Below are 59799 nucleotides of genomic sequence, written 5' to 3' on the forward strand. Positions count from 1 at the left end.
TGAGAAACACTGCACTAGATCTAACTAGAAGTTGTCAAAAAGAAAAAGATTCGGGGGGGGGGGAATCTCCCAACAATCCTTTGAGTGACTCATTGACTGGGAAAGTTGGTGACTACACCTTTCTTAAGCCCTAATGAGGAATTATTATTAAGAATTTGGAAAGAATTTTGGAAGCCAAGCTGTTCCTGCTTCCCAACCTCCTCCTTTAACATTTTGCTTAAATGAAGAATTTGAAGGTATCTGTAGAGGACTTTAGTGTTCACCTTAAGAAGAAAGAGGGAGGGAGAAAATGGTCATTCACCCCTGGGAAAGTAGAAAACATGAGAAAAGGAATGGCTTCGGGGTAGAAGGATGCACAGATAGTCAAGGAATGCACAGCCATTCATAGATAAAAGCAACAGTAAATCTCAGCCCTGTGAAAGAAGTGCAAAAAAGATACTCAAAATAACCCCACCTTGAATCTCTGTGTAGTAAGAGAGGACAAAAGGAATTTTGGCAGGCTTTCAAAATTATGATGCCCTGCCTAACAACAATAAAATAAAATTTAAGTAGCCCTCCTCGTATCCAATTTGTGGTCTGGTCTATTTTGAAGGACTTTCATTTTGTTATTCTTGAAAATAGGCAATGAAGGTTTTGAGGAAGGATTTTAAGATCCTGATGATATATACTAAAATGATTCAAGTAGCACTTCTAGTATCCCCTCAGGTGTGTTTTTGATCTGGCCTATTTCAAAGGGTGGACATCCAACTTGAAAAACTCACTACTCTCTCATCAGAGAGGCATTGAATCCTACTTTTAGACCAGGGGTGTCAAACTCAATTTCATTGTGGGTTGCATCAGGGTTGTGTTTGACCTCGGGGGTGGGAGGGTGGGTGTGACCAGGGTGGGCATTGCCAGCTCGACATCCTGCAGCTCTCTGCCAGTGAAAACAGAGCCTGGGAGGACCGCACACAGCCCTCACGAGCTCTGTTCTTGCTGGCAGAAACATTGCGGGCCAGTTCTTCACTGTTTTCAGGATGGCCCCATGGACCAGATCCGGCTCATGGGCCTTGAGTTTGACACCCCTGTTTTAGACCTTCAAAATGGCAAGGGATTCTTGGAGCACCTTGTTGTTGGTAGAAGAAGCTCTTGAGGCATTGTTGCAGCATCAACTGCAAGTGGTTCTGCAATTAAACCTACCAAGGTCATAAAAAAATTAACAAAATTATGGGTTGAATCAATTGATGGAAAATTCTATTAATATACCCCATAACAGTAAAGCAGCATTCCTGGAATCCTTGCAGTAACCATTCCTTAACATGGTCTACCTCAAAAGGGTGACAATATTAAACAATTTTTCATAGTTGTGTACATGTCTGTTCCACAAATCAAGATGTTGACTGAATATTTTGGCTTTTTTCTAGGGGTTCAGAATAACATGCCTTATTTATAAATCCCCAACTGATGTTTCCAGAGGAACTATTCCTCGCCAGACAGAAGGCACCATATAATTACTTTATCTCTTGTAAAATTTTGTGAATGAAGCTAAGCAATTGTACAACTGTCTAGTTTTTTTGCCCAATTATATCCTTTGACTAAGTAGTGACAGCAACTACCCAAACTTGGCTAATTGTGAAAAAACTAAATAGAGTCAGAACTTGGTAAATTCTTAGATGGGAGACCACAAGGAAATCCCAGGACTATAACTTAGATTGGAATGATTTTAAATAATCTATATGGCAAACTAATTCTGCATTGATTTTTTAAAAAAACTGTCCATGTAGTCACCCAGAATTTAGTTCAATTCAACCGTGTCTTTATGTTACTAATATTCCTACTTAAAAGGGACTGCCTTACATATATCTCAACAAAGTTCATATGTATCTAGATTTAATAGACACCACACCTTGCTTATTATTTGAAGGCCTGTAAAGCATTGTTGCCAATCTAGGGTGTTACATTATTTTAGCTTGATTTCTCCAGGCATTATTAGGTACTTGGTAATGCAAGTTTCTATTCCACCCTCAATTCTGAGTGTTTAAATTCTAACAGAACCACACCCTTCATTTCAGCAATTTGATACAAGTATAATTGCAAGCAGCCTTTATCTTAAATTATTTTGGACAATTTTGAATTCTGGAAGTAATTCTGTATTTCACCAATTTATGGAAATTGAAAAAAAAGAACATAATAAAAGACAGATACAACACAATCACCGTAACAAAAAGTTTATCAAGCTTTCCGTACAATAAAAAAACTGGTTTGCTGAAATTTCCATTTAAGATATTTCTGTTCTTAACACAGTTTTGCAAACTGCATTGCTGACCGATTGGCATATTTAGAATGTGAAGAACATGGAAGGTACACCACCGCTAAATGACTATCCTGATAGTTCCTTGATAATTATAAAATGTATCAAACATGAAAGTAGTCACTCCTATCATATCTATATCCACTGTTTACTGTTGACTTTTATCTGAACAGCTGAGCAGACTTTCAAACAAAGCATCTTATCCTTTTAATTTTCTACAAATGCTTGTCCAGGTGTACTGGGGGCCCAGAAATGTTGGAAGTACAGATTATGTATGAAGCTGTTACTTTACTATTTTCTCATTCATTTTGATTTAAGGAAATGTAATTATTATCTTCTATTCTGCATGAATCAGATCATGCCTGTAATATTGTATCCAATTCTAGGTACCACACTTTTGGAAAGGTACTGATAAATTAGAGATTGGGCAGAATGGAACAATCAAAATGACAAAGGGTCTGGCAGGAATGACCACCACAAAAAAGCTTGTAAAATTAGGTTGGTCATGTGATGCATTTTACAACCATCATGACTTATTACTGTAATGGGCAGACTCCATTATAGTCATAAGTCGAGGACTACCTGCACATACAACATAAAGCAAAATTTTTCAGAGATGCTCCTGAAGACAGGTCTAGAAATAATGAGTTTAAACTATTGTCCAAGGAAGTAGATTTCCTAACACTAAAATATGTTCAACTGATTGTTGGGGATGCTATAAAAATAGAATTCTCCAATTTGCAAGGGATTGGAATAAATGAATCCCACAATTTCTAACAATACTTACATTCCATTAATTTTTTTTTTTAATGAAAGTTGCAGATACCAAGTTGTGGATTGGATATCAAATATCATACTTATAAATACATACCTTCAGCATGTTCTCTTTGGGGATAAACAGCATTACGTGGAAAGCACACCAGCATAGTGAGAAATATCTATAACAGTTAAAATCCTGAAATTTAAAAATGAAACATAACTAAATCTAATTTACACCAGTACCATGTATCATATTTCTCCATACCTTTCTATCCTTGCAAGTCATGCTTGCCTCCACCACATCCATACATAGCTTCATACGTTGTCTTTTTTCCTTTAAATATCTCATCTCTTTTGTTTTGAGACCCTCATTATTTCATCCAGTCCTCTTAGCCAGGTTTTCTTTTGTATAACTGTTTTGCAATTGTATCTTCATTTATTCTCTTTCTTTGACCAAACCATTTCAATTTACTTCTTTTCCTTTTTTCAATAATAAAAAAGTGACAGTTCAGGGGTGAAATTCAGCAGGTTCTGACAGGTTCTGGAGAACCAGTAGCAGAAATTTTGAATAGTTCGGAGAACTGGCACATACCACCTCTGGCTGGTCCCAGAGTGGGGTGGGAATGGAGATTTTGCAATATCCTTCCCCCAGGAGTGGGGAGGGAATGAAGATTTTGGAGTATCCTTCCCATGCCACGCCCACCAAGCCACCCACACCACGCCCACCAAGCCACGCCCACAGAACCGGTAGGAAAAAAAAATTGGATTTCACCACTGCGACAGTTGTATGGTTTCCAAAAAGGATGACTGGGCAGTTCCTGGGTATTTCAGCTTTTCATCTTCATCCATTGGGGTCCTTCTGTTCAGCAATATTGTAGAGTTTCACTCTGGATCGATTTTGTTTTAGGGATGAATAAAACACTAGATTCTACTGGTCATTCACTTTTGTATACAACTCACATTCTTGAGCCTACATCTATTTTTACCATGTACACTGCTTAAGCAATGAATTCCCCTTGCATTTAATTCACTTTTCTTTTTCTCCTGACATTTCTAGCTTTATAAATGAGCAGATCTCTTCAAACACAGAAATGGCAGTACAGATAGTCCTCGACTTACAACAGTTCATTTAGTGACCGTTCAAAGTTACAATGGCATTGAAAAAAGTGACTTATGACTGTTTTTGTGGTACAAACACTTATGTTTCAGAATGTAAGAACAAAATTATTGAACTTTTAATCTGTTTACTAATAAATTTCAGTTTTACACACATTTTTCAAACTCCATTTCCTTAAGATTTGGTTAGCTTGCTACAGCTTATCATAATTTTGCTAAAGTTTTTAACCATATTCTTAGGATGGCTGCCAGAAAGGTAATTTCAGACAAATTCTCAAAAACAACTTTTGTTGCAGTATCTAAAGATATAATATTCCCTATTGCTTCTTCCTGCAGTAGCATAAAATGCAATTGTACATTACTGACAGGATTATCCAGTAATCCAGTTTAAAAGCTCATGTTTTGCATTTTGAAATGAAAAAAAGTCAATAAAAAATGAAAACAATGAAGAATATCAGAATGGTTCAAGCAACCAGCAAACAGAAAGTCCTTGACCTACAACAGTTCATTTAGTGACTATTTATTTATTTATTTATTTATTTATTATATTTTTATACCGCCCTTCTCCCGAAGGACTCAGGGTGGTGAACAGCCATAATAAAACAATATACAAGACGAATTTAAAAACCATATTAAAATAATTCAATTTTGGCCGAATTTAAAATTCCCATTCTAAAACCCTTATAAAACATATTAAAACCCATATTTAAAACCCAATTAAAATTATTGTCCCATCAGACCGGCTTGTTGGAATAACAGGGTCTTCAGCGCACGACGGAAGGCACGGAGGTCGGGGATCCTTCGTATATCCAGGGGCAATTCGTTCCATAGGGCAGGAGCCCCCACAGAGAAGGCTCTCCCCCTGGGAGTCGCCAGTCGACATTGTTTGGCCGACAGCACCCTGAGGAGGCCCTCTCTGTGGGAGCGTATCGGTCGGTGGGAAGCAGTCAGTGGCAGCAGGCGGTCCTGTAAATATCCAGGCCCTAGGCCATGGAGCACTTTAAAGGTGGTAACCAACACCTTGAAATGCACCCAGAAGATCACCGGGAGCCAGTGCAGCTCGTGCAAGAGAGGTGTTACATGGAGCGATGAGTCGCCCCCATTATCACTCGCGCGGCCGCATTCTGGACCAGTTGGAGCCTCCGGGTGCTTCTCAAGGGGAGCCCCATGTAGAGAGCATTACAATAGTCCAGACGGGAAGTGACAAGGGCGTGGGTGACTGTGCGCAAGGCATCCCGATCCAGAAAGGGACGCAACTGAGAGATCAGGCGAACCTGATAAAAGACCCCCCTGGCTACGGCCGTCATATGATCATCCAACGACAGCCGTGAGTCCAGAAGGACGCCCAAATTGCGAGCCCTCTCTGAGGGGGGTAAGATCTCATTCCCAATAGCCAGTGATGGTTCTAGCTGACTATATCGGGACGTCGGAAACCACAGCCACTCAGTCTTGGAGGGGTTGAGTCTAAGCCTGTTCCTCCCCATCCAGATCTGCACGGCCTCCAGGCAACGGGACATCACGTCAAGGGCATCATTGGGGTGGCCTGGGGTTGAAATGTACAACTGTGTGTCATCGGCATACAGTTGACACTTCACCCCAAAGCCACGGATGATCTCACCCAGCGGCTTCACATAAATGTTGAATAGGAGGGGCGAGAGGACTGACCCTTGCGGCACCCCACAAGTGAGGAGCCTTGAGGTTGACCTCTGTCCCCCATCAACACAGACTGCGTACGGTCAGAGAGGAAGGAGGAGAACCACTGTAACATGGTGCCCCTCACTCCCATCCCCTCCAGCCGACGCAGTATGATACCATGACCGATGGTATCAAAAGCAGCTGAGAGGTCCAGGAGGACCAGGACAGAGGAGCAACCCCTGTCCCGGGCCCTCCAGAGATCATCAACCAATGCGATCAATGCTGTTTCCGTGCTGTAACCCATCCTGAAGCCCGACTGGCATGGATCTAGATAGACAGCTTCATCCAGGAATCGAGGAAGTTGTCGCGCCAACACACTCTCAACAACCTTCACCGCGAAGCGGAGGTTGGAGACAGGACAGTAGTTAGCTAATACAGCCGGGTCCAGGGAAGACTTCTTGATGAGGGGCCTCACCACTGCCTCTTTCAAGGCAGGTGGGAAGACACTCTCACTCAATGAAGCGTTAATAACCTCATGAAACCAGCCTCGTGTAACCTCCTGGGAGGCCAGCACCAACCAGAAGGGACACGGGTCCAATAAATATGTGGTAGTGTGAAGCCTCCACAAAATCCTGTCCACGTCCTCAGGAGCCACTGGGTCAAACTCCTTCCAGATAACACTCTCAAGACTCACCTCCATCATCCCGTCCGAAACTACCCAGTCGGAGTCCAGACCGTCCCAAATCTGACCAATTTTATCATGCAGATATTGCACAAAATCCTCAGCTCTACCCTGCAAGGGGTCCTCCCTCGCTCCTACTTGAAGTAGGGAGCGGGTCACCCTAAACAGGGCGGCTGGGCGGTTCTCTGCAGATGCTATAAGAGTGGAAAAATAGTTACAATGGCACTACAATTAGGGGATTATGACCATTTTTCACACTTATGACAATTGCAATATCCCCATGATGACATGATCAAAATTCAGCTGCTGCTTGGCAACTGATTCATATTTATGACGGTTGCAGTGTCCCAGGATCATGTGATCACCTTTTGTGACCTTATAAGCAAAGTCAATGGGGAAGCCAATTAACAACCATGAAACTAACTTAACAATAGCAGTGATTCACTTAACAAATGTGACAAGAAAGATCGTAAAATGGGGCAAAACTCACTTAACAAATATTTCACTTAGCAAACAGAAATGTTAGGCTCAATTGTGATTGTAAGTTGAGGACCTGTAGTCTGCTGCATTTAAGCCAATTGTTTTCAATTGGCTTAAATGCAGCAAAGTACAATTGGCTTTCACCTTTCCAGTCATCAAATATTAAAATTTTGAAAAGCTTAAGAAATATGCTTTGTGCATTGCATGTGTGGTTTGGCTTGAGTCTTTGGCAACTCCAAAGTGTTTATTCTCATGATTCAAAAAGGAACAATGAAAAACACTGTTGTTTAAATTTTAGAAAAATGATAACATGTATTATTTCACACAAAACATTGCAAACTGCTGTGAAGATATATATTTTCCTGTAGTTCCGTTACCATTACAGCCTTGATATATTTTCATGCTATATAGTAGTGGAAGCATCTTGAATTTTTGAGATAAACATAAAGTTCCTTCTCATTAAAGAAAGATTTGTAAATGGTTTAAAGATACAAAACCAAGAACAATAATCTGGAAGTAAAGTCGATCTATTGTACTGGCTTGGCTGCCATTACTAAATTACTTGCAGGTGGTTCTCATTCAAATGTTGGGTAAGCTTAAAATATATTGGATTTTCTTCTTTAAGGAAGGCATGTCAAATCAGAAAGGATATGCCTGTTTTATGCTCTTTGCTGTGAATGACTTTTTGTCTCCTGTTTCTATACTAGAGGCTTTGTTCATTAAAAAAGATCAGCATCTGTCTGTCCATGTAAGCAGCAAATGATAAGTTTAATTCCCATACTCAGCTAATTTGTTCAATCAAATCATGCTACTGCAATGGAGGACTTTTCTCACAGTCATGAAGATTTCATGGTTATCAGTTGGAATTCCTTTACATTTCTTCAGATTGCTTTATGAAATTATTATGAACAGAAACATAATGTTCTGTTGGCAAACAGTAACCACAATTTTAGTACAGAAGATGAGTCAAGTGATTAAACTGTTTCTACACTGAAATGTTCTTTAATTAACAAATTATGGATTGCACATGATATAGGTAGCCTTCAATTTATGACAATTGACACCAGAATTTCCATTGCTAAACAAGGAAGTTAAATGAGTCACACTTGATTATACATACATACATACATACATACATACATACATACATACATACATATAAATATATATATATATATTGCTATGGTTGTTAAATGAATCACTGTAGCTAAGTGGCCATTAAGTGAACCCAAGTTCCCCATTGACTTTGTTTTTTGGAAGCCAGCTGGAAAGGTTGCAAATGATGATCACATGACCCCAGCATGCTTCAACCATTGTAAATACATGTTGGTTGTCAACTGCCCAAATTTTGACCATATGTCTGTGAGGATGCTGTGATGGTCATAAGTGTAAGGGCTGGTCGTTAGTCACTTTTTCAGTGACTAACTGTTGTAGCTGTTTGAAGCTGTTGTAGCTTCTAACAGTCACTAAACTAATGTTTGTGAATGAGGACTACCTGTATATCTGAATGCAGCATATATTTAATCATCTTTAATCTGACTTCTGTAATCTGAGTAATGGAAACCATTTCACTTAGATTTTTCTACCATTTGATCTTTATATTTTCAGGTTTAGCTGGAACCATAATTTAAATACATATTGCATTTATATTTATTCTATTCAAGGCAAGAAAGCATTAAATGATATTCCACATTGGAGTTATGGTAACTAACAACACTTGATGCAACAGAAATCTTCAAAACGTTCCTGACACATATTTATCAGTTTGTATATCAAGGAAATCTGTATATGTAGAAACTGAGGGAGAGAGACAATGAGTTCTTAAAAAGGATTATAGGGGCTTTTATAAATACTTCCTGTCAGAACTGATTATTATCTAAAGAGGAAAGTGTGTTAAATGTAAAAGTATTCATTTATTTGATCTGTTTATTAACTGCACTTTTTCTTTTCTTTTATGACAGAAACTAACACTTAGACTGGTTAGAATGATAAGGGTGGAACAGAAGTCTTTTTTCTTAATGTATTTATTTAAAGTATTATAATTCATCCACAATAGAGATCATTCTGTGGCAGGATACAAGTGTTGCTGCGAAATCTGAAGGTTCGTGTAATTTAGGGCCATATGGCAAATGTTTTTTTAAAAAAAAAAAAAATAAACAACCAAATAAATATGCCCATGTCAAATAAAAAGTACAGTTGATAGGATCTATTTAAATAGACATTAGCTCATGTCAGAGACTTGTGTGGAATGCCCACTTAATCTTGCTATATACTTGATGAACATATCTTTTCTTTTATGTACACTGAGAGCATATGCACCAAGACAAATTCCTTGTGTGTCCAATCACACTTGGCCAATAAAGAATTCTATTCTATTCTATTCTATTCTATTCTATTCTATTCTATTCTATTCTATTCTATTCTATTCTATTCTATTCTATTCTAGTTCTTTCTCTAACATTTCTTAACCTCAGCAACTTTTAAGAAGTGTAGATGTCAACTGTCGAATTCCTCAGCCAGCATGGGGAATTCTGGGAGTTGAAGTCCACCCATCTTAAAAGTGGCCAATGTTAAGAAACACTGTATGGTACTAATCCTTCTGAACCAAGTTGAGGGGTAAAAAAATTACAGCTGCAAATGTCTCCCCAACTTCTGAAAGAAGAAAACCAGAGCTTTATGGCTTTCATTACCTCAGAAGGAAAGACTAAACAGATTAAATCTTTACAAAAGTAAAAAAAAAATGTCCATGTGTCCTAGAAAGTATGGGTTAATAGAGACCTGGATATTGCAAATACTAGCCAAATCAGTCCCCTGCAAAGAACAGGAGCCCCCCCTCAAAATCAGCCCACAACAGCCATGGTTAATCCAGGCCCTTCTGACCACATCCAGGGGAAATATATACACTAGTGACACAAGGTTTTTTTTAAAAAAGATAACGGTAGCCAATTTTCTTCATCAGCCCTCAGAGTACAAACAGGTGTGTCCACACTGCAGCCCAGCAAGCAGACTAGGCCCACCTGTACCGTGATTTGATTGGCTGTTTTTCTGAGGCAAGATAAAGAGATAAAGGCCAGACTTTCAGTCTGAATCTGCTTTTTTTCCACGGGTTGAGTGTAACAGGTTGTTCTCTCCTGTTTTTTGTTTAAATCTTTGTTTATTTTCCTTATGGCTTGTTTGACAGACTGGTCTTTGTTCACTTTATTGGATCAACACCAATTGGCTCTCAGGAAAACTTCAGCAAAACCCCATGTGGCCAGCTTCAGTTGTGAAATCTCTAGGTAACGTTATCCTAACACAACCCAGATTATAATTTGAGTCCGTTACGATAAGAACCAAGGCAGAGATAATCTTGTCAAAAGATGGTTGAACTGGCCGAGTGCCAGTTGTTGCTGAAGCCCATTCTCACTAGCATCCTGGCATCTTCCTATGGCTGCCTCCCAAAATAACCCACAAATGTCTGTCACTCCAGGTAATAGACCATGTGAGACCTCACCAAAGGGGTTTGACATCCTTCAGAGGCTACTTCAAAAAGATAGAGCAGGAACCCAATTTTCACTTCTGTTGCCACATAGTAGCAGGGATACAGGTAGTCCTCATTTACTGACCACAATTGGGATTTTGGGAACGTGGTCGCTAAGTGTAACCGCAACTGTGTTTCATCTTACATCAACTTTTCTTTGCTATGAATGCTGTAAATATAAGAATTCATCATATAGTTATTTTTTTTAATCACTGTTTTAACTGAACAACAGTCGCCAAGCAAGGATTACCTATACTTGTTCTGAAGCAAGAGAATTTAATGAGTTTAGTCTAATGAAAATGCATCAGCTAGCACGCACTATACTTAGCTACACAGAAATATTTTCACACTTTTGTAGCACACAAGAACATCCGTGATTGAGAACAGCAAAAGTAATGTTTATTACTCTGCTTCTAAAGCTTTTATTTGAAACTATTTTTCTAGGTCTAAGAAGCTCTATTTTTAAGCAGTTAATATTTTTCTCTTGTACAGTAAAATGTTACCGTGTTTCCCCGAAAATAAGACCCTGTCTTATATTTTTTTGAACCTCGAAATAAGCGCTTGGCCTTATTTTCGGGGAGGTCTTATTATTTTGGGGCGGGTGGAGGAAACCAGAGGAAATGGTGGGGACCAGCTGCACATGGGTTTAAATATTTTCGAAGAGGGCTTATTTTCAGGGGAGGGATTATTTTAGTGCATGCGCTCAAAAGCCCAATTGGGCTTATTATCAGGGGATGTCTTATTTTAGGGGAAACAGGGTAGTTTAACAACATACCCTAAAAAGTATGCTGACTCTAAAAAATAGCTGATATTTAAATCAGTTCAAATCTGTTTCTGTTAAAATCTGTGTTTTCTGGAAGGTTGGAAACAACTTCCAGCAGAAATAATGGGTCAATCAGCAGTAATTGAGTTACTGCTTGGGATAATTACAAGTCTTATCCTTTGACAAAAAAATTAAAAAATAAAATTAAAAATAAAAATAATAAGACAAAACCCCTCAAAAGCAGACTCAATGGACTGCTGGGTCTTTTTCTGACATCAGTTTTCTATGTTTCTATATTGTAGTGGCTGCTTTATTGTTGATTCTAATTTGAAAATGTGAAGCTGCCTTGCAAATTCTCAATCTCGTTTATAAATGTCTAGTAAAGGCTAGAGGAAGAGAATGGAGGAAGGCTTTAGGCTAGGACATTGAGTTGCACAATACCACATATGCAAGCTTTCCTTGCTTTTTATTCATTTCCAATCCTTAGTACAAGTTGTCCTCGACTTACAACAGTTTGTTTAGTGGTCGTTCAAAGTTACAACACCACTGAAAATAGTGACATGACCATTTTTCACACTTATGACCATTGCAGCATCCCCATGGTCACGTGATCAAAATAGGAATGCTTGGCAACTGGCTTGTATTTATGATGGTTGCAGTGTCCTGGGGTCACACGATCTCCTTTTGTGGCCTTCTGACAAACAAAGTCAATGGGAAATCCAGTTCACTTAACAACCGTGTTACTAACAACTATAATGATTCACTTAACAACTGTGGCAAGAAAAGTCATAAAATGGGACAAAACTCACTTAACAAATGACTCATTTAACAATATAAAATTTGGGCTCAGTTGTGGTCATAAGTTGAGGACTACCTGTACAATGTTTCTTAAGCTTTTTGCTCTTAGGATCCCTTCCCACTTTTAAAACTTAGGGAGCTTCTGTTTGTATGGGTTATATTTATCATTATTTATCATCGTAAAAATTAAAATTAATGCATTCATAAAATGTTAATTGAATCATGTAAAAATAACGACATTAAACCCACTAGCTATAACATAAATATATACAATAATATACAATGCAAAGAGTGACATTGTTTTACATTTTTTTCAAAATATCTTCAATATCTAGTAAATAAATTTGCTTTTAAGTATCACCAACAAATGAATCATAAGTTGCCCAGATTCACCTTATGGAGTTCTAGTTGAAATATGGCTTGCATTTGCTACTTTCATTAGCATTATTCACTGTAACATCTGTAATGAACAATTATTGGCTAAATTTTCAGCTTATATTAATTGTATACAAACTAACATTTGAAATTAAGAAAAGGAAGACTGAATATTTTGAGGTATGGGATCTGTTTTATCGACAGTTAAATGAGAGAAATAGGAGTTAGAATTCCTAAAATTACAAGTGAAAGATTAATTTTATTATTAGGGTTGATTACTAACTTATTAATTCTGATTAGTATTAACAATTAATATGCATTAATATTATGAGGGAAAAGCACTGTCAATATGAGATTACTATTAGAGAATACTATTATTATTATCATGATGAATATTACTCAAAAGAATTGTAACCAGACAACACACTGTCTACATGGATTTTGAACATGTTGCTCTTTCTATTTCTATTAATAAAAAATAAAATAAAAAATGAATTGTACATAAGCAGCTCTAATGCTTTGAATTATCCTTTTTGCACATACAAACACAAACCATTTGAAAGTTTGCATTCCCCAAATGAAATTGGAAATGCTGTTGTTTTCTAATTTAAGGAATTTGTCATCTGATACCATTGCCACGTATTTAGTATTTAGTTTAGTTAGTATTTCTAACTTCAATTTGAAATAATAAATCCTAACCCACATTTGCTGAAACAAATATATTCTGCATCTTTTAAAATTTCTGTTGTGAAATAATGTTTCTATTTCTGTTGCCAAATGGAAAACAATGCTCATGCTGTGACTTGTTGGAAATGAGCTGACAAGCTTTATCCTTGTGTGATACACTGTTATTCCTTACCGTTCAACAGTTTAGATTTGTCTGTAATTACTGCTGAGGTGTTTTTTTTTCTTTTTAACTTGGCATATTTGGCCAGTCATATAACTTTTATTGAGGCTTACTTCATTTTTAAGCAGTGAGAGCTAAAACGTAGGAAGACACTTGTGCAATTTCTTTGAATGAGCATGTCAATTAAATCTTTCTCTTCTCATATTTAAAATGTTCTCAAACTTTGTTGGCTCCAAAAACCTTAGATCTTAAGCCTGCACATGAAACCTGGATCTACCATCTGGGCCTCATTACTTATTTTCACATTTCTAAAGATTAAATAGAAATCTGTCTGGTTAAATGTTGTGGTTTACAAAGAACAATAATATTATTTAATATACATGGATCATTAATTATTACAACTGTAACTACTGAAAGAAGTGAAATAACTTAGAAAAAGGAATGGCTAATCAATAATACCAGGATTGTCCATTTCCTATTAACTCAATTTTATTCTGAAACATTTCAATCTAAAACATGAGCAATAAGTGGAGAAAGCTATCCCCTAATCTTTTTAAATGACAAATATTAGTCCTCTTAACAATACCTCTAGAATCATATTTAAAAAGCACTCAAAAATAGCAGCGAAGAAACACTAAATTTTGAGGCTTTTTTTTTGTCATTCATTAAATTACTGAGTTCCCTTCTAAGAAAGTACCATGTTCAGATTTCAACTTCATGTAAACTGTATTACAATTTTAGTTAGGAAACTTCATATTCACATATTCATATATGTGACAAAAGAGACTTGTGATTTGTGAGTGTGTGTGTGTGTGAACTGCAATAAAAATTCTAATCATCTTCATTCACATGGGAAAGAATGTGTCTGTGTCTGTGTGTGTATTGTCCATGAGTACAGAGACAGAGAGCAGTACTAATGTACTTACTTCAGCTCATGATACATTTCGCCTCCCCCTGCCACACACACAATGTTGTTATCCAGCCAAAACCTTCATATAATTAAAAACCACAGGCACTCATTCAAAGTGTCAGATCAAAAGGTTAATGTGCTATGGTAGAGAGGAAGTACTTATATCCTTGAACTTTTATTTTAAGTTTACAGCATTTAAAAACAAGTTAAGTCAAATTCTGGCCAAAGCTAATATTACATCATATGATTGAAAAACATTAATCATAGTTGTTTTAAATCAGTTGATCCAAATATTTGGCTTGATGAAAAAAAGCTTGAGAGAACTGGCTAGAAATGCACTTCTTAAGGCTGAAACTTAAACATATGAACTGATTTCTACTACTGGAAGCAAGACAAAGCACTATGAAATGTTTCTAGAATCTTCAGAAATCTCAAAAAAAAATAGTTAGAAGGCAATAATGAAAAATATTTTGGGAAACTTGGGAAATGATATAAAATCTGTATGAAATTATATTTTGTAACATCTTTCAGCTCCGAGGTACTGAGAGCAATAGAAAATGTTATTGAAGATGTTATCATGAGCTTGTCCAAAAATAAAGCACCTATTCTTATCTTCAGAAACAGATCTGACTGGGGAAATATACAGTAAGTAAACCATGCTAGTGAAATATGAATGTATTATATACAAACATTATGTGTAAAATATGAATTGTATATTTATATATTTATTAAATCTTATTAAATCTGTAACCTCTGATTTAAATTGCAAGTGCCAAAGATAACATTATGAAAACTTTTGGTTAACAACCTACATTCTGAAGCATTAGATTAGACTCAAGTAATTCTATAGTCTTTGAACCAGAATCTAATTCTGTACCTACTCATGATTAGCAAGGCTTCATTTTATTTCTGGTTTACCGGCAGCGTATTTAAAAATCTCACTAAAATCGTCCTTCCATTGAAATGCTGATGCTCTGCAGAAATCGTGAACAAGTATTCTTCCCTTTTGCTTCACCCCAAATCCTTACTGCAGGGCTTATGCTGACACTTTTGGGAATTTCCCCTCCCGGCAGGAACTGTTCAGTTTATGAATAGAACTGGGGGTTTGACAAATATCTGTGTAAGGTGAGGATAGGAGATCTTTGAAACTTCAGAACCTTATGTAATTTGCAGTGAACATTGATCAAATTCTGCTTTTTGCACTTCTAACGATCAGTTTATTGGAGTTTGTTCTAGCCAGCTGATTGATGTTCTCAGGAGAAAAAGAGGTAAAACATGGAAGTGTCATTAGTAACACTAGTAATACTCCTTAGTAACAAGGAATGACATGGAAACAAATCAGCTGCCAATTAAGCGCTCACTATTCAGGAAATTAAATGGTGATTCGAACTGTTAGCTTAATATGGAAGCCAATGGAGATGGCTGACAGAAAAGAGAAAAAACAAAAACCTAGGAAATCAAAGAATTATTGGAAATGATAGTGTGGAATTTCAATAGTAGGGATTACAGATTATAGGCAGGTCACTATGACAGAACTATTCCTGAATCTCATCAATAAAGATCTAAAAATATAGAATTGTTAATAGATGTGTCCTTACTATATATTTTTTTAAAAATGTTTTAACTGCTATGAAAGAAGAAAGGGCACTAGAAATCAAGATCTATAATACTAGTGAAGAATTTATTCTATGTTTTCACTTTGTGTATTATGCAGCTACATAATAGGATTTTGGATTTTATAATTCAGAAATTTGCAATTGACTTAAACTGCATTACATTTGGTAACATGAAAATTATTATTGCTATTATTCAATTTTATATTCTTCAGTTTCAGGCTATTTGGGAGGGACCACATTTATGATAGAATAAAATTTTACAATTAGAAATTTTCAGGAACAGCAACATAACCAAAAGCTAATGTCAGGGTTCCAAGTAATAGATCCATTGCAAGCAAAACTCCGAGGCATGTGGATTCCTTAAAGAATAGCTTTATTGGAAATATCAAGTTGGCACATATCTGGTGAAAATTAACTCTGAGGGGCCCCTTGGTTTTCACCTAATTAAAAGTAAAAGTTGTTCCCCCAACCCCAAACAATCAGTCACATGGCCCAATCAATGCAGCGTCTGCTGGTCTGGTGACATCACTCCTCCTTCCACTGGCCAGGTGTGAGAACGTCCTTGGTTCCCAGGGGAAAGTATTTTATTTTGACTATACAACCCCAGCTATCTCTAATCCCCCTCTCTATACCTCGCTCCAGTGTGGCAGCACTGAAGCTCCAAGATGGCTTCAGCCAGGTCATGATAGATTAAACATTGCAACTCTAGCTCAATCTATAACTAAAGGTTTGGCTAACATGTTTTGTTGAGTTAATTTAGTCTGGGTTTGTGAATTTCAGAAAAGGAAATTTTGAAGTCTGTGTTCACCTCCTTGAGAACTATGAAATAAATACAATAAGGGCTGGACTAATTAATTTGAGATCAAAGTTTAATCAGGAAGTAAATAAGTAGAAAGAAAGTAATCCATTTCTGAGTTTAGATTCACCTGATTTTTGTTTATATGCATAAAAAAGCAAACCAAAATAATTTTATATATAATGCTATTACCTAATCATGTTACCTAATCACATTCTTTCTAAATATAAGGAGAACTGAAATTTGACTGTAATTTGTATCAAATTTAAATGACAAAGAGTTTTCTGTGCAATCACTGAAGTAAAATGAAATTAGACATGATGACTAACTTACTCTGGATTCATTTCAGTACCTTGAGAAATCACACATTTTCTAAGACTAGATTTATTATGATTTTATAATGTAGTATCTTCTGCCACCTTAAGGATGTAAAAAGTAATGACTTTGGATACAAAAATGGAGCATTAATAACTGTTTCCTAATATTTTGTATAAATGAGCCCCATATTTCATTATACTTATCCATACAAAGTCTATGTCTATAGGCAATCTGCTCATGAGTAACAGATATAATCGGGATTTCAATCCATTAAATAAATGGGAGTGTACAGAATGTGCTTCATTCTGGACTTTAAAAATGTTTCAGTCCCTTTTGTGTAGAATAGATAATGGTAACTGCCTCTCTCCACCAAGGTCATCTTCTTTGTCCCTACATTTACGAATCCTGTTGTATTTCAGAGAAAGTTTGAGATTTGGGGATTTTTTCTGAGGTGGGAAGTTTGATTGAGGCCTTAGTCACTTCTGGAATAGTGGTGACAGGGGCTTGGATTGTACCGTCCCTATGAAGCCTTTCCCTGTGTATCTCCCTGAATTATACTATACTGTGCATTTCCCTAAACACCCATTGTGTACTTCCGGGTGTTGGTCCTTGTTTCATTGGGAAGCACAGGTAAGACATCTGGAGCTCCATTGAAGGAAGACAAAGAGAAAGACAAACAGATTTTTATGATTCAAAGCCCATATTGAGAATTAACTTGAAGTGGTAAATACAGTGAAACTTCAATATTTCCCTGCCCTTAAGGCTTAGTGCATCTACTGATAGCCATCTAGTGGCCTGGAAATATTAGGCTCAATTGTGGTCATAAATTGAGGATTACCTGTACATTTTATCTTTTTTTTCTCTAATCTTTAGTGCTAAAAATATTCTTGACTTTTATGCCATACTACCAATCTTGATGAATAAAATATCAGATTATTAGTTCTTCTTTTAAATTCCTGATTGGGTTTTCAAAATTAGTTTTACAGAAGCTGTAGGTTTGCAGATGATATCTAATTGTACCACACAGCAAATAAGAAGTGACAGTCCTAAGTCAGCACCCAAGTTTGGTAAGTTAAAGAAACTCAGCAATATATTGATCTATTTAGTTCAAAAACATTTTATTCCAATTCAAAGAATGCACAAATGGATGGATCTCATCATTTAATTGGGATCCACTTTTGTCCTCTTTGCTTCAGGATAAATTGTATGACAATTTGTTTTGATTTGAAGCATAAACCTTGCTTCATAAAATCCAAAGCTTTGTAGGTCTATTTAGTAAGAATAATGTAGAAATAAGTGAGTTGCTAAAATATCTTTGGGTTAAAGCTTCCTGGATATACATAATAAGCTAATCCTCCCGTAATTTTGCATGTATTCTTGTTTCCCTCTGCATAGTGGTATAATTATGGCATTGTTCCTATTGATAAGCAGAGATGCAGTCATTGCATATATTTTAAAGAAATCATAAGCCATACCAGAGTGAATCCATCTCCATATTTTAATGTACTTTCCATTACACCATCTATACATGAAGCCTTAGCATTTTTTTATTCAACTATCTCACATTATTTATAACTTCCTTTTCATCTGTTTTCTTTGACACAAATTCTTCAATGTATGTTTCCCATACAAAGCTTCTAGGTCTCCAACTGCCTCAGTCACTGTTTCTACATTCTTTATATCATTCCCACTAGGTATTCCTATTCTCTTCATGCCACCTAGTTCTTTTTTTCCCTTCTGGATCACATTTATTCAGAATATTCAATTTTCCCCCTCCAAAACTTCTTCCATTATCACCATTCACTGGAAGATAACTTAGACTTATTACCAACCTATGGATTCCTCTACAGTATTTCCAATCTATACCTCTACAATACCCCGATTACCTCAGTTCCTATTCCTGACATCTTTTAGCTCTTTTATTCAATTAAATATTCGAATACCTTCACTTCTGTGCATGTATTCGACAATTGTACTCTATAATATCAGATCACTTTCTTCAGATACTTTCCCTTTCTCTTAGTTCCACAAACACACACTATAAGTATTTTTCTTTCAGTTCATTTCATTTATTAATTCATGCTCTTTACCATTTAAGCCTTTTTATTCCAGGTTGTAATTTTTCTATGCTATTGTCACCAGGTAAGTGAATAAATATTGATCTCCATTGTCTGTTGTGGTTTTCATCAACTGAGGTGTTGACATAAAGCCTTACTGTCAGATAAGGTTTAGACTAGATTGTCATATCTTTACAAATAGTGCCGACAGTAAGAGAAATAAATTGTATGCCAAGCACTTGAAGATAAAATACAAGGGATGCAAATGTTTCAGGTGGCAACTGTATAAGGTTTTGCTTTATGTTTCAGCTTTGTGTCTTAAAATATTATCTATAATCTACAAGATGGTTCAGACAAACACGTATGCAACAAAAAGGTAATAATCATATTTATATTTATATTTATATGTATTTGTAAGGTTAAAATAAATATATACAATTGTGCTTAAAAGTTAGTGAATCCATTTGAATTTCAATATTTCTGCGTAAATATGGCCTAAAATGTGATCTGTTCTTCAGATAAGTCTCAAATTACATTTCTGCCTTTTATAGAACTATTGTCTTAGCAGTGAATCTTCTTCCGAGTTATTCCTAATGCCAATTATAATTTCATAGAAACAACCTTAAGAAAGGTATCAAATGATATCTGCATTTTAATGACATCACACAAAATTATGTAATATTTGTGTTACATGTCATGGCAAAAATTATATAACTGTATCATTAGTATAATGACATATGATGTATATGTCATAATATTGATGATGTGGCTTGTAAGAGATGCCTATGATGTGACACTTACCCTGTGATCTTATTATGCAAAAGTGAATTAATTTCATAAAAGCTTATTTGTGCTGTATAAACATAGCCTCTGTGATAACATTTCTATTGTGACCTTCTTCACTACCATGATATTGTTTGAAATATTGGACAATAAAGTTATTCACTGAAACATGAAATCTATTTCACCATTCTGAAATCTTTTTGTAACTGGTTCTACCAAATATATTACATCTGAGATTACCAAATTAGCCTACAAGACTGCTGTGTTTTTATGATGCTAGAGTAGCTGTTTCAAGTTTCAGATAAATTAATATGGCTGATCAAATTTTGCTCATTTAATGATATACCAATAAGAGAATGAAAGGAATCATTTATTCCCTAATCAGATCCAAACTTTACAGATGCCACAAGAGCAGTCTAGTAAGTTAGCACACATCAAAAATAATATTTATTACATTTAAAAAGTTTTCTAAGCATCTCAAATAAGGATTCATCATTTTCCATGCCACTTCCTAAGCTTTTATCCTCTCTTATGGTAAAATAGACTGGAAGAGAAAGTAACCAACCCATTTTTGGTTGCATAGTGGTCTGAATATTTTTTTCTTCATCTTAGCTCAACAAACTCTGACAACTTGTAAAAACCATTGTTGAAAAATTCTGTATAAAAATAGTCCTGAATGCTCCCTTGGGGGTTTTCCCTACAATTTTCAATTATTGTGGGTTCCATTTAGAAGAGACAGAACCTAAGATTCAAGGAAGATGACAGAAGACTGGGACGATGTCCACAGGCAATACTTACGGGATGCCCTTTGCTAAATATTCATGAGTATTATTTTCTAAGTAGCATTGAAATCTCTTGAGACTATCATTATTTTAATTTAAAACTACATTTTATTCTGACAGAGATATCTTTTACACCGATACAGTACTTTTTGGTAATCAGAGGGTTGTGGATAATATTATAAATGACATTTCCTGTATGCTCAAGATACCCAGAAGGACTCTACATATTGTTAAGTATTAAATGTCTCTTACATGATCTGTAATAGTTTAGTGCATTTTGGGGAGAAACGGTATGAAATAATATTTTTATTAATTTCCCATAATAGTAAGCAAAGATAGACATAACAAAATAAAAATAGAGAAATCATATCTGTATCTAATGAGTAGATTTGTGCAAATCACAGAAGGAAGAAGAAAGTATATATTTGTGTATGTGTGTGGAGGGGGGGGTCTTGTCATTTCCTTTCTGTAATGAAACTATACAGTATAGCCAAAAGAAAAGAAAATAATTCTTATTTGCCCTTTCTGTGACTGCTCATAAATTTATGAGCATTATAATCCACTTTGAAAAAGAAACTTTTCAGCATATTGTTTCAGTACTATAGTGTAAAAGGGAGATACCATCCTCCTATGGTCCAGCAAGACTGTCACTGCCAGAAAACTTTCTAAACTTTCCCCATTTGCCAATAAAAAAAATACAGTTGGATAGTTTTGAGCAATCAGTTATTAAAAAACTTAAATATTGTCTATTGACAATATTGAAAAAATTGGAGGACAGTGGTCAAATTTCTATAAATGTCAAATTGGTATGGAAATAAGTCATACTATTTATGAACATGAGGAAGTAATTGCCTAAAACAATATTAAATTCAGCCAATCCAAGAACTGATAAAATTTCCTGTGACTACAGTAATTAAGAACACTATCACATCACTTATGTTCACTTAGGATTAACATTTTTTTCCTATCTAGCCTATAAATAATGATTAGATATATTATCCTGGTGACTATGTAATTACTATCTGAAGTTACTATTTTTTTCTTTGCAGCTGTCCACTAGCAAAGGATGCATTGCTGGTAATCTTAGTTATATTGAGGAAGATGGTACAAAAGTAAATTGTAGTTGCAGTACCACAGTATGTATAAATCATTATTATTTCCTGATTTTATATAAGAAAGGTACACATTTCTATATTCTAGTTGAAGTACATAGATGACATGTTTTTGCTCAATGGATTATGAGGCCTTGTCATTTTTATTCAGGAGCAACATTTTAGTTCTTTTTTAAAAAAAAGACAAAAATGGGGTTTTTTTGCAAAATTACAAAAAATTGCTCTTTTTTTGTAATTGCTGGTAAACTCTAGATTGCAAACACTCTGTTTATACTGTAGATATTGTACAATTATTGTTGCCCATCCATTCCATCAAAAACAGAATTAGTCCATAATTATTTTCAATCTGACTTCAGCATGACAATCTACAATAGCATTGGGTATAGTATGTTTAAATCGCTAGAGAAAGAATTAACACTGAATTATCCCAAATTTAGAGAAATTATACTTTAGCACTCAAATATTTCATGGCATTACTATATATATTAAGTAACAGAAAATCATTATTTATATCCATTAGGTTTCTAATATGATAATCAAATTATTGATGCTTGGGTATAATTTTACTGAACTGAATATCTGTGCTTTCTCAACTTGCACCTAACTAATGCACATTGTGGAAAAATCTTTTTCTGCACATGATGTAGTCTTCACCTTACCTCTGAATTGTGAATGTTATGTGGATTTTACTAGCAAAATACTAGAGAGAGTTTTTTTTTTTCTCCAATGGATTTTATTTAATCTAATAAATTCCCAATTCATAGAGTATTTCTAATGTATGGGTCCCATCACCACTATAAGATAATGACTCTTGAAGGATGGTTAGAATTAGTGTAAGTTAACATATAAAAACCATAATACTTACAATGAAGAATTACTATAGTTAATTATTTTGGAAAAGACTTTTAGAGATTTACTTTTGTTTTTTATTGTCCAATTTATTTGAAAGAATGATTTTCCTCAGTTTCTAAAACAATTTGATGTCTGTTTTTTTAGACGCCTGTACCATCTAATGTAGAAGGAATAAGAAGTATCCTTTAAACAAAATGTATAGATTAAAGAAAATAAAAAACAAAATGAAGACTCGAATACAAAAATTACTAAAGATTCCATATAAAGTGGCATCACTGATGCTAACATTGTTCATATTATAGTAACAGAAAGTTATATAATCCAATACTTTATGTAGTGCAATTAAATTCCAGTATATTTTCTTGAATCCTTTAACTTTACAGATTTGATTACAGATGCAAAATTTATTCTAATTATAGAAAAAGATGCAACTTTTCAGAGACTGCTAGATGACAACTTCTGCTGTAAAATGTCCCCAAGTATAATAATTACGGTACAAGTTTACATTTTTCTAAGTAAATCCAATCATTCTCAAATAAAATTAATTATCCAGATTCATTTCAATTGTATTTAGGTCCGGTTTCAGAAGCGAAACTGCCTTGGTTATACTATGAGGTGGACTACTACCGGTATAATCTGAAAGCATAATCCTTTTTAAATTCTCCTGTATTCATCTCAGCAATTTTCAATGCTATCGATTATGCCCTTCTTGTAAATACTTTGTTTAATATTTTACAGTGATTCTATTGATAGCTAGATTATTTTTTTGAGAAAATGGTGCTAAGGTGTTTCTGCTCAACCACAATGACATTTGTGCTTTGGGGCTGTGTGGAAGATTTCATGTTATTTTCCATGCCCTGTGAAACTGGTAAGTGAAGTAATTCAGATGTTAAGCATGCAGTGGCACCAGCATGGCAATCATAGGCTGTTCTGTTCTATTCCTGGGGTAACATGGAGGGATTATCCTATCATCCCAAAATGACAATATGGTCATCACCACAAAATCATTACAGAGGAATAATGTAAGCAGTATTATTAAGCCAAATCTGATTTACCTAGTAGCACTTCATGTCGGAAGGAGTCAGGAAGGAGCAATAATCAGAAAGAAAAGAATCCAGGTAAATCTCAACAACTCTGGGTTTCCAAGTAGGGAGAGGTAAGACGGAAGTGTTATTTCCAGCCATTTGCTTGGTGAACTATTTGTTTATTTATGGTCAAAACACACAAGCCTAGCCATATGATTAACTAATAAGCGGTGCCCATTATTCCCCAAAAGCTGAAGTTTCAGCCTCATATTTGCACAGCTTTCACACAGTGACACTATCACTGTCAGATTGAAGGCTTATAGTTCTTCTCATACCCTGCAGAAGTAATAAAAAAAGGTTCTGATTCAGGCTAAAATAGCAGGAGCCATGTCTCCCTAGAGTCTTGTCACTTTTCCTTTTTTCATCTTCTGAAGACTTAGCTACAGACAGAAATATATCATCTGAAAACCTTAATCAGTGTTTGATTGTGGGACTATATACTGACAGAGAGCTGATGAGTTAAAGCTCAGTCTAGTCAAAGTAAAAGCTCGGTGGTTTGCCTATCCAGGAAAATGTTGCCTAATCTACAGTATATCAGCAATGCCACATTGCTCTAAGGGTCAAGTGCACTCTTAGGAGGGGTTGCAGATTTATCTTTGTCATTAAGGCACAATATCTTTCCTACTTAACAGAGATTTCTCTGGCTTCAATGGGCCTCCATTAGTTCCAACAACAATGCATTGTTGGATAGCAGAGAGGTTTATATAGTGGAAAGAATGCATGGAAAGAGAAACACTAAAGTTAGGAGTGTAAGTGAAGGTATTCTTGAGGCTGGTGCTTGAATGAAAGAAAATAAAGATAAGCTTTATTTAGAAAATAATTCAGTGATAGAAAAGCCTTAGTTATTTTATCTACAGATAAGAATTCATAGTGTGAGCTTACATTATGGAAAACGAGTGACCTGGAGAAATACCTGAGGTGTATGGTCAGAGTGAAAAGAAAAAGAGATCGGAAAGAGGAAAAAAAAAGAAAGTGACGAAATCCCTGAGAATGCTAATCTAATCAAAAGGACATGTGTTACATGGAGATGGGCAAACTGGGTCTTTTTAGAGAAGGAATGGAGATAAAAGTACAGAGACTTTCCAATGACTGTCTCTGCATCTATTGTTCATAGTGATCAGTAGGTTCATAGGTAAAGAAGCTAGTCTGTGCAGAGCAGAATTCCAGCTTTCATTGTGTGTGAATATGCTCTGGATCCAGAACTTTAGCTGATATAAAATATGTGGGAAGAGTTACTGATACTATCTGTAGTCAGGAGTGTGAATAGAGCACTGTGGGGACCAAGGCAAACCTTTCAGATGGGTGATCACCTCATCCTTACCACGTTACACAATGAAATCCTCTTGGCATTTACCCAATGTATTTTGAGACACTGAAAATACTTTTTTTAAAAAAAAAATTCAAGTCTTTTTAAATTGTAATACCTGCCTGATTTGAATCTGCAGGTTTACCTTTTGGATGTTTTTTAAAAAATTCTTTTAATGAGCATTGTATGTTATGCCTTAATTCCCAGTTTTCATCAATTTTTTTTGTACAGCTTTTAAGATATTAATTTTATGGGTGTGGATTTTATTGTCTTTGCATTAATGTTTCATCCATTTAATATGAACAATTGTAAAAAAAAAGATTATACTCATTGGAAGCTGAATTTGGAATTCTGTAATGAAGAATTTTGCTGAGTAAAAGTACAACCATGTCTAAACATACATTGAAAAATGTATCATTGTTGTAAATATTGCAATTATTTCTTCAGGGAAAAGGTGTACCAGATGTCAATACAAGACTACTAGTCAGAAAATTATGGGATATTTGTCATGTACCAATCTTTGCTCTCATGGATGCTGACCCACACGGTAAGTATGGGGATTCTCAACTTATTTATACCATATGTCTAGCAATGTAGACATGGTGATGGGCATTTTCTGTCTGAGCACATAGGAAGAATTCTGTTTCTGTTTCTCCTACCACCCCGCCCTGTCTGACAAGAGATAGATTTCAGCCTTCCTTTCCCCTTTCTTTTAGGGATAACAGATCGTGGTGGGGAAAATCCAAATGATCCACAGATGGCAGTAAACATTTAGAACAAATCTTTTGCTGCCAGTGATCAGCCCATTTTTTACATTCAGATTCAGTAACGATACTCTCTCAAAAAATTTAATACACTAGTATATATTATATACAGACATAAATACCCATTACACTAAAACTCCTTTTTTTTTACAACTCTGTAATCTATTTCGTTTTAAAGGAAGAAAGAGTAAGAAATAGTAATAAAAAAAAAAGAAGGCTCTAACTAAGAGAAAGAAAATATAGATCAAAGTAATTTATATAAATGTATATCATTTGCTATTCCTTTCCATGTCTTTGCCATCTGGCCTGGGGATCCAGTAATGTAGGTGTGGAATCTGTACATTGTTAGGGAACCTGACTGCACTCTTCCTCAAATTATGTATAATGGTTTTATTTAGCATTCAACACTAATCCATTCATGACTTTTCCTCCTCTTATCACAGATACTTATTTCCATTGTATTCAATTTACCTTATGTTTCTCCTGAGTCCTGTCATACTCAACTCTTATATAACAACATAGGCAGAAGTATATACACTTTTTACAAGCCATTTGGGTATTTAAAAAAAAACAAACTTTTATTCATTGCTTCAAACCACTTACTGCCCACTAACTTTTTATCAGCATTCGATATCTTAAAATTTCTCCGTCTATTTTGTCACCTTTATTAAACATTTTACTGTGATAGACAAATGCATCTCCTTTCTCTAATCAAACTCCTTTCTTCCCTGTCAAACACAACTATCTGGTTTATTATTACTTTAATTTTCAGATCTGTATTTCTTGTTGACTGTTGTGTAGGTCATACAATCTACTTAATATTCATTGCAAACCATCCAGGTTTTCAGGCAATAATTTATCTCTTGCATTAGTGGCTTTTGCAGAACAGCCAAAAAGATAAGAGACAAAGGCAGGCCTAATATTGTGACCCAAGCCCAGCTCTTTTTGTATATGGGTAAGAAACTGATCTACGTACAAACCAGGTGGAGGGAGGGGCTTAGATTGCAATACTGTACCTGCTATCTGATCTGCATACAAAAAATACACACATTCACATCGTCAACTACCATACCTCTAAAATCACCAAAATAATTCCCTATACATTCAGTAATATTAAAAGACAAGGGAACATCACACATCCATATCTTACGTCACACTCAGATATGAACTATTTGCTAAGCATTTGATTAATTCTCACGCACGCTGTATACTCCTTTTACTGTGCTTAGCAATGGACTTCAACTGCATATTTATGCAAAACATTTTTTATTGATTTGATTTGTATTCCACCTTTTCCATGGGAACTAATTCAAGCTTCTTGACTGTCATATACTATCTCTAAATTAACAAAGGTATAATACATGTTTTATTACATTAGTGTATTTCTCACTAATTTCCTGAAGAACAGAAATCTGGTTTCTATACCCTTTGCAAAAAGTACACCACACTTCTCAGATTTTGCAAATTATCTTGCTGTTTGCTTAACATTTTTTTCATCCACAGTCTTTTTCCCCTTCATTATTTTACCTGCCACTTTTTTCTTACTTCAAATTATTCAACATAGTTCTGTTGCATTTTGGAATGTACTTTTCATTCTGCTTCAATCAGCCAGTTCATTTACATTCATTCTGTTGGCAGATTAATCCATCCACTAATACTTTTTCATACAAGACTCTTTTTCTCTTCCTTCAGACATTCTACTATATTCTATTTTCTTTACTTGCTTTCACTTCTTTTTTCTTCTATCTCTATTCTTATTCCAAGAGTCTGTCTTGACACTACCAAGATGGTAATATGTAGTACTCTTGATTTCAATGTACACATAATGCAAGGTGATAAATCTGTTCATTATTTCTGTCTGGCACTGCTACTGACTAGGACCTTCAAAACTGTGTCTTCTCTGGGACATCTGTGCCATGCATATACTTGGTATTAATTAATTCACTTGGAATTCATTGCTAACACATTGTAAAAAATTACTGGAAAATATTGTTTCTGTACAGGTATTGAAATAATGAGTATCTACAAATATGGATCTGTGGTAAGTTTTTATTAAATTTAAGCTTGTCATATTATTTCATAATGAATGAAATGTAACAGCATGTGTGTGTGCACATGTGAGCACACACAAACACACACAAACACACACATACTTCATCTCTTTCTCATATTTTGGTTTGGAATTGCAAGGTTGTTTTGAAACTGATGGGGATTGGTCACACAATTAGAACATCAATTCAAATGTTGAGAATTCTGGCAGGTAGAATTCCAAGTTAGATAAAAAGGTCAAAAATATACTGATAGTTTATTCAGAGCAAGAGAGACTCCTACTGGGCATTAACAATAATCAGGAGTAACATGGAAATCAGGAGAAACTCCAATTGAGACTACAGTCATATCTTAATCTACAGAACCACAAGAGTCCTAGAGAGAGAGCCATCAAGGGAACACTTGTATCTTGTTGACAACTATCTGCCTGTGCTTTCATGGAGGGAAGAGAGAATACTTTTAACTGTTATGTTTGAAGAATAAAAAGGGTAAAAGAATTTTAAAAGAGCAGGCTGAGATATAATGAGAATGTCAAGCCTGCATGGATGGCGAGACAAATTTAGACTGAGAAGCTGATGGACTAAAGGTAGGAAAAATATTTAAAAAGCTTTAACTGGTTAAAATTTGTATCATGACAACACCTATGTCTTAAAATAAGAAGAGGGAAAACTTATGCAAAACACTGTCACATTGATTTATTGTACCTCAAAAAAATGCACATATCCTATGTGCCATGAATATTTTATTATTTATTTATTAGATTACAGAACACTGCGCTCATATTCAGAAGCTAAAGATGGCATACATAATATTCCTTTCTCCTATTTTCCTCTCAACGCTTTTGGAATGGAGATTGGACTGAGATAGTCATTGGCCCAAAGTCTAAAGTATACAAAAGGATAGATAGAAAGACCTCGGTGTTCTTGGTGCCGGTCAAATACCTCCACTATGGCACCACTCAATCTTCTCTATTCTGAGAAGAGACTAAATATAAAAACTCACAACATGAACCATTGTTGTTATTAAAAATTTCAGTGAAGAAAACTTTTAGGGCTTATTTACAGTAGTTATTCAACTGAGGTATAGCTCAATTTTAATTTCACTCCCAGTCTGCAAGGTAAATGTCATTCCATCCCAAATCCTTCCAATCCTTTTTTTTTTTTAATAATCAAGCACAAGGTTAGCTATGGCACAACAATGTACTGTTTGGAAAAATGCTTAATTCCCTCTTCCCTTCTGTAAAGAATAACAAGTTGAGCCATCAATATAGACTACCCAACCATATGTTTGCTGCAGCATTGTATGCCTATGGCACTGGAAGCATTTAAAAAATACCTAGGCTTGGGATGGAAGGTATTTTTTCAACAGCCCTTTCCCTTAACTGTATTTCCTTACTTGATTAGCAGATATCTCTCATACATCTGATGTGGTGTAAAAGCAGTTAATCAAAACCTTGCAGAGAGAGAAATGAATAAACACACTCCCACATGTTGCCTCACCCCACAAATGCTCACTTTTCACATCAGGGAAGAAGAGAATTAGGCTCCATTGCATACTGTAACATTTGTTGTTCTCCCCTTTGGCTAATTTAACTGCTATTCCCACATAAAGAAGTGAGGGTTTTAAAATTTTTATCATGCTTTCTGTTTCGCTTTGGTCTAATACAGAACACGTTAATTCATAAATGGAACCTGTAAACCATAATTTTTATACTTCTGCTGAAATTTTAGAAGAACTGATTCAAATAATGCAGCGAAAAAGAGAACTTGATTTTCCCATTATCTAATCAATTAGCACTGCCATAATTTGGAGGATAGAAATAATAAATCCAAGTAGACAATTCTAAGAAGATAACCAGCAGCAAGGTGGATTGACTCAGTTACCCTAGCCGTGAATACACAATTGGAAGAACTGATGGACCAGGTTAGGGACAGATCCTCATGGAGAATATCTATCTATCTTTTTGGATGCTAAGTGTCAACAATGACTTGACGGCACATAATCAGTGAAGCAGAGTAGATCTGCCTACAATGATATTAATCATTAAGAGCCTTATTTTATATTAAGTTTCAGTCTACTAAAACCAGATATATTGAGAAAAAAAATTGTGATTTCATGTTTCAGTCAATGTCATTTGAAGCCCATCGCCTCACAGTTCCAGCTGTACGATGGCTTGGCCTCCTTCCATCTGACATTTATCGGTTAGTTTTTCTAACTATCATACTTTCAATTTATTAAAAAAGCAAAAAAAGGTTCATTTTTTCTTAATAGTTAGAAGAGTTCTATTGATTTATTCTGCACAAATTTACAAGGGACAAGGCAGCAGGATAATTAGAATTAGAATAGAATAGAGCTGGAAGGGAGCTTGGAGGTCTTCTAGTTCAGCCCCCTGCTCAAGCAGGAGAACCTACCAGTATACCATTTCAGGCAAGTGACTGTCTAGTCCCATGATGGCGAACCTATGGCACGCGTGCCACAGGTGGCACGCAGAGCCATATCGGTGGGCACGCAAGCTCAGCTCCGGCGCCGGTCAGCTGATTTTCGGGCCTTCTGGGCCACCCAGAAGTAGGGAAACAGGCTGTTTCCTGCCTCCAGAGGGCCTGGGGAGGTGGGGAAAGGCCCGGTTTTTTTTGCTCTCCCCAGGCTCCAGAGCCTCTCTAGAGGCCTGGGGAGGGTGAAAACAGCCTTCCCCATCCCCCAGAGGTCCTCCGGAGGCTGGAAATGGCCCGTTTGCCAACTTCCGGAAGTCGGCAAACAGGCTGTTTCTGGCCTCCAGAGGGCCTCCGGGAGGTGGGTGGGGAAGGCTGTTTTCACCCTCCCCAGGCTCCTAGAGAGACTCTGGAGCCTGGGGAGATTGCATGCCAAAAGCATGGGGAGCGTGTGGGGGGGTGTCGCATGCACATGTGCAGGGCATATAGAATTATGGGTGTGGGCACGCGCACACGACCCTCCCCCCACACTCACCCCGCTTTTGGCACATGATGGCAAAAAGGTTAGCCATCACTGGTCTAGTCTCTTCTTAAAAACCTTAAAAACCTTCATGGAGCGCCCATCATTTCTGAAGACTCTAATACATGTAAGAGTATTGCATGACTAGAACTTTGACTTATTTACAATTTTTCATTCAGTTGTGGCACACAAAACTATGTATATTCCATGATTTAATAAGTATAGGTAGTCCTAGATTACAACAGTTCATTTAGTGACTGTTCAAAGTTACAATGGCACTGAAAAAGTGACTTATAACAGTTTTTCACACGACCATTGCAACATCCCCATGGTCAGGGGTGAAATGCTCCCGGTTCGGACCGGATCACCTGATCCAGTAGCGATGGCGGCGGGTGGTTCGGAGAACCGGTAGCAAAAATCCCTGCCCCCCCCCACATGCCCAGCTGAGCCGCGGGATCATCAGAGGCTTTTTTTTTTACCTTTTAAAAGCATTTTTTCTACAACCTCTTCCGACGAAAACTGCTTTTAAAAGTAAAAAAAAAAGCCTCTGATGATCCCGCGGCTCAGCTGGGATTGTCAGAGGCTTTTCAAAGCATTTTTTTCTGCAACCTCTTGGCCGAAGAGGTGGTTAAAAAAATGCTTTGAAAAGTCTCTGATGATCCCAGCTGAGTTACCTGATCGGCAGAGAGATATTTTTTAAAAAGCCTCTCTGACGATCCCAGCTGAGTTACCTGATCAGCAGAGGCTTTTCAAAGCATTAGAAAAAATGCTTTGAAAAGTTAAAAAAACAAAAAGTTGGCCACGCCCACCCCAGTCACATTACCCCCCCCCCACCAAGCCACGCCCACAGAACTGGTAGTAACAAATTTTACATTTCACCCCTGTCCATGGTCACATAATCAAAATTCAGATGCTTGGCAACTCATTCATACTTATGATGGTTGCAGTGTCCCATAGTGACATAACTACATAACTACCCCTACTGACAAGCAAAGTCAATTGGGAAGCCATATTCACTTAACAACCGTGTTACTACCTTAACAACTGCAGTGATTCACTTAACAGCTTTGGTAAGGAAGATCATAAAATGGGGCAAAACTCACTTAACTGTCTCACTTAGCAACAGAAATCTGGGGCTCAGTCAAGGACTACCTGTAAAATGTAGAAATAAACAGTAAATATATACCAATTTAACTTATGAATTTCAAGTCCCATGCTTACAATATATATTCTGATCTATTAGGGATTCCTGCCAGAACTTCCAAATCTCTTCCAAATAACATGAAATACCGAGTCATAGAACATAGAATAGAATTGGAAGGATCCTTGGAGACCTTCTAGTCCAACCCCCTGTTCAAGCAGTCTCTATATCCGTGATGGCGAACCTATGGCACGCGTGCCACAGGTGGCATGCGGAGCCATATCAGTGGGCACATGAGCTCAGCTCCTGCCAGCTGATTTTTGGGCCTTCTGGGCCCACCAGAACTCAGGAAGAAGGCTGTTTCTGGCCTCTGGAAGGCCTCCGGGGGGGGGGAGGCCCATTTTTCACTCTCCCCAGGCTCAGGAGCATTTCTAGGAGCCTGGGGAGGGCATAAATGGCCTTCCCCATCCCCCCGGTGGGACTGCAAGTTGGCAAACGGGCAATTTCCAGCCTTCAGAGGGCCTCCGGAGGGGAGGTCATTTTTGCCCTCCCCAGCCTCCTAGAAAGGCTCCTGAGCCTGGGGAGAGTGAAAAATGGGCCCATACAAGCGGGGGGAGTGCAGGAGGAGGTCGCACATTCATGCATGGGGGGGCGGGGCACATAGAATTATGGCACACGATAGCAAAAAGGTTAGCCATCTCTGCTCTATATCATTCCAGGCAAGTGGCTGTCCAGTCTCTCCTTAAAAGCCTCCAGTGATAGAGCACCCATAACTTCTGAAGGCAAACCGCTCCACTGGTTGGTTGATTGTTCACACTGTTAGGAAATTTCTTCTTAGTTGCTTTTCTCCTTGGTTAGTTGCTTTTCTCCTCGGTTAGTTTCCAACCATTGTCTTGCCTTCTGGTGCTTTAGAAAATAGTTTGACCCTCTCATTTTTGTAAGAACCCCTCAAATATTGGAACAGTACTATCAACTCATTCCCAAATCTGCTTTTGCCCAAACCTTGAATATGCAGCTCAAATAGCAGGCTTTCATTTAATATCTATATTTCAGACTGTAAAAATGAATTATTTAAAGAATAATCATACAATTTAGATAAAACAAAAATTTGCTATTTGGGTGCTATGTTCATGCAAGAATACAGATATGCTCTATTTGATTTTCATAGAATGTGCATTGCTGTATGCTAAATCTCTATTGGAGATGTGACAGGAGGGCTTTCTCTGCCCACTTTGATTTAAATTTTAAACACACTTCCCTCTATAGAACAGTATTATGTACAATTTCATCACACGTAGGTCTTCAGCAACACTAGTAGCTCTATCTCAATGCCTGGATGAGAGAAAAAATGGATAATGTCCCAAACATGTGTAGCAAAAGAGAGCACCAGTTTCTAAGAGTCTTAGAGCAGATATGAAGCTTCCTTTCCTGAACTATCATCCTCCTTTGTTCCTTTCCCTGTAGCAAAATGACAAAATAGGCAAGACTAACTAATGACATGTGGCAAGGAGACACATTAAGTATGTTAGCGTCCCTATTGTATGATGAGCCACTGGTAAGTAACACTTCATGGTCCCTAAAATGTGCAAAGCCTTTAGTTGAACATTAATATTTGATAGTATTAATCTTATTGGGTTTTTATTTCAGTTTCATACTATTATTTATGAAAAATAAAAATAAATCTGTAACTGTAAAAATAAGCACAGACTAATCAAACTGTTTTTTTTAGACTGAATGTTCCTAAGAGTGCATTAATTCCACTAACTAAAGAAGATCAGAGTAAACTAACTGCTTTACAGGCAAGACCATATATTGCTCATGAGTCAGCCTGGAAAAAAGAAGTATGTATAGATCATAATAAATTCTGTATTTTGTATTATAAGCAGTTTTAGCTGATTCATTTATATTCTGTTGGTAGAGTTCTACTATATGATGTAACTACATGTCCCCTCTTTAACTTGAGAATGACTAATTAAATAACTCCACATGAGCCTTCTTCAGAACTTCAGCCCATGCTAAGGGATTGGTTGCTCTGAGCCAAATTTTAACTATTGCTTTTTTCACGTTTCCTGGCAAAAGCCTTGATCTTAGATGATATGTTGCATTTGACAGCATGTATGTTGTTCCAGTCCACTCTCCTCTGCACAGCATGTCAGTAGCCATGTTGGCAGGTTATATTCCCTTGTGATATGTTCTATGCAGGGATCCCACAAATCCTTTCTATAGTGTGTCAACATCTACGTCAGCCGGTCATATGTGATGGCAGCCCTTGGTTTTAGTGGGAAAAGTCTTCTTGATACATAGAGCTGCAGCCTAATGTGAAATGTTAGCGTAGCTACAGCAGTAGACTATCTGGTTGAGATCTCTTGTAAAGTGTGCTGATAAATTGTGGGAGTCTGGCAATATAAATGCAGAAAATCCATGCTGACATGTTTGTGTTGCCTCATGGACCTAAAGGATAATAAAGCTGGTTTTGTAGAATTCTACTTGTCTCTATTAATATTAGAAAAGAATTTAAAAGAACTCCAGAAGTCAGGTGATCCTCTCTGCTGTTCAACATAAACATTAACTTGCCGGTCTAAATAATTTTTAAAAACTTAATTTTGATATTTGAATCAAGAAATAGTTTAAAAACAGATCTGCATAATATAGCTTTGAACTGGATAAAATGTCTTCTTGACCAGCAGCAGGTCTAAACATGCCTTCCTATGTAAAGGCAAAACAAGGTGGGCTTCCAGAGGACTTTACAGATTCTAGTCTAGAAGAGGACATCAGAAGGTTTTCTAGTGCTGTAACACAGTTGAAGCTTAAATGCCTACCTAAAAAGGCAAAGAATATTGGCATTCGTAGCTGCCTACGTGCTAAAGGAAATGTCTGAGATGTATAGGCTTGACTTGTCCTGACAATGTGCTGGATTTAAAAGATGCAAATGAGGACAGAGAGACAACACGCAATTCATCTGGCACAATATTGTAGCAAAATAACCTCTGTAGCAAATAACCTCTGCTGGTCTGTATTTTTCTATTTCTATTTTTTATTTTTACATTTTATATTTATAATGTGGAATACATGGTATAAAATGCTTATCTTTTGAATTATACGCATCTATATCAATGTTGATTGAAATGTTAATTTCTAATGCTTTTCTTTTACAGTTAGATATTATGGAAACATTTAAAATGAAAGCTGAAATTCAGGCTCTGACTTCATTTTCAACAGATTATCTTTCCAGGATATATTTGCCAAACAAGCTGCAATTCGGTGGATGGATATAAATATCAGGACACCTTTTAAAGATTTTTAATGTATGTTGACAGAATATAAATATTAAAAAAGTAAAAAGACGTAGAACATATAAGAAAACAAAAGAGAAGGTATAGATAGTTATTCCTAATGGACTACAATTTATTTCAGAGGTGTTAAGGCAGGCCATACAAAATTTTCAGTTATGTAAAATACACTGTGAATTAATATTTCTCTTTAATTTTCCTTTTTGATAGGAAGAATGATTTCTGATCTTTTCTAATATTAGTTTTCATATTTTATAATTGCATGTTTCAAAGAAAAAATACAGATGACAAAAGGATGATAATATTGTTTCACAAATGCTTTATCACAGTTTACTAATTAATTAAAAGGACTTGTTCATAATGTGTTGAGTTTAAAAATATGATATAAAAATTATAATTAATCAAGTAAGAAAGTCTTTATCATTATTTACACTACATTTTAAATAAGCCAAAGAATCAGGTTTTTTTTATAGTTTACAACTTAATGAAATCAAATACAAATGGAAAAATTGTTAAGGATTCCCCCTAGTTTAAATGTTGTGACTACAGCCTTCTTCCAAAAGGCAAGGAACAGTTATATTCAGGTAGTCCTCTACTTACACCCTACATTTCTGTTGATAAGTGAGACATTTGTTAAATGAATTTTTCCCAATTTTACAACTTATCTTGCCACAGTTGTTAAGTGAATCACCGCAGTTGATAAATTGGTAAGTGAATTTGGCTTCCCTATTTTGCTTGTTAAAAGGTTGAAAAAGGTGATCACATGATCTTGGGAAACAGCAATGGTTGTAAGTATGAAACAGTTGCTAAGCATCTGAATTTTGATCACATGATCAAGGGGATGCTACAAAGGTTTTAAGTGTAAAAAATGGTCATGTCACTTTTTTCTGTGCCTATGTAACTTCGAAAGGTCATTAAATGAACTGTTGTAAGTCGAGGACTACCTCTATGTGAGTAATATATCTTTTGACGATACTGAAGAAAACCATTGGATCAAAAATAATATTGGCTCCAAGTAAGAAACAGCATTCAGTATATATCCTGTCCTCAATACTCACTAATGCAGCTCATAAATAATTTTCTATTGGAGAAAAACACAGGTGAAAGATCCATTAACACACTTCAGATGCAATCCTCTATGGAGATTCTCAGTCATCCAAGTCATGATTGTCCCAAAAGTGCTTTTTCAAAAGGCAACTGGACTTTCTGGTTTTTCTTTTGAAGACGTTTCGCTTCTCATCCAAGAAGCTTCTTCTGCTCTGACTGAAGAAACCTCTAAGTGGCCTCAACAACTCTGTAAAAAGAATGCAAATAACCAGCTGTGTGCAAGGAGTATAAATCCTTCCCCTCCTCACCATCCGGTCAGAGCTAAAGAAGCTTCTTGGAGAAATGAAACGTCTTCAAAGAAAAAAAATCCAGAAAGTCCAGTTGCCTCTTGAAAAAAAGCACCTTTGGGATTTAAATGGAATCATTAGCATCCCATCAGTCTTTAAGCAGCCCCCTTAGTAAAATCCACAGCAAGAGCCATGGTAGCACAGTGGTTAGAATGCAGTTCTGCAGGCTACTTCTGCTGACTGCCGGCTGCCAGCAGTTTGAGTCTCACTGACTCAAGTGTCTATGGCGATTCTCAGTCATCCTGGTCATGGTTATCCCAAAGGCGCTTTTTCAAGAGGCAACTGGACTTTCTGGTTTTTCTTTGAAGACGTTTCGCTCAGTGGTAAAATGTAACATTTGTTACTACCGGTTCTGTGGGTGTGGCTTAGTTGGGGGGGGTAATGTGACTGGGTGGGCATGGCCAACTTTTTTTTTTTTTTACTTTTAAAAGCATTTTTTCTACAACCTCCGCCGCCGAAGAGGTTGCAAAAAAAATGATTTTAAAAGCCTCTGACGATCCCAGCTGAGCCGCGCGATCATCAGAGGCTTTTTTTTTTTACTTTTAAAAGCATTTTTTCAGCCGAAGAGGTTATAGAAAAAATGCTTTTAAAAGTAAAAAAAACAGCCCCTGATGATCGCACGGCTCAGCTGGGCACGGGGGTGCGCAGGGATTTTTACTACCGGTTCTCCGAACCACCCACCACCATCGCTACTGAATTGGGCGATCCGGTCTGAACCCAGAGCATTTCACCCCGGTTTCGCTTCTCATCCAAGAAGGTCTTCAAAGAAAATCCAGAAAGTTCAGTTGCCTTTTGAAAAAGCATCTTTGGGACACCTACTCAAAGTTGCCTCGGCCTTCCATTCTTCCAAGGTCAGTAAAATGAGGGCCCAGATTGTTGTGGGCAAGGGTCTCCAACCTTGGCAACTGTAAGCCTGGCGGACTTCAAATCCCAGAATTCCCCAGCCAGCTTTGCTGGCTGGGGAATTCTGGGAGTTGAAGTCCGCCAAGATTACAGTTGCCAAGGTTGGAGACCCCTGCCTTAGAGAGGGCTTTAAAGCACTGTGAAGCGGTATATAAGTCTAAGTGCTATTGCTATATGGCCAGGAGGCTGAGTGGGTGAGCATCTAGCACACTCCCGAGACCCCAAGTTCGAGCGGCTACTTTTACAGCACGTTCAGCAAGAACATCGCCCACCCAGCGAAAGGGACCGACGCCAACACGTCACGCCTCACCATTAACCCGCCAGTTCTATTGACGAATGAGAAACGGGCCTGGCTTGGCGCATGCGCAGTGAAGAAGGGCCTAGGCTTCGCGGACAATCCCAACCGTCCTGACCGGCGTGCTGGTTTGAGGGAAACGGAGGATTGATAGGTGGGTGTAATATTTATTTCTCTGCTCCCGGCAGGCCCGAGTCGCGTGTCTGTCTCCTCGGATAAGGCTCCTCTCCGGAAAAGCGTCTCCGAAGTAGGCGAGGCGGCTTAAGGGCTCCCTCGTCCTACTTCGCTCTCCGGGTCCCTGTCTTTTTCTGAGGACCGTTGAGGCGGACGGGGCGCCGATAAAACTACCGGTAGAGGTAAATAGCTTCCCTTACTTCCCCAACTCTGCTCGGAAGAGAGCATCTGCCTGCCCTCTACCGCTTCCTAGTCGGTCGTGCTCTTCCCTTAACCGGCGTCCCGTCCTCGGTGCGTTGGACCGCTCTCCCCATAATTCCCAGCCGGCTCACTTGAGGTTATTGGACCTGCAGTCCCCACTCGTGGCGAGGAGAGAAGTCAGATACTGTGTGGCTCCTCGCTGTCCCTCAGTCAGTCAAGGGGGCTGGGTTTGGGGGTGACTCTCGCTGAGGCTGAAGGGAGACTTTCTGAACTAAAATTGGCCACCCAAGGGGACATTTTGGTTCCCATGGAAACCCAGAATCCGGCTGTCAAGAGTACTACTGAGTCCATACCGGAATGATCTGATGGCAACATCCACATCGGTTCTGAAAGACGAGCCCGTTGAATGCAATGGGACATGCTGCTACCTAAATCTATACCAGTTGTTTGTTTTCTTTTCCAAATTTGGCAACTTTTAAGATAATTATTCGGCCTGAGTGCTGGCTGGGAAATTCTGGGCGTCGAGGTCTTGTCATCTTAGAAGTTGCCAAGTTTTAAAAAATAAATGGATGGATCTGTCTCAAGACAAGAAACATATAAATACCCCTTCTCCTATTTCCCCACAACAACAACCTCATGAGGTGGGTTTGGTTGAGAGTGACTGATCAGAAGTCACCCAGTCTTTCGTGCCTAAGGGATTCTCAGTCATTCATGGTTGTCCCAAAGGTGCTTTTTCAGGAGGCAACTGGACTTTCTGTTTTTTTTTCCTTTTGAAGACATTTCGCTTCTCATCCAAGAAGTTTCTTCAGCTCTGACAGGATAGTAGTCCTTCCATTTCCCACTATCCTGTCAGAACTGAAGAAATTTATTGGATGATAAGCGAAACGTCTTCAAAAACAAAAAACAAGAAAGTTCAGTTGCCTCCTGAAAAAGCACCTTTGGGACATGACTAAGAGATCCTTCCTTCCCTCCCTCCCTTCCTCCCTCTTTTATTGGCCACCCATCTTACCATAGGGTTACTCTGGGCGGATCACAATCATTAAAAATACATTAAAACATAAATAAATTAAAACCAAACATTAAAATCTAATGACACGTGGGGAGGACAGAGTGGAGGGAGTGGGATCTGTTCAAACTCACCGTCTCCCAGCACCCGAATCCCTGTACCAAAGTAGCTCTAACTAATTCACATCTAACGAATACCCTTACGATTCTGCCCACAGACATGTTCCATTCAGTGAAGTGTTATTTATTGGCTGTCCTAGAATGTAATGTAGTGTATTTTAAGAAACATTAAAATTTGTAAAGAAAGCTCCTCTCCATATTAAAAATAAAAAGATAATGTGGCCAGTATATACAGATTAAATAAACTTCAGTTGAAAGTATAAACCCAAGATTAAATATGTTGTAGAAGATACTGGAGTGCTTAAGCCCATGTAAATCTCACATAAAGCAATTTTGAAGTTAAAGCTTGATAAGGTTTCAGACTAAAGATTTGCCAAATACTGTAAATGATAATGTGCTGGAAAGGCCTTAAGCCTAGGACAGATATCACCTGTCTAGAGAGTAACTGTAGATGAAAAAAGAGGCATGAGTTGATGCTGTTTTTACATTTATTTCTGTGTAAACTGTTTTCAATTATAAAAGCAGCCTATATTAACAATAAGAGTTATTTATTTAATATGTTATATTGATTTTTGAACACCCTGTTGAGCCCAGTCCTTGGGCTCGCCACAGTTGGGGGGAACAGTGCAGGAGTAGCAAAGGCGAAGGCAGCAATACCTGGCAGAGGTGTGACCTACCAGCACATGTCCTGGAACGTGGGAGACGCCGAAGAGCCCATGCACTTCTTAGCTGAATACTGGCCTAGAAGGCCACTGGGAAAATAGCCTGACATACTCCTTAGTCATCTATGCCGGATGTTAGCTGCGCGGGGGGGGGGGGGGGGGGATGCTGTAGGATAATTGGGTAAATTGATGGTTGGGTAATTGGATAATAAATAACTTCCAGATATTCATTTGCATTCTTATAACAGGACCAAGATGAGTTTGTTTGGGTCAACATCAGGATTTGGAACTGGAGGCACCAGCATGTTTGGCAGCACTGCTACAGATAATCACAACCCAATGAAGGTATTAAGCCACTGGATGCCATGAGAAAAACTAAAATTTAAATATTAAATTAAATTAAATCAAATTACTTCACATAAATGTTTTGAAATTATTAAGTTCCCAAAGATGGCAAGTTTGCCTATTAGTGTATGTGTATAATTCCTATAGCTGAATTCAAATATTGGTTTAGGTTTATGCATTTTTTGCTGTGAGATTTTGAGACTGCAATAAAGAAGCTGTTAGAACTGTCATTCAAATAGCTACTACAGTTGTAGACCCTTAAGAATATTCAGAAAAAAGTGCATTGGACCTCACACAAGGACACAAGCCTCTGCTATTTTTTAAAAGAGCTTGATCTTTCATATTTCCACTTCACTTTTGAAGTATGCAAACCTTGAAAGCTATATATGATTTAATAGGTTCTTTGACAAAAGAAAGGAAGGGAAGAAAGAGTAGTTTATTGATGTTATAAAGTGTTATACGGAATAGATATTTTTTGCTCACAAAACACATCATTTTTAGGTTATGTGAGTATGTTCTCTGTAGTATATCATTTTTGATATGAGATTTAAATGCAGATATTTATTGGAGCAAACTGTAATTTTATTTTTCTAAGGTTTTTTTTCCATTGTAGAAGTGTAGCTGTGACCCAATTTGGATTTAATTGGATTTTTAAAAAGTGTATGATATGTGTGTTTACAACACATTTTACCTTTGACTTTTTTCCAGGATATTGAAGTTACTTCCCCACCTGATGACAGCATAGGTTGTTTGGCTTTCAGCCCACCAACATTGCCGGGTAATTTCCTTATTGCAGGATCATGGGCAAATGATGTAAGTAACAAATGAAAATAGACAAAGGCATATCATGCATTCAGCTTTCCCTGCATTTGCTGCATGGAATATGACTGCATCTAGCAGACAAAATGTGATATCCGTAAATGGGCAATGGTTAAGGTAATTGCATGCTACCTCTATAAAACAAAGTGGGCTTGTAAAAAGTATTAATAGTAAAGAAGTGCTGCAATTTAATAGTTTGTTTTAAAGGTATCAGAACAAAACCTCTCACAGTATTAAATGAGTTAGGTAAAAATTTCAGGACTGGGCTACTAATTGATTTCATTTCGTCAAACTTCATTAATTTTACATTTTTCTGACGATGCACTAAAGTAGAATTGATATTTTACAATATCTAAATCTGGAGCAAGGTATTATTGTTGCTTGGGCTTCCATGAGCTGGTGTCTGTTTCATCAAAAAACACCTTTTTTTCTGGTTTCTATTTATGAAATATTCTCTCATGGAATGGAAAACTGCTAAGAGAAGTGTGGCCCAGTTGCTATATAAATTGATTTCAAAGGCCTTGAATTGAGCTTCTTGGTCGATAGTCTAATCTTAACACCTTGTTGCATTTTTATAAAGCTAAATGTACTTCATTGTCAAAAAGACGGTAAAATACTTACATTCCAAGTGCTGTTTCATTCATATTTACAAATGTTCTCCATTTATTTCAGGTTCGTTGTTGGGAAATCCAAGATAACGGGCAAACTATTCCAAAAGCCCAACAGATGCATACAGGACCAGTACTAGATGTTTGCTGGAGTGATGTACGTTCCATTATTTCAGAAGAGATGTACTTAAAAGGTTTATAGTGGTTTTCAGAGGAGGAGGAATGTGAGATCAAAACCACTGTTTGAAAGCAATTTCTTTAGTGGAGGAAATTATCCTGGAATGAGAAAAGCAACCCCATTTTAGAGGTTTAACCACTAAAAATCACGTTACAGGTAGTCCTCAACTTATGACCACAATGGAGCCCAAAATTTCTGTTATTAACTGAGACATTTGTTTCGTACATTTTGTCCCATTTTACGGCCTTTCTTTCCCCAGTTGTTAAGTGAATCAATGCAGGTGATAAGTTAGTAACATGGTTCTTAGAATTTTGATCACATGATCCTAGGAATGTTGCAGAGGTTGTAACTGAAAAATGATCATAAGTCACTTTTTTCAGTGCCATTGTAACTTTGAATGGTCACTAAATGAACTGTTGTAACCGAGGACTACCTATATTTCTTTTTAAAATGTCTCCACTCTCAGTAGGCACTATGGAATACATAGTTTTTTTGTTCTCTGTTGTTTAATAGGACGGAAGTAAAGTGTTCACAGGGTCCTGTGATAAAACTGCCAAAATGTGGGATCTTAACAGTAATCAAGCAATACAAATCGCACAGGTACAATTTTCAAATGGACATTGTTTTCTTTGTAACAAATTTAACACTAAAGATTTTGATGAACGTTTCTTCCACAAAATCGGGGGGTGGGGGGAAGCTTGCTAGAAACAATACTTAAAAGTTTCCTTGCAGAGTGCAGAATACTCAAACGGAGGGATTGTGCATACCAGTCTGTGGCCTATTGGGAACCAGGCTGTGCAAACGAGCAAGCATGCAGAGCTCCATTTTCACATGCGCAGGATTAGGTTGCATGTGCAAAACCATCCCCACCCCATCCCTGCCGCTGCCGGTCGAGTCAGGAAGGTTGGGGACCACTGATGTATACTAATTAATTGGCCTCACTTTAATTCCAATTTCTAAGAAAGGATACAAACCTTTGTCAATATTTTAGGGTATGTTCAAAAGCAAACATTTTAAATGAAGAAATTATACATGATGCTTTGATCACACAGTCTTGTCCCTAAGATTTTTTTTTTCTTAAGTGGGATAAAAAATTGATTATATATTTTTCATTGGAATGTACCCTGTTTCCCCGAAAATAAGACATCCCCTGATAATAAGCCCAATTGGGATTTTGAGTGCATGCGATAAAATAAGCCTCCCCTCGAAAATAAGCCTTCCCCAAAAATATTTAAACACAGAGCTGGAAATCAGGGAAGACGGCAAGAGGAGCCCCATCTTGTTCCACACGCCCCAAAATAATAAGACCTCCCCAAAAATAAGACCACTTATTTCGGGGTTCAAAAAAATATAAGACAGGGTCTTATTTTCGGGGAAACACGGTAATATACACTTTTCACATTATTCCTCCTCTATAAGGTAGTTTCCAGATATTTGAAAACTATGAATTGACTGAAATATAATGTGATCTTAGTGCTAATGGAGTGAGATCTGTGGGTTTGAATTAAAACTTGATGTGTTTTTAATGGGACCAGAAATGTAACAAGTCTATATTAAATTGAAGAGCACAGGAAAAAACTAAGAGCCTTACCAAAAGCATTGCAGAGGCAAGGCTTAGGCCAGTGATTTTTTTTTATAGAAAAAATTAAATCTGTAATTGCATGAATGGGAAGTAATTCAATATTCTTTTAAATATATTCTTCAGCATGAAGCTCCTGTAAAGACTGTCCATTGGATTAAAGCAACAAATTATAGTTGTGTGATGACTGGAAGTTGGGATAAAACATTGAAGGTAAGTCTTGTAAGTTTTTTTTAATGTGTAAAAAGATTTTCTGCAATTCTGTGTAATAATTATTATGGAAAAATGATTGCTAGTATATAGTAGAGTAAGGTGCAATGCATTCCTGTAAATGTGAGACTTATTTCCAAGTGAATGAACTCGAGGGTGAAATCTAATGGTTGACTCAAGTATCAATCTATTTAGGGAAGTCTCTATTCTATAATATCCATTTAACATATTCTTTCCCAGTTAGTGCCAATCTATCTCTGAATATTATAAAGGATATATGTGAAATACTTTGAACTTTTTACAGTTAGGAGCAATTGTTTTTTGTCTATTACATTTGTAACACTATTTTTAGCAATGCTTTTTAAAAATGCAGCAGATTAAAAATTAAACTACAAGGAACAAACAGATGAGAAAATTGGAACAAAATAGATGAACACAATAATGATGAGCTTCCAAGCAAATAGTCCTAATTTATTTCGTATCCTGACATAAATAGTTTTTTAAAAATCATAAAAAATACAGATGAATGCTCCAGAAAAATAATCTGTATTGATAAAAATGTACATTTTCAGAAACTGGGCCATGCTTGAAGTACTTCGAATGGTAGAGAAGTCAATATTGAGAGTTCCACCAAAAAGAATCTTACTTAAGTATATCAAATTCCAATATAAAAAAAATGCTTGGGAGTCTTTTGAATTGATCCTTATTTCTTCAGTGAGAACTGAGCCCAAGCATGACTTATTCAACCATTTGCTCGTTTGTATCTTCAGTCTCCCATATTCATTATAACATATTTCCTGAATCAATTTTAGTTAGGGTTTGGAGGCATTTCAAAGTGAAATGATGAATTACCATTCTGCTACTACATAAAAAGAATTTATTGAGGCCTTATTGAACTTTTTTTTTTAAAGTTTTGGGATACACGAACCCCCACTCCAATGATGACGCTGCAGTTGCCTGAACGATGCTATTGTGCCGATGTGGTAAGATGAATTTCAGAAGCCTTCGGGCCTTGATTAGTTAGAATCATGCCACACTTGACTATCAATCTTTTCTCTATACTGTGGTAATTAGCGGTATTTGTATTATGTGTTATGATAATGAAATAGATGTACTGTTACTGCAGGAAAAAAGCATGTGATTGAATTTTGTTTTAAATACTTTGCTGTTTAGATGTGAATGTGAAATAAAACACTCTTTACTACATAACTGGCTTATGTAACATGGTCAATGACTTTTGATACCATCGACTATGGTATCATGCTGCACCGGTTGGAAGAGTTGGGGGTGGGGGGCACTGTGTTAAGGTGGTTCTCCTTTCTCTCCAACCAGTCACAGTCTGTGTTGGCAGGGGGGCAGAGGTCGACCCCGAGGCGCCTTATATGTGCCGCAGGGGTCGGTCCTCTCGCCCCTTCTGTTCAACATTGTGAAGCCACTGGGTGAGATCATCTGTGGTTTCGGGGTGAAGTACCATCAGTACGCTGATGACACTCAGCTGTACATCTCCACCCCGGACCACCCCAATGATGCCCTTGAAGTGATGTCCCGGTGCCTGGAGCTGTGCGGATCTGGATGGGGAGAAACAGACTCAGGCTCAACCCGTCCAAGACCGAGTGGCTGTGGTTTCCGGCGTCCCGATATAGTCAGCTGGTGCCATCACTGACTATTGGGGGCGAGTCGTTGGCCCCCACGGAGAGGGCTCGCAGTTGCGTCCCTTTCTGGATCGGGACTCCTTACGCACAATCACTCATGCCCTCGTCACTTCCCGCCTGGACTACTGTAATGCTCTCTACATGGGGCTCCCCTTGAGGAGCACTCAGAGGCTCCAACTGGTGCAGAGTGCGGCCGCGCGGGTGGTTATGGGAGTGACGTGGCGTTCCCATGTAACACCTCTCCTGCGCGAGCTGCACTGGCTCCCGGTGGTCTTCCGGGTGTGCTTCAAGGTTTTGGTTACCACCTTTAGAGCACTCCATGGTTTAGGACCTGGGTACTACGGGACCGCCTGCTGCCACCAGTAGCCTCTCACCGGCCAGTACCCTCTCCTCAGGGTGCCGTCGGCCAAACAGTGTCGACTGGCGGCCCCCAGGGGAAGAGCTTTCTCTTTGGGGCACCTGCTATCTGGAATGAGCTCCCCCCGGAGATACGGAGGATCCCGGATCTACGCACCTTCCACCGCGCCCTCAAGACCTTTTTATTCCAACAGGCTGGCCTGGCCTAACCTCCCTTTTTAATTGTAAATTTTAAATTTGTCTAAAATTTTAGGGTTGTTTTAATCTGTTCTGGGCCAAATTTATTTAATTAGGTTTTTATACTGTTTTTAAATTTAAATTTTGTAATTCTGTGTGTTTTATCTCTTGGCTGTTCACCGCCTGAGTCCCTCAGGAGTAGGGCGGTATATAAATCTAATAATAAATAAATAATAAATAAATAAATAAATAAATAAATAAATAAATAAATAAATAAATAAATAAATAAATAACTATATAAAATCAGAGTTGAACATTCTCGGTCTGTACTCACGCAATTTCTCCTGTTTTAGATATATCCCATGGCTGTTGTTGCTACTGCAGAAAGGGGCTTGATAGTTTACCAGTTAGACAATCAGCCTTCTGAATTTAGAAGGATAGACTCTCCACTTAAACATCAGGTAACTTGAGTTTTCTTGATTTCCGCAGTATGGCTTGTTTTTAATTGTAACAGATGGTCCTCAACATATGACCACGATTCAGTCTAAAATTGCTGTTGCTAAGAGAGACATCTGTTAAGTGAATTTTGCCCCATTTTACGACGTTTCTTGGCCACAGTTAAGTGAATCACTGCAGTTGTTAAGTTAGCAACACGGTTAAGTAAATCTGCTTCCCCGTTGACGTTGCTTGTCAGAAAGTCGCAAAAGGCAATCACATGACCCAGGAACAGTGCAGCTGTCATAAATATGAGTCAGTTGCCAAGCAACTGAATTTTGATCACTTGAGCTTGAGCAACGGTTGTGTGAATGACAGTCATGTCACTTTTTCAGTGACATTGTAACTTTGAACAGTCACTAAATAAACTGTTGTAAGTTAAGGACTACCTGTAATGCTAGCATTGGTTTCTTATTCCTAATGGGATCAATAGAAAGCTGTAACTGCCATATATGAAAGTACCTGATTAAAATAGAGTCCCTTTTATTTAGCATCGCTGTGTGGCTATTTTCAAAGACAAAGTGAACAAACCAACAGGCTTTGCCCTTGGAAGCATTGAAGGAAGAGTTGCCATTCATTATATTAACCCACCAAATCCGTAAGTATTTGGAAATGGTTTGCTGTTTACTTTTGAATGCCAAGAAGTGCAGGCTTTTAGAATAACTGTGTTGCATGCAGAGTGAAATGAAGGAATGCATTTTTTTTCAGCGCCAAAGACAACTTTACCTTCAAATGCCATCGATCCAATGGTACAAACACATCTGCGCCTCAGGATATCTATGCAGTAAGTATTTTGTGCATTGCGCAGTAACTTTCCTCTAGGACAAATTAAAGGAGAAAAATGGATATTTATAATAAATTGCAAAAATAATTGCTCTGTTTTCTTAGTACATTTTCATTTAATATCACACATCTGAGTGGAAACCTTCTCTGACAAACTCTAGTATATTTGATAAGTAGGATTCAGAATTTAGCTAATATAAAAGCTTGGTTCTGATTAAATTCTACAGGTAAAGCAATTATGATTTAGCTTGAGGAAATGAAAAGAACAACCCTTCCTACTTCAAATGTTTGCATTACTTGACTAATGGCTCCTAAGCGTACTTTTCATTCTTGCCCTTATAAATTAATTGCAATCATTTGTTTTGCGAGAATAAAATATGATGGTGAGGAAAGTAATGAAAATGAGTGCTTTAATCACCAACCCATATGGGAAAGCAGTCCTGTCTCATTGTCAAAAGCAGAGTTTGCAGTTGGCAGCCTACCATATATTGCTGAATTTAAACTCAGATTACTAAACCAATTGTGAAGGATACTGGCTGTTTAAGAATCACATTGTTCAAAGCTGTTGTTCTCTGAATCCAGTCATGTCAGTATGGGAAGCTGACCTAAAGTAGCTCTGACCGCAACCAGCAAGGAGAGGCCGCTGTATTTAATAATTGCAGTCATTATCAAACTGCTTTTACAGTTAGGAAGGGTTGTTGTTTTCCTAACATTCACTTGGGCTTTGCTTTCCTGTATATTGAATCCATTATTTGGTGGAATTCCAAAATGGTAGATAACAGGTCTTGATTTTCTTTTGTGATATATCATTTCAAGTATTTGAAGAGTGCTGCCCTATGCCTCTTAGTCTTCTTGTCCCAAAGTTAAATATTTTCAGATCCTTCTGTCCCTCTTAGGTTTCCAGTTCATGCTTATTTCGCTTAACTGAACTGATTCCAATTATTGTGAATCCTTTTTAAAATAAAGTGTCAGAACTGAATCCAGAGTTGATTGTTGCAGAGTAAAGTGAAGCTATTATTTGGAGCTTTTTTGTGCCACAACTACACAGCTTTTGTTCTGTACTTTAGAATACAAGTCATCTGGTTGTGGAAATAGTTACTGTTTCTCCTGATTGATTTTGTTTCTCATACTTTTAAAATTATAAGCTTGGTAAGGTGGGACTTCAATCTTCATTATTGAGAGTATGTGAACATTCAAATTATTTTTTAATTTTTACTGAACAGGTAAATGGGATTGCCTTCCATCCTGCCCATGGCACTCTTGCAACTGTGGGGTCCGATGGCAGATTCAGTTTCTGGGATAAAGATGCACGAACAAAGCTAAAAACATCTGAACAGCTAGACCAGCCAATATCTGCTTGCTGCTTCAACCATAATGGCAACATATTTGCATATGCTTCTAGTTATGACTGGTCAAAGGTAATTGAGTTTGCTTAAGATAATTTCTATCAACTAGCAGTTGTTAGGAAAATTCAGCCTCTCCAGTGCATTGAAATATCTAGTAAACGTCTCCATTGCTGTAGCTAACAATTGGAACACACTTCCAATGAGATCTATCTAATAATGTGCTTAGTAGTTGAAAAATATAAAGGATTTTGAATACAGGTAGTCCTCTCTTAACCACCCAAATTGAACTGGATTTTCCATTGCTAAGTGATGGGAGCGAAATATGACCATGCCATTGAGCGACAGTAGTATTGGTAGTCCTAGTTCTGATTGTTAGGATAGGATCTCATGCTTCTCTTACCCTTCTGCACTCGCTTTCACTCCTGCCTTTGGGAAGGCCTCACACAGCCAGCAGCTGCCTCAGGCAGGGCCATGCCACACACATCTGATCAGCAAAAGGTGGAAGAAATGATGAAGCTGGGGGTGGGACAGGGGCATTGGAGTGCAAGGCAGACAGAAAAAAAAAGTGGGGGGGTGGGAGAGATATTTGGGTGAGGACAGTTGAAGCACACCCTGAGATCATAAATGAAGACAGGGTGCCAAGTACCCGGATTTCAATCACATTATCATGGGGGCACCGCAGTGGTCACAACACCAAGAACTACTCATAACTAACCTAACTTTGGTCACTGAACAGTGGTTGTTAAGTGAGGACTACCTGTATGACATACTAATATGACAGAATATTTTATTTGCTACTTCATTAGCAAATGTGAAATCTTCCAGAATACCAACCACATTTTTGTAAGGAAAAACTTATTTTTCAGATGGCTAATGATAGGCATTAGGCATAGTACATGATTCAGAAAAGAATTCTCATCATATTTCACCTCAACATTTTGATGCCACTGAACTCCATCTTAAGGTGGTGCAAGACCTGGTACCAAGTAGAAAATCAGTATTAAGTTTTCATAGCAAATTTTAACTGAAGTGGCAGAGGTAAGAAGGTGAAAATACCAAACCACCTATAGATCTGTTACAGTTGTGTTACATATTCTGATGATAGATAACAAAGAATTATTGGAAAAATTAGTACATTATCCACAGTATAAATAGATCTATTCTTTCTTATTATATACAAATATATATAATTTCTCCTTTCCCTTTCACCCTATTGGTGATAGAACTTCAGGTAATCTTCAGATTACAACAGCAATTGGGACTGGAATTTCTGTCACTTAGCAATTGTTTTATTCTCTTCAAGCTTGCTTTTTAGCTGACAGTCTCAATTTAATTTCTCTTGCATACAGAATTTCTCTTAATGCCCCTGCATGGATATTTAAATGGAGAACTGCTTTTCAGATATATATTTTCACATAAAGTTTTAAGTCGAGGAATAACTGGTTTTTACTCTGGACTAAAGGTTTCTATAGCGTTAATGAGTGCTTAGTAATTGTGAAGAAAAATCTAATTGAATACCACAAATATTGTGCGCAGTTATTCAGGTTTATACAATAATGTTGTGTTCAACCTTTTTGTTCCCCAGGGGCATGAATTCTATAATCCCCAAAAGAAAAACTATATCTTTCTGCGCAATGCGGCCGAAGAACTAAAACCTAGAAATAAAAAGTAGTGAGTATAACTCTGTCCATTATTCCATGTTGTTTTCCTGCCACCTGCTCTCCCTTGGTCTCCTTGGAGTTGCCTATTAATTCTTAGGAGGATATTCTGTAACTAACATCAAAGCACATTTGGTTGGCTGGAAAATTACCTTGCAAGGAATGCCTGACATGTGCATGAAGGTGTGTCCTTTTTCTTGCATTGGATCAAGAGACAATAGTTGCATCTTTTAAAGGTACTTGTCAGTTTGAAAAACATATTATGAATACTGCAAAAAATCCGAGACAGCCACCCCCCCTTTTTTTTTTCTTGATGGAGGTAAAAGAAAGGCTAACAACTGGGATCAAGGAAATAAACCTAAAAAGACAGTTGTGATTGAAGACCTTTTGTGTATTTTTTGTTATATTTATAGGTCACCTTTCTATTTCAATAAAAACTCAAGGCAATGATTTTTCTTTTTATAATGAAAATGTAAAATTTAATGACTGTCCACTTAGAACAAAATAATGTGTTCTTATTTTTATCCTGTATGCATTATTTTTCTACCGATGAACGTGAACAATAAATTTGTGATTAAAAATCCCAAGCTAGATCAAACATATATATTTGAGATGACGGCAATTCTAGCATGCAACCATAACTTGAAAATTGTAGGCAATGCCTTAAAGGATAATTATTGGCCTTGAGGCTCTGTATCATGTAGAAGCACCATATGATACCGTATATCTTTGTGAAATTTTAAATGTTAGCACCCTGCCTTCCATTTCCAAGGGTCTGCATTAAGTGACAGGGAGTGAGTGAACAGGACAAATGTAACATTGCACTGTGCCCATGCTTGTGGTATCAACAAAAAATGAAGGACTAGTGTTTTAGATTGAAGAATACCTTCTGTGACTCAGTCGCATATGATTATTTCTGTAAACCAATCTGTGCCCTAACAGACTGTAAATACAGGGGTGTCGTCCCCCATCCCCCTGATATATCCCAAGTAGAATAACAGTTTTACCCTCAGCATTTTTATGCCAGTTCCAACATCATCAAGCATGGGGATCGAATCAGAATACCACCAAATAGAAATGGTTTGAAGATTTTTATAATGTTATTCCAGTTGAAGTTTATTTTCATTTCGGAATCTTCTGTGTGACTGCCAAAGGACTATTCTTTCAAGGTTGATGCTATAGATATTTATAACGAATGGGAGCAAAACTGTAGAACTTGTATATTACGATATTTCTGTCAATTCAATCTCTGTAAGTTCATATGTTGTAATATTTGCTACTATTTAAATAAAACTGATTTGAATTAAAATGTTTTTCACGTTAATAGACTAATGGTCAAATGCTTATAATCTGGAGTTAGGCAGTGAAATAGAGGCAGCTGGCAATTGCTCTTACTAATTATTTAGCAGAGGTCTGCTTTATTTTATATAGATATAGATATAGATATAGATATAGATATATCTGCTTCTAATCTAGAGGGCAATCACTAACTTCACTGTAAATGAGAAATCTGTGCTTATCTATGCATCATGTAATCTTGCTACACTTCTCAGCTCAATAACTACACGGTTGTGCTACTACATAAAGAGTGCATGTCTGTTGTTCGTGATTGGCTAACATTAAGTTAAAAAGTTAATTTGTGCAGCTTCAGACAGTTCATCCCAATACTATATCCTATTTCTCTTGAGATTAGAAAGGGTCTGATGAGAACAATGTTAGTTAATGCTGTTTTAACTGAGGGTGCTAGAACTGAATCTGCAAGACATTTAATCCACATGTTTTCATGCTGCTTGGTACCTTACAAGGATGCCTGATCTCTTAGCATCTCCTATAATGACCCTCTTCTACCCACTGTTGAAAAATTACCTTCAAGTTCACATAATCTAAATGTCTCCCAACAGAGCCATAGATTGTTTTGATGTGAATCTGTGAGATTAGATGTAGGACTACAGAGAATTCTTCCTACAGTTAGGCAGGTATGTGCATGCCTGGTATTTTGTTCAAATCAACCCAGAGTTTCACTGTGAAGGTCACAAGAAAATGCATATTTGGCATGCAGAAGCTTTGACTGCACCAATACTTGTATATGCCAATATTTTGAAATCACCTTCGCATGCATTAGGCTTTTAGGAAGAGCAGATCTGACCCTAATCTATTGCTTAATGGCAAGAATCTGATTGTGCTGTTTCTAGATCATAGACAGTAGCTCATAAACATTTAAATGTTTGTGTCAGAGTGCTGAACTGTAACTAATGTAATACAGACTAAATGTATACTCTTTCTGATTATAAAAAAAGCATTTTTCATTTTTACAGTTAAATCTTATGGAAGTCATTATGATTCTAGCAGGTAACCATTCTTTGTGTTTATGTGTGTGACCCCTATTACTCATGCAGAGCAATGTACTCCTGGTTTCACTAGACCATAGTTATAGTCCTCTACCTGTGACCATTCATTCGGTGATTATTTGAAGTTACAGCAGTGCTGAACGAATGATATTATGGTCATTTCAGCCCTTGCAGCATCCCTAAGATCATCCTCGCAGACTGGGCGCTATGCAACTGTTTCACACAGTTGCAGTGCCCTGGATCCTCCTGACTGCTATATTTACAACCTTCTTTACAATGGCACTTTTAGGTATACAACAAAAGTAAAACATGAACCAGAAGCCAGTTGCTATGCTATTGGTGGAGTAGGCTATCATAAAAGGAATGGAAGTTAGTGTTTAACAATAATCCTCATTAATTTACTACAGTCGTTAAGAAATGTCAGCAGATGTGCCGTGTGCCGCTATAACTCCAAACTGAGAGCTTAACCACAGTTGCCTGCAATTTTGTAACGTCTCATTGCAACTTCTGCAATTCGTTGCTTTTTAAAATAGTTCTGAAACTACAGATGGTTTAGAAAAAGACTGGCAGATTATTAATTTTGGCTACCAATGCTTTGTTGGTTGGGCTTCTAGGCCCAAGGTAAAGTTCTTTTAATGGGATGGAATCAAGATACCTTAAAGATCATTATTTCTTATGCATGGTTGTCTTGTAAAATCTTCATCAGGAGTCTAGACGCCCCCATCAATTAAAATAAGGTGGATGGATCAAGTGATATACCCTACTCCTTACTGAATCATAAGGTAGAAGAAACCTTTCTCTAAGGCAGTGGTTCTCAACCTGTGGGTCGGGACCCCTTTGGGGGTCGAATGACCCTTTCACAGGGGTCACCTAAGACCATCGGAAAACACATATTTTCAATGGTCTTAGGAATAATTTTATGGTTGGGGGTCACCACAACATGAGGAACTGTATTAAAGGGTCGCAGCATTAGGAAGGTTGAGAACCACTGCTCTAAGGAAACATTCAATTGGCCTTTTTCATATCACATGAAAAGATTTAACAGAACTTCTGTTATTTATTTAGATTTAACAGAACTTCTGTTTTTACAGTCTAGTTTTCTTCATTATTTTTGTTTTTCTTAGTTATTTTTTCTTCCTGTTTTGAAAAGGACATGTTTTTTGTGCTGCCATGACAGATTGCGACTGCTCATAGAAAAATCGCTCTCCTTTCTCAAAAGTTGTCTTAAGAGTGACAACATCTTAGGGTCTTCATTTTTGGTGCACCACTTATGTAGTATTTTTCTACTGCCACCAGTTGCCCTTCCAAGGGAAAGGAATGCTGTGGGCTGGCTCTTCTTCCATTAGTATCAGCTTAGAGGGAACATCTCAATTTGAGCAGTTACTTTCCTGAAAACCAGGTATAATGGTAGTAATAGTAGTAGCATTAATACAGTTAGTAATGGAATAGGAAGCTCTGTAGCATCATCTGCAGGGCCTAGTAACTTTTAAGATGTGTGACAGAAAATAGTTACCCCTACTTTTAAAAGAAGGCAAAAGCACCAATCTTTAAAAAAAATTATTAAACAAAAGAAAAAGTTCAGTATCTATTTAACATTACGTAGCCAAATATCCAGAGCAATGACAAATGGATGGAATAGGTCATTTAGTACTGACAAAAATCACAAATGGCATCTCAGACATCAGTTTCCAGCACGTCCATAATGGGAGGGAGCTGAGCCCTTGAGATAGAATAAAAGAAACCAAAGCTTTCCTCCACTGTCTTTTCTCCTTGTGTTCTCAAGGAGTTTTTGTCTATCTGGAAAACGCATGTGAGGAGAGAACATGCCTGTTTTGCTCCCATACAGCAAATGCTGGAGTTAAGGGCATGCCGTGGACTCTCTCTCTCTCTCTCTCTCTCTGTGTGTGTGTGTGTGTGTGTGTGTGTGTGTATTTTCTTTTTAAATATGTTTTTTAAAATAGTATAAACTATACAATAGTTTTGGTTTAACGAGCACTCGTTTAGTGACTATTGAAAACTGTAACAGCCCTGAACAAGACCGGTGCTTGAAATTCTAGCTATTACAGTGTCCCCCACCCCCACAATCATGTGGTCACGATCCAGCCGCTCAGCAACTGACCCAGATTTCCAACAGCTGCAGTGTCATGCATTTTTATGTGATTGCGATTTTCACCTTTCCTCCTGGCCTCACATTCACAAAGTCAATGGAGGAAGCTGGCAGGCAGTTGGAAGTCAACATCCGTTTGAGGTCCTCACTTAATGAGCTGCATGGTCCTTGCTTATCGACGGTAACTGGAGACAGTGCCACGTGATATTGTGCTTTACTACTGCACTGGTTAGTCCCAGTTACCATTGTTAAACAAGGACAACCAATGTTACTGTTCATTTGAGGTCAATCATTTAAGAGTCAGCAAGCCCAAATGTGTGCAGTTGATAATTTTCCATACTGGGAGCAAGAGAGAAGAATTGTTTTTTTATAAAGTATATCAACTACTTGAGATACAGCAATAACATCAACATGGACTGATTTAAATCTTAAGTATGTGGACTTAATTAGAAAAGAGTGATATTTCAATTATATTTTTGCAAATTTTCTCTTCAAATATTTCAGCTTAAAACTACATCATCTTGAAAGTATAATTTACCATTCAATATCATAGATTTGATTATGTTTTATCTTTTAAAACTGGCTTATTATGTGTTTCTGCTGCATTTATGTTGCAAAATGTTCTATTTCTTTAGTCGGTGGTAGCCATAAAGAAAAGCTTGTTCACAAGCTTTCCTTCAAAGGTGCCCTGCATCACGCTGTACCTTCCGATGTATATGTTTGGACAATATTAGAACAGTCTAAAGGAATTAATATATTAATATTGTATTAATATTAATAGAATGTAAATGTTCTTTTACATTTCTGATGTAAAGCTTTTGGCAGACTGGGTTTCTGTCCTTTTTTTAAAACTGCTGAGTTCTGAAGAATGATTTTGAGAAGCTTCATTTATGTGCTAAAACAAGGATTCGCTTCATTAGGGATTTAAATACATCTACGATGCTATGTTGGGTACTCTTAAGTCCAAGTTAAGATGTTTTGTAAAGCAATTGACAAAAGATACTCACAATATTGTGAGACACTTTTAATTCAGAGTTTGAGTAGGAATGTGTTTGTGTGTATATAATATTGTCAGCTTTGAAAATGTGCTTTGTTCTTTATATTTTTCTAGCAGCTGCTCAGGTTCATGGAAAAGGTGCTGAAGCATGTGCTTAGAGATCAGTTATTTGTGTGCATCTCAGAATAATAGATCTTCAAAAGACCCCAAAATTTTAGTTTGCACCGCTTGCTGGTAAATCAAGGGTAGCGGGGAACATACTAAGTAATTATAGTTAATTCAGCAAAATGCATCTTTTCTAAGAATCACTCTTCCACTCTGAGCTTCATGTATTTAGTTTTAGGAGTTGCCAACAGGTACCATATTCCAAAGAAGGTTTTCCCTTTTAAATCTGAAATACTTCTGAGCCCTGTTAAGCAAGTACTCCTTAATGTATGACCAGCTGCTTAGCTGATGTTACGACGTATCCCCAAATGTTCTTATGACCAGAATTCAAAGTTCCAATAGCTGTACACATGATCCATTTTTGGTGCCCAGCTCACATTTGTAGCCATTTGCAGTGTCCTGTGGTCATAATGACCCTGATTTATGACTTTTTTGCCAGATGGCATTTACTCCCAGTTTCCAGGGGAAAAAATTCCCATTGTAGACAATGGATTTGTTTAACGACTGTGGCGTTCACTTAATGGCTGCCACAAAAATGTCAGAAAATGTAGTTGATCATGTGATGATTTGCTTAATGACCTGCACAACGTAAGATAATTCTGGTCTCAACTATAGTTGTAAATTGAGGACTACCTGTAATAGGAGAGTACAATTTGGAGTTGTGAAGTAGAGTATTACCATCAAACCTAAATAAAATAATTCTTATATTGTATTATATATACATGAATCTTAACTAACAAAATGTTACAGATTTTGTAGGAATTAATTGATCAGTTTATCTTAGCATAATAATTGTTCTTTCCATTTCTAACACTGTGAGTTAATTGGTTCATAAAATAAATGTTTGGACCCTTGCGCCCATACTTGGATTGGATGATTTCTAAAGCAACCTTTCTTACAAATCCTTGTGTTCCTTTTTATTTTGAAGGTGCCACAAGAACTTCAACTGAGGAAGGAATTTCTACCAGAAACTTAACTAACCGTGCCTGTCAGTTGGGCTTCTTCCTTGTGCTTTTAATGAGGCCAAACTAAGAAAAATCAAAACAAAAAAAAAGAAAGAAAAGAAAGAAAGAAATGCTCAGTTGTCTTTTCCTTTCCCCCGTTTCTAAAAATCTGTTGTTTTTATGGGAACTGCATTCACTTGAAGTGTTCTACATGTGGCCATTTGTTCCTACCTGTACTTGAAGGCTGCGGGCCTTTAACCTGTGGCTTAATTTCAAGTAATCATGCATAGGATCGCACTGTGCATGACAGCAGCACTGCCTCCCTCCTCCAACAGGACTTGGAACAGAATTGAGGAATATTTAACAGTGAGAAAACAAACAGCAGCATAAAATATTTTAAGATCTCTCAAAGGTTCACAGTATATGAAGAGTTATAAAAATCATGAACAAAATATTTTCAGTTCTTTTCACCATGGTTGGGATTCTTACATTTTTGCCCCATCTTGGTTCTGGTGCCGTCTTTATAAGTTCTTGAAAAATTTACCTTGATTTTTTTTCCCAGTAGAAAGTTAAGCAAGTGTCCTTAGCAGCAATCTGGTTGTTATTATTGATCTTCTTCAGCACAATGTCTTCAGTGGTGATTTTAAGAAATCAGTTTTCACACTGTGGTCCCATGAACTCCATTCAGGAAATCTATCGAAAAGTCAACTATTATTTATGCTTTGGCCTTGAACTTGATTTATTTTCTAAGAACAGACTTCATAGCCTGGTTGAATTAACCCTTAAACTTCAGGCGCCAGGTTTTTACAAGATGCTTCTTTTCAACAGTAATGGTGCTACTGAATAAAGCAGCATTTGTTCTTATATGAGTTATGTTCGTGCTGGAATTTGAGCTGTTTACTAAGAGGCTCACGAAGCTGTCTAACAATTTGCAAGTGGTCCATGATTTAAAATAAAAATTGGGCATCTTGTTGGAACCTCTTAATTGCCCCAAATTGATACAGAAAAGACGATGAATAGATTAGACAATGCAGATTAACAATTTCTGAAATAGGTTGTCACACTATGACAAAACTATGTGGAGAGATGATGAACCTGCATGATGATTTCACAAAACATTGGCTTTGCTTATGGCAGAAAAGTTTTATTTTACAATTTTCACCATGCAGATTCTATTCTATACCCTGTTGTATCATACCATCAGTTTGTTCCCTTACCATGCGCACACACAAAAAAAACAATAACTTTCCTTTATTTCTCATTTCTGGCACTCTTATTGATCAGTTCTTGCCAGGTATTAAAAATATTATATAGGGACTACTAGTGGAATCATTTTAATAATTCCTCCCACATGTTCATAGATGGCAATTTTGGTGCACTGCTGGCAAAACAAGGATTAATAGAGCTCTTCCACCATCAGCATTACACCCTGATGTGTGTAGTATAAGCAGACCAAAGTCTCACAAAGAGCAAATGGAATAAAATTATTGGTGGACTGTTCTCTTCCTCATTGTAGGTGATTGGCCATATGACTTCCTTTATCTGTAGAGAGAGGTGTTAGAGGGAATAAATCTACAATATATCTTTTTCTCTGTTGATGATTCCTTGTAGATGGACCTGGAATGGCAAGGTCCCAGAAAAATGTTATCCTTCCTCTGCTAATTCTTTAAAGCTACATTTAAGATGCTTCGGAAATCAGTTTGCCCCATCAATTTAATGCACGTTTGCTGATCTTGCTGTTCAAACACATGGTCCTTGACTTAAGATCATTCAATGCCAGTTCAAAGTTACGACAGCCTTGGAAAAGGTGACGACTTGTCCTCAAAGTTATGACCATCGCTTCACCCACACCCCTCGATCACCTGATGGCAATTTAGGCTCTTGGCACCCAGCTCATATTTATAGTGGTTGTGGAGTCTTGCAGTCGCATGACCATGATTTGTGACCTTCCCAGTCAGCTCCCGACAAGCAAAGTCCGCTGGGAACTTTGCATTAAAAAATGGTCATAAAAATGGGTCTGGGTCACATGATGACTCATTTAATGACTGAATCATTTCATAACCAAAATTCCAACTGTTGTAAATTGAGGACTGCACATGTCCACAATATTTTGGTAAGTACAAATTCCATAGTAGGCATAGCTGCTTTAAGGCATTTGTAGGGTCCTTGGGCATTTGGGACAGAATGATTATAACAACTGAAAGAGCACAATAATTTTGAGGCCAATTAATTGTTACACTTATATAATTGTTATATTTGTTTTTAACTGATACTCGTTTTGTTACAGATATTTTTGTTAACTGGTATACAGTAGGGCAATCGACTTTGCTCAAACAGCCCTATGAAAACTTTACATAAATAAATCCTGCAGACCCCAATCCCTTGAGACACTTTAGGGATCAAATCAGAAACACTACAACTTTAATAAAAACTGGAATTTCTACTAAAACAAGGTGATAAAATCTGTAAAGCTACATGTAGGCATCAGGAAGGGCATCCGGACAGTAAACGTTCAGCTCCAGTTGCTCCGATTTTACCCCGGACAAGGATTACAGGGTTGTAAAAGGAGTTTTTATATAACTATATGGAAAACTTTTATTAATCAATAAAGAACAAGAAATGGATGGGATTCAAGCAATCCTGCATACAAGTGTCACATGTTCTTCATAAGCAATTTAATTTCTAAGAAAGCAGTGTGTCTTCTAAGCATAAATAAGTAATGTACTTTTTTCCTTTTTTTTCCCTTTTGGTTAGTCTTTTCTATGAAATTGTTTAAATATATATTTTTTAAAAAAATATAACAAAGCGCATATGTTAATTTATGTTCCTGAACAGCCACATAAATACCTGTATGTGATATTTGGCCTGGCACTGAAAAACAGTTTTTCAGAAATTAACTGCCCACTGTGTAAATAAATATATGGATGAATGATAAAAAATTTTTTTTAAGAATTGTTGATACTGTACACTTTACTTGAGCCAGAAGATGGCAGCATTTGTATCTATTTCAGGTTGAAAAAGGAAAGTTTGGAAGGCTTGGTTTAATCAGCCCAAACTAAAAAGCGAAATAAAATTACAGGAAATTAAAATTAAAAACTCCACTGCTTTAGGTGCTTATCAAACTTAGGAAGCTGGAACCACCCAAAAGTCAGATTCCTTGTTTTGGTTTTCTTGATAATTATAGAAGACAGGCTCAGCAAAT

The 59799-nt window shown here is 37.1% G+C and overlaps 2 protein-coding genes across 6 annotated transcripts; both read left to right on the forward strand.

Annotated features, from left to right (window-relative positions):
• Positions 1 to 10127: 10127 nt before the first annotated feature.
• On the forward strand, positions 10128 to 35060 carry SPO11 (SPO11 initiator of meiotic double strand breaks). Its single transcript, XM_070940073.1, has 13 exons — positions 10128 to 10240; positions 14707 to 14820; positions 17884 to 17972; positions 19272 to 19338; positions 20648 to 20756; positions 21577 to 21663; positions 22636 to 22669; positions 22875 to 22984; positions 25330 to 25429; positions 27650 to 27687; positions 29820 to 29896; positions 33515 to 33626; positions 34941 to 35060. Exons 1-13 carry the CDS (start codon positions 10128 to 10130, stop codon positions 35058 to 35060), a joined length of 1170 nt encoding a protein of 389 aa, XP_070796174.1.
• Positions 35061 to 37738: 2678 nt separating this feature from the next.
• RAE1 (ribonucleic acid export 1) lies at positions 37739 to 58184 on the forward strand. 5 transcript variants are annotated; one of them, XR_011600281.1, is made up of 15 exons: positions 37739 to 37821; positions 40078 to 40174; positions 40883 to 40987; positions 41666 to 41758; positions 42293 to 42379; positions 43485 to 43571; positions 44480 to 44551; positions 46108 to 46215; positions 46741 to 46847; positions 46958 to 47033; positions 48256 to 48450; positions 49964 to 50049; positions 52352 to 52385; positions 55603 to 55626; positions 56582 to 58184. XR_011600281.1 is itself a non-coding variant. In XM_070941762.1 (14 exons), the coding sequence occupies exons 2-13, from the start codon at positions 40085 to 40087 to the stop codon at positions 52353 to 52355; spliced, it is 1110 nt and encodes a 369-aa protein (XP_070797863.1). In that variant the 5' UTR covers positions 37739 to 37821; positions 40078 to 40084; the 3' UTR covers positions 52356 to 52385; positions 56582 to 58184. The 5 variants fall into 5 exon arrangements, 4 of the variants coding, with proteins under 4 accessions (XP_070797863.1, XP_070797864.1, XP_070797866.1 ...); XM_070941762.1 differs by lacking the exon at positions 55603 to 55626; XM_070941763.1 differs by lacking the exons at positions 52352 to 52385; positions 55603 to 55626.
• Positions 58185 to 59799: the final 1615 nt, after the last annotated feature.

Source organism: Pituophis catenifer, unplaced genomic scaffold (assembly GCF_029215685.1).
Source record: "Pituophis catenifer annectens isolate HBS135680 unplaced genomic scaffold, rPitCat1.0.hap2 SCAF_3, whole genome shotgun sequence".
Lineage (NCBI taxonomy): Eukaryota > Metazoa > Chordata > Lepidosauria > Squamata > Colubridae > Pituophis > Pituophis catenifer.

Excerpts from the sequence above, each read along its gene's own strand:
- SPO11 (XM_070940073.1), top strand. The coding sequence starts at position 10,128 with ATGGCTTGTTTGACAGACTGGTCTTTGTTCACTTTATTGGATCAACAC. Across the intron at positions 14,821-17,883 it reads TCTGACTGGGGAAATATACA|TTTTACAGAAGCTGTAGGTT; the intron begins GTAAGTAAACCA and ends TTTCAAAATTAG. Across the intron at positions 19,339-20,647 it reads AACACGTATGCAACAAAAAG|AGATATCTTTTACACCGATA; the intron begins GTAATAATCATA and ends TTATTCTGACAG.
- RAE1 (XM_070941762.1), top strand. The coding sequence starts at position 40,085 with ATGAGTTTGTTTGGGTCAACATCAGGATTTGGAACTGGAGGCACCAGC. Across the intron at positions 40,175-40,882 it reads ATAATCACAACCCAATGAAG|GATATTGAAGTTACTTCCCC; the intron begins GTATTAAGCCAC and ends ACTTTTTTCCAG. Across the intron at positions 47,034-48,255 it reads CGCCTCAGGATATCTATGCA|GTAAATGGGATTGCCTTCCA; the intron begins GTAAGTATTTTG and ends TTTACTGAACAG.